Raw genomic sequence first — 72089 nt, 5'->3', positions numbered from 1 at the left:
CCAAGCCAGTTGGAAAAGAGTGTCCTGCCAAAAGAGTGAAATTAACACATGCCCTTTTTAGACCTGAAAGCACATTAGGGGGAAAAAAGTGCATTCATCTTTAAATAACTGGGTAACTCTTCACTTGACACCCAGTGTCATAACTTGGTCATAACCATATGACCATAATATGGTCATACACTGTCATAATACATATATTTACATCTGTTGTGACATATTTTGCGTTATTTTATGGCTGGTTATGACACCTACATAAGAGTGTCTTTTCCCTGCCAAGAAGTTTCCTTTCGATTGAAAGTTTGTTTCTTAAATCCTTTGTTGTTGTTGTAATTAATTATTTACAGTCATGTTTTTTTCATCATATTTTAAATAACTTGTAGAAAATACACTTTATGACATTGTCAGGAAGAATTATGAGCATCATAATCATATAAGACAGATAGGCCTATCATGTACATGCCCTTATATCATTCATCAGTCTAAAAGAGGGTGTCTTGTCCTGCTCCTGAAATCTGCTCCTGCATTCATCCCAGTCATCAACAAAAGAGCATTGGGTAGATGCATGTCTGACATCACTGTGTGCGCAATTACAATGATAATTTAATATGGTTGATAAAAAAATGTTAGATAACAAACATACTGTTGACAGGTAGGCTCTGGTGTAATGGAATGTTTTTCCCTGTGTGGTAGATTTTGTGGGGTTTGACAGTTTTATGTAGGTGTCAAAAAAACTACCATAAAATAACTACCGTTGTAGGTTTTGTCGGTATCATAACCTGCCACAAAAATAACGCAATATATGTCACAACAGATCTAAATAGATGTGTCAGACCAGTGCTATGACCATATTAAAACAGGTTATGACAGTTATGTGAGCTGTTCTTACATATTGTGACATGGTTATGACTGGGTGTCAAGTAAAGTGTTACCAGTAACTGTCCAGTGTTTCCAGATTTCTATTAAATATGACCTGTAATTATTTACAATATGAGTGAAATAGTTTTCCTTCCAAAAAATGGTAATTAAATATGTTAAAAAGTATTTTAAATGGTGTGGGCATACCCCAAAAGAGAGTGGTGTGGGTGTATACTGGTCAAAAAAAAATATTAATGCAAGTAGACCGCTAATTGGCCAGCTCATCCTCCTCAGAAGGATGACATCATCCTATGTGAGGAAATAGCAAGCATTTTGTAAACGGTCTGTTTGAGATACATGTTTGAGGTGGGGGTTTTTTGTGTGCTTTTTCTCCAATTTATGCTTTGGTCACAAATACAAGTATAGGATGAGTTAACAACATTATTTGGGTATGAGTTAACAGAATATGAACTTTTAAAAGATTTCCACTGGACAGTTACTTTAAGGTACTGTAGCTAGGTAAGAAAACCACATATCAGTGAGAGTAAGTACATACATACATTGCAAGATTGATCATTAGCTGACTAGCAAGTTCACCAATTCGGGATTTAAAAACTGTCCAGTTCTTTATGATTTACACATTGCTGAATTCACAATTAATTTATTTCATTGTTGATTGGAAGAAATCGCTAGCTAGCTAGCCAGATCATGTCAATTGTTAGCTAGCTAATCAAATCAAATTTGACTTGTCACATGCGCCAAATACAACTGGTGTAGACTTTACAGCAAAATGCTTGCTTAAAACTTTAACGCAAGAAGAATAAAATTAAATACACAAGGAAATATACAGGGAGTACCAGTAACAGATCAATGTGCAGAGGTACAAGGTATTTGACGTAGATTTGACGTCCACCGTCTACCGAATAGTAGTATAACTTTTCATTACATTTCATTATAGTACAACGGTCTGATTTTCATTTTCATTACAGTACAACGGTTTGATTTGTTTGATCTTAGCTAGCTACATAGCCGTCTTTTATCAAACATAATTGCGTCGTTATTGAGGTTCGCTAGCGAGCTATTTTCGTTCGAAATTAACGCAACGTAGCCAACACTGCTAGCTAGCCAGCTTGCCACCGAAGAGCATTGTAGAAACGATTACAATACAACGGAACGACTTGTTTTGTGTAGTGTTAGCTAGCTACATAGTTTTCTTTGCTAGCTTTGTATCTAAGATGATTGTGTAACTTTGAGTAATTATCGGTTAGCTAGCCAGCTAGTTTCGCCTGCCGCGCTGCCGTCCTCCTACCTAGCCAACACTGCTAGCTAACACTGCTAGCTAGCCAACTTCTACCGAATAGCAGCACTGTAGAAACTTACATTACAACGGAACGACTTGATTAGCGTAGTGTTAGCTAGTTGTCTTTGCTGTCCTTGTATCCATGATAATTGTGTAGTTTAGAGAAACTTAGAGAAACTGTCGAGGTCACCTAGCCAGCTTCACTTTCAACAACGCAGCTACTGCTAGCCAGGCTACTTCACCAGCCAGCAGTACTATATCATTTTAGTCAATAAGATTTTTAATTTTATTGATTTTTTGCTACGTAAGCTTAACTTTCTGAACATTCGAGACGTGTAGCCCACTTGTCATTCTAATCTCCTTTGCTTTAGCGTAGCCTCTTCTGTAGCCTGTCAAATATGTGTCTGTCTATCCCTGTTCTCTCCTCTCTGCACAGACCATACAAACGCCTCACACCGCGTGGCCGCGCCCACCCTAACCTGGTGGTCCCAGCCCGCACGACCCACGTGGAGTTCCAGGTCTCCGGTAGCCTCTGGAACTGCCGATCCGCGGCCAACAAGGCAGAGCTCATCTCAGCCTATGCGTCCCTCCAGTCCCTCGACTTCTTGGCACTGACGGAAACATGGCTCACCACAGATAACACTGCTACTCCTACTGCTCTCTCTTCGTCTGCCCACGTGTTCTCGCACACCCCGAGAGCTTCTGGTCAGCGGGGTGGTGGCACCGGGATCCTCATCTCTCCCAAGTGGTCATTCTCTCTTTCTCCCCTTACCCATCTGTCTATCGCCTCCTTTGAATTCCATGCTGTCACAGTTACCAGCCCTTTCAAGCTTAACATCCTTATCATTTATCGCCCTCCAGGTTCCCTTGGAGAGTTCATCAATGAGCTTGATGCCTTGATAAGCTCCTTTCCTGAGGACGGCTCACCTCTCACAGTTCTGGGTGACTTTAACCTCCCCATGTCTACCTTTGACTCATTCCTCTCCGCCTCCTTCTTTCCACTCCTCTCCTCTTTTGACCTCACCCTCTCACCTTCCCCCCCTACTCACAAGGCAGGCAATACGCTTGACCTCATCTTTACTAGATGCTGTTCTTCCACTAACCTCATTGCAACTCCCCTCCAAGTCTCAGACCACTACCTTGTATCCTTTTCCCTCTCGCTCTCATCCAACACTTCCCACACTGCCCCTACTCGGATGGTATCGCGCCGTCCCAACCTTCGCTCTCTCTCCCCCGCTACTCTCTCCTCTTCCATCCTATCATCTCTTCCCTCTGCCCAAACCTTCTCCAACCTATCTCCTGATTCTGCCTCCTCAACCCTCCTCTCCTCCCTTTCTGCATCCTTTGACTCTCTATGTCCCCTATCCTCCAGGCCGGCTCGGTCCTCCCCTCCCGCTCCGTGGCTCGACGACTCATTGCGAGCTCACAGAACAGGGCTCCGGGCAGCCGAGCGGAAATGGAGGAAAACTCGCCTCCCTGCGGACCTGGCATCCTTTCACTCCCTCCTCTCTACATTTTCCTCTTCTGTCTCTGCTGCTAAAGCCACTTTCTACCACTCTAAATTCCAAGCATCTACCTCTAACCCTAGGAAGCTCTTTGCCACCTTCTCCTCCCTCCTGAATCCTCCTCCCCCTCCCCCCCCCTCCTCCCTCTCTGCAGACGACTTCGTCAACCATTTTGAAAAGAAGGTCGACGACATCCGATCCTCGTTTGCTAAGTCAAACGACACCGCTGGTTCTGCTCACACTGCCCTACCCTGTGCTTTGACCTCTTTCTCTCCTCTCTCTCCAGATGAAATCTCGCGTCTTGTGACGGCCGGCCGCCCAACAACCTGCCCGCTTGACAGTATCCCCTCCTCTCTTCTCCAGACCATTTCCGGAGACCTTCTCCCTTACCTCACCTCGCTCATCAACTCATCCCTGACCGCTGGCTACGTCCCTTCCGTCTTCAAGAGAGCGAGAGTTGCACCCCTTCTGAAAAAACCTACACTCGATCCCTCCGATGTCAACAACTACAGACCAGTATCCCTTCTTTCTTTTCTCTCCAAAACTCTTGAACGTGCCGTCCTTGGCCAGCTCTCCTGCTATCTCTCTCAGAATGACCTTCTTGATCCAAATCAGTCAGGTTTCAAGACTAGTCACTCAACTGAGACTGCTCTTCTCTGTATCACGGAGGCGCTCCGCACTGCTAAAGCTAACTCTCTTTCCTCTGCTCTCATCCTTCTAGACCTATCGGCTGCCTTCGATACTGTGAACCATCAGATCCTCCTCTCCACCCTCTCCGAGTTGGGCATCTCCGGCGCGGCCCACGCTTGGATTGCGTCCTACCTGACAGGTCGCTCCTACCAGGTGGCGTGGCGAGAATCTGTCTCCTCACCACGCGCTCTCACCACTGGTGTCCCCCAGGGCTCTGTTCTAGGCCCTCTCCTATTCTCGCTATACACCAAGTCACTTGGCTCTGTCATAACCTCACATGGTCTCTCCTATCATTGCTATGCAGACGACACACAACTAATCTTCTCCTTTCCCCCTTCTGATGACCAGGTGGCGAATCGCATCTCTGCATGTCTGGCAGACATATCAGTGTGGATGACGGATCACCACCTCAAGCTGAACCTCGGCAAGACGGAGCTGCTCTTCCTCCCGGGGAAGGACTGCCCGTTCCATGATCTCGCCATCACGGTTGACAACTCCATTGTGTCCTCCTCCCAGAGCGCTAAGAACCTTGGCGTGATCCTGGACAACACCCTGTCGTTCTCAACTAACATCAAGGCGGTGGCCCGTTCCTGTAGGTTCATGCTCTACAACATCCGCAGAGTACGACCCTGCCTCACACAGGAAGCGGCGCAGGTCCTAATCCAGGCACTTGTCATCTCCCGTCTGGATTACTGCAACTCGCTGTTGGCTGGGCTCCCTGCCTGTGCCATCAAACCCCTACAACTCATCCAGAACGCCGCAGCCCGTCTGGTGTTCAACCTTCCCAAGTTCTCTCACGTCACCCCGCTCCTCCGCTCTCTCCACTGGCTTCCAGTTGAAGCTCGCATCCGCTACAGGACCATGGTGCTTGCCTACGGAGCTGTGAGGGGAACGGCACCTCAGTACCTTCAGGCTCTGATCAGGCCCTACACCCAAACAAGGGCACTGCGTTCATCCACCTCTGGCCTGCTCGCCTCCCTACCACTGAGGAAGTACAGTTCCCGCTCAGCCCAGTCAAAACTGTTCGCTGCTCTGGCACCCCAATGGTGGAACAAACTCCCTCACGACGCCAGGACAGCGGAGTCAATCACCACCTTCCGGAGACACCTGAAACCCCACCTCTTCAAGGAATACCTAGGATAGGATAAAGCAATCCTTCTGCCCCCCCCCCCCCTTAAAAGATTTAGATGCACTATTGTAAAGTGGCTGTTCCACTGGATGTCATTAGGTTAATGCACCAATTTGTAAGTCGCTCTGGATAAGAGCGTCTGCTAAATGACTTAAATGTAAATGTAAATATGTACAGGTTAAAGTGACTAGGCATCATGATAGATAGTAATAACAGTAAAATAAAGAACAGAGCAGCAGCAAATGATGAGCGTAAAAGTGTGTGAGTGTACATGTATGTGTGTGTGTGTGTGTGTGTGTAATGTGTATGAATGTGTGTTTGGTCGATATGTGTGTATGTGTTATGTGTGTGTGTGCGTATGGAAATCAAATCAAACCAAATGTATTGGTCACATACACGCGTTTAGCAGATGCTGGTGTAGCGAAATGCTTGTGCTTCTAGCTCCGACAGTGCATTAATCTCCAACAAGTAATATCTAACAGTTTCACAACACATACCCAAAATACACGTAAATCTACGTTTTCTTAACATGTATTTTATTTAACCTTTATTTAACCAGGTAGGCTAGTTGAGAACAAGTTCTCATTTGCAACTGCGACCTGGCCAAGATAAAGCAAAGCAATTCGACACATACAACAACACAGAGTTACACATGGAGTAAACAAAACATAGTCAATAATACAGTAGAGGGCCTCCCGGGTGGCGCAGTGGTCTAGGGCACTGCATCGCAGTGCTAACTGCGCCACCAGAGTCTCTGGGTTCACGCCCAGGCTCTGTCGCAGCCGGCCGCGACCGGGAGGTCCGTGGGGCGACGCACAATTGGCATAGCTGTCGTCCGGGGTAGGGAGGGTTTGGCCGGTAGGGATATCCTTGTCTCATCGCGCTCCAGCGACTCCTGTGGCGGGCCGGGCGCAGTGCATGCCAACCAAGGGGGCCAGGTGCACGGTGTTTCCTCCGACACATTGGTGCGGCTGGCTTCCGGGTTGGAGGCGCGCTGTGTTAAGAAGCAGTACGGCTGGTTGGGTTGTGCTTCGGAGGACGCATGGCTTTCGACCTTCGTCTCTCCCGAGCCCGTACGGGAGTTGTAGCGATGAGACAAGGTAGTAATTACTAGCGATTGGATACCACGAAAATTGGGGAGAAAATGGGATAAAAATTATTTTAAAAAAATAATAAAAAAAATAAATAACAATAATACAGTAGAAGAAAAGAAAACAAAAAGTCTATATACAGTGAGTGCAAATGAGGTAAGATAAGGGAGTTAAGGCAATAAATAGGCCATGGTGGCGAAGTAATTACAATATAGCAATTAAACACTGGAATGGTAGATGAAGTAAGGAATGGACTAAGAATATATACATACATGTCAGTGCTGCATTGGACTAAGATACAGTGGCATAATATAGAGTACAGTATATACATATGAGATGTGTGATGCAATATTTACAAACAATTACAGTGACTAAGATACCGTAGAATAGTATAGAGTAGAGTTTACACATATGAGATGAGTAATGCAAGATAAGGAGACATTATTAACGTAACTAGTGTTTAATTTCATTAAAGTGGCCAGTGATTCCTAATCTATGTCTATAGGCAGCAGCCTCTGATGTGCTGGAGATGGCTGTTTAACAGTCAGTGGTGCAGTATAGAATAGAATACAATACAGTAAATACATATGAAATGGGTGATGCAATATGTAAACACGATTTAAAAGTGACTAAGATACCGTAGAATAGTGTGGAGTGCAGTTTATACATATTAGATGAGTAATGCTAGATACGGAAACATTATTAAAGTGGCTAGTGATCCATTTCTAAAGTGTCCAGTGATTCCTAATCCATGTCTATAGGCAGCTGCCTCTGATGTGCTAGTGATGGCTGTTTAACAGTCTGATGGCCTTGAGATAGAAGCTGTGTTTCAGTCTCTCGGGCCCAGCTTTGATGCACCTGTACTGTCCTCGTCTTCTGGATGATAGCGGGGTGAGCAGGCAGTGGTTGATGTCCTTGATGCTTTTGGCCTTCCTGTGGCATCGGGTGCTGTAGGTGTCCAGGAGGGCGAGCTGATAACAGCAAACATAGCGTTGTATGTCCACAATTTGTGAATAAATAAACATAACACTCACATTTCACAAAGTTATTGCTCGTTCTTCTGGAAAATAGTCTCTGAAGCGGACAATTAATTTAACATAAATGTTAAAAATATCTTTGCTAAGTTACAGGATATCCTACACCAGAGATATAAGAGATACAGTATAAGATACATTTATCTTACTTTATCTTAGATATCTTAGATATTAATTAGATATTAATTTATTTTAAAACTTTTCAAATTATGCCTCAAAAGGCAGGGTCCTTGTCGATTGGGACACAGCCAAAGATCCAAACCTGGAACAGGTACAGCGAGGTAACCCTTTGAGCAGCCATCACAGAAACGGACCCAATCCACGGTGATGGCAGTCTCTCTCAAGGACTAGACTGAAATCCTTCCAGCATCCAATCTGATAGCCATCCCATGTTCAGTGTCAAAACTGTCTGAGACCAGTAGGCCCTGTCTCCCACCTTCACAGGGCTCTGTGGAGGGGACCATGCGGCTGAGGCACCACTCACCTCTTCCCTGAAGTGTGAAGTGGATCTATGAGAGCATCACAGGATAATAACACTGGAATCACAGGTCTATGCTGGTGCATGACATAAAATCCAAATCTATGTACTTTGAAGCAGAAACCCAAATGCAACACTCACAGATCTATGTTGTGCATGATAAAGTGTTTTCAATCATCTTGCTAGTATTTTTAAGGTGCAATAAATAGAAATAGATATCAGCTCAATTCTCTTAGGAAATAAGACTTAGATATCAGGGAAATGACATGATTGGTAAAAGCACTTCTGGTGATGTCAGCCTAAATGTGGTTTGCCCCGGCTGTCATTTTCGACATTGCCTTCAGGAGTACAAGAAATGTGATCTTCTGACAAACAGGGTCAAACCGTAAATTCACCACCTCAATAAAGATGGTTGGACGGATTATTGCTTGCCGCTTTACTTTGTACATTTCCAGAGAGGATAAGACTGAAGATGTTCAAATTAATGCTGAGTAATTAGACAGAGCATCTGATTGTAATCCGTGTAATACTGGCTCAGAGGGGAACCACACGCTGATGTGGGAATTATGTGATTAACTTGGTGGAGTTTAGGGTCTGATGATGAGACAGATAGAATGAGGAGTTTCATAAAGGTTTCATATAGTCCATTAGCCGGATTGTTTATGCATGAACAAATTTGGATAACATACATTAGTTGTCATTAGCTCCGATTTCAGTGTGAGAAAAAAGTGGTCTAATGGGACTGACTTTCTGCCTTAGCAGTTTTCAGATCTGATTTGCTGCGCTACTCTCTTTCTTCAAGCTGCTTCAAATATATTTTTTTTAAAGAAAAAAAGAACTAGAAACAATTGCATTGACACTTTAATAAAATCACAGTTTCACCTCCATGAAAAGGAATAGCTCAGAAATGAAATGCCAACACAAACTGTGAGCCATCATATTTATGCATTAAATACCTAACAATGAAATGTGTTTTTTAGTGTAGTAAAGGTGGAATAATTATTGTTGTCCATCAATATTGAGAAACCACCTGGTATTGACAACTTAACCCTTGTGTTGTCTTAACGGTAAAAAATGACCCGCCACTATGTTTAACAGCAGAGAAAACACACTAAATTATATTTTTTTCAACGTGAAATTTGATGACGTTTCCTAGAGAGACCGCAACATTAGAAAAAGTGAAACATCGCCTTTGTTCATATTTCCATGAAAGCTGTACACCACCAGGGTACAAAGATTGCCTTAGGGTCATTTTTGACCCGGCAGATATTAAATAATTTACACACCACAAAAACCAAACACACACACACACACACACACACACACACACACACACACACACACACACACACACACACACACACACACACACACACACACACACACACACACACACACACACACACACACACACACACACACACGCACACACGCACACACACACAATGAGAAATTGAGATTGTGTGCTACTGATTGAACTCAGACAAAACTAAAACGTTCTTGTGCATGTGCAGTATCTCCCCTCCACAGCCCCACACATGACTCAAGTTCACAGACAAAATAAAAGCAACTTCAGACAAAAGAAACAAAATTTCAGACAAAATAAACATTTATTAAAAGCATTGTTTACTAATGGGGAATGCAGTCAGAGGCTGTAAAGGTGCTGCAGATGACAGTCTCCCCAGTTCTCTCTTTGCTGAAGCCATGCGTGCAAGTTTCAGTGCCCAACAGGTCGTAGATCAGATTTTTTCAGACGTCCAGGAGGAACAAGAGAACAATGACTTAGAAGAGGAGGAGGTATCTGAAGAAGAAGATGGGGAAGAATATAACCCAGAGCACGATGCATCATCTTCAGATGAAGAAGAAATCTACCAAGCTGAAAGAGAGACATTATTATCAAAGAACAGCAAAATAACATGGTCCTTGTCACCATATGACAACCAGGGCTGGAAGGCAGCACAACATGTCATAAGGATGACCCCAGGGCCCACAAGACATGCAGTTGTCCAGGACATCATTCTACATGTTCATCAAACCAGCCATCAAAAGAATCATCCTGGAGATGACAAATTTGGAGGGTTTCCGTAATATGGAGACAACTGGAAAAGGATGGAGGAGAATGACCTGCGTGCCCACATAGGGCTGCTAATCTTAGCGGTGTGTATAGGTCCCGAGGCGAGGCTACATGTAGTCTCTGGGATGGAGAGAGTGGAAGGGAGATTTTCCGTGCCACGATGCTACTGAAAGTCTTTCACACTTTTTCAAGAATGCTACCATTTGATAATTGTGAGTCAAGACCTGCCAGACGTGTGAGAGACAAACAATCGGCCATAAGAGAGGTCTGGGAGAAGTGGGTGCCTCAGTCCATCTGATGTGACAGATGGACTGAGGGGACACAATGTCACGTGTGACAATTTCTTCACCTCTTATGAACTCAGCCAGCAGGCTGAAGAGGAAGTTCACCATGGCTGGCACAGTTATAAAGAACGAGCCTGAGCTCCCCCCTGCAAACCTGGCAACAAGGGGGAGAGAGGCCTTCTCATCAAAGTTTGCCTTCACCACCACCACTCTAGTTTCTTACCTCCCAAAGAGGAACAAGAATGTGGTCCTCCTGAGCACACTGCACAAAATGGCTGAGATCAGTGATCGTGAGGACAGGAAGCCAGCCATCATTATGGACTACAACCACAGCAAAGGAGGCGTGGACAACCTGGACAAGGTGATTGGAACTTACAGATGCAGGAGGATGACTGCCTGCTGGCCCCTGGTCATCTTCCATAACATCATTGAGGTGTCCTCATACAATGCCTTTGTGATATGGAACAAGATCAACCCTACCTGGATGTCTGATAAGCGGAACAAGAGGAGGATGTTCCTGGAGAAGCTGGGAAAGGCACTTGAAACACCACACATTCAAAGGGAGCGCCTCCCCCGCACAGCAGCCACTGCAGCGCTTTTGAAAGCTGTTCAGGGGGCTGAATCTTGTCCTGATCCACCTGAGGCTGCAGCTGGGGCAGGCAAGAGGAGGAGTTGCCAATTTTGCCCCACCAAAGAAGGATTGTAAAACAAACACTATGTGCTGCACATGTGAGAAATACATCTGCAATGTCCATGCACACACACTTGCATACTGTCCTACATGTACTAATTAGAGTTGAATGATTTATGTTCTTCACATTTTTGTTTTGTATCTATCTTATTTTTAAAATTATTTATTGTTGTTGTTTATACACCTTGTGGGTGGGGAGAAGACTAGAGAAGACTACAATGGGAGAAGACTAGTATTTTGTAGTTGAATTCTTCATTGTACAGTATATAAGAATATATCACTATGTTTGTAACGCTCGTCCTCCTCCTCATCTGAGGAGGAGCAAGGATTGGACCAAAATGCAGCGTGGTTTGAATACATACTTAAGGTTTATTAAACGAAGATGGAAAAACACTTAAACAAACTACAAAACAATAAACGACGTGAACAGACCTGAACTTGAGAACATATGAAATTGATCGCACGAACAGGAACGAACGAACGAACGAACGAAACGTAACAGTACCGTGTGGCGAACAAACACAGACACAGCAACAATCACCCACAAACAAACAGTGTGAACAGCCTACCTAAATATGGTTCTCAATCAGAGGAAACGTAAAACACCTGACCCTGATTGAGAACCATATCAGGCTAGTTAACAACCCTAAACATAGAAACAAATAACATAGACTGCCCACCCAGCTCACGTCCTGACCAAATAAACAAAGACAAAACAAAGGAAATAAGGTCAGGAACGTGACAATGTTGCCAAAAAAGTTATTATTGCCCTTCAATAAAATGCATTCAAAACTACTTTCTGCACATTTCTGCTACTTTTTTAGGCTATACAAGTGCTATCTCTTGCAACAACAAAAACATTTTTACACCTATGCAGTACCTTTAGCAATAATAATAATAAACCTCAAGGTACTAAATGATATCATAACCACCATCGATAAAAGACAGTACTGTGCAGCTGTCTTCATCGATCTGGCCAAGGCTTTCGACTCTGTCAATCACCGTATTCTTATCGGCAGACTCAATAGCCTTGCTTTTTCTAATGACTGCCTCGCCTGGTTCAGTGTGTCAAATCAGAGGGCATGTTGTCCGGACCTCTGGCAGTCTCTATGGGGGTACCACAGGGTTCAATTCTCGGGCCGACTCTTTTCTCTGTATATATCACTGATGTCGCTCTTGCTGCGGGCGATTCCCTGATCCACCTCTGCGCAGATGACACCATTCTGTATACTTCTGGCCCTTCCTTGGACACTGTGCTAACTAACCTCCAAACGAGCTTCAATGCCATACAACACTCCTTCTGTGGCCTCCAACTGCTCTTAAACGCTAGTAAAACCAAATGCATGCTTTTCAACCGTTCACTGCCCGCACCCGCCCGCTCGACTAGCATCACCACCCTGGACGGTTCCGACCTAGAATATGTGGACAACTATAAATACCTAGGTGTCTGGCTAGACTGTAAACTCTTCTTCCAGGCTCAAATTAAACATCTCCAATCCACTGCTCAAAAAATTAAAAAGGGAACACTAAAATAACACATCCTAGATCTGAATGAATGAAATATTCTTATTAAATACTTTTCTCTTTACATAGTTGATTGTGCTGACAACAAAATCACACAAAAATTATCAATGGAAATCAAATTGATCAACCCATGGAGGTCTGGATTTGGAGTCACACTCAAAATTAAAGTGGAAAACCACACTACAGGCTGATCCAACTTTGATGTAATGTCCTTAAAACAAGTCAAAACGAGGCTCAGTAGTGTGTGTGGCCTCCACGTGCCTGTATGACCTCCCTACAACGCCTGGGCATGCTCCTGATGAGGTGGCGGATGGTCTCCTGAGGGATCTCCTCCCAGACCTGGACTAAAGCATCCGCCAACTCCTGGACAGTCTGTGGTGCAACGTGGCGTTGGTGGATGGAGCGAGACATGATGTCCCAGATGTGCTCAATTGGATTCAGGTCTGGGGAACGGGCGGGCCAGTCCATAGCATCAATGCCTTCCTCTTGCAGGAACTGCTGACACACTCCAGCCACATGAAGTCTAGCATTGTCTTGCATTAGGAGGAACCCAGGGCCAACCACACCAGCATATGGTCTCACAAGGGGTCTGAGGATCTCATCTCGGTACCTAATGGCAGTCAGGCTACCTCTGGCGAGCACATGGAGGGCTGTGCGGCGCCCCAAAGAAATGCCACCCCACACCATGACTGACCCACTGCCAAACCGGTCATGCTGGCGGATGTTGCAGGCAGAAGAACGTTCTCCACGGCGTCTCCAGACTCTGTCACATCTGTCACGTGCTCAGTGTGAACCTGCTTTCATCTGTGAAGAGCACAGGGCGCCAGTGGCGAATTTGCAAATCTTGGTGTTCTCTGGCAAATGCCAAACGTCCTGCACGGTGTTGGGCTGTAAGCACAACCCCCACCTGTGGACGTCGGGCCCTCATACCACCCTCATGGAGTCTGTGTCTGACCGTTTGAGCAGACACATGCACATTTGTGGCCTGCTGGAGGTCATTTTGCAGGGCTCTGGCAGTGCTCCTCCTGCTCCTCCTTGCACAAAGGCGGAGGTAGCGGTCCTGCTGCTGGGTTGTTGCCCTCCTACGGCCTCCTCCACGTCTCCTGATGTACTGGCCTGTCTCCTGGTAGCATCTCCATGCTCTGGACACAACGCTGACAGACACAGCAAACCTTCTTGCCACAGCTCGCATTGATGTGCCATCCTGGATGAGCTGCACTATATGAGCCACTTGTGTGGGTTGTAGACTCCGTCTCATGCTACCACTAGAGTGAAAGCACCGCCAGCATTCAAAAGTGACCAAAACATCAGCCAGGAAGCATAGGAACTGAGAACAGGTCTGTGGTCACCACCTGCAGAACCACTCCTTTATTGGGGGTGTCTTGCTAATTGCCTATAATTTCCACCTGTTGTCTATTCCATTTGCACAACAGCATGTGAAATTTATTGTCAATCAGTGTTGCTTCCTAAGTGGACAGTTTGATTTCACAGAAGTGTGATTGACTTGGAGTTACATTGTGTTGTTTAAGTGTTCCCTTTATTTTTTTGAGCAGTATATTTCGCAACAAAGCCTCCTTCACTCACGCCGCCAAACTTACCCTAGTAAAACTGACTACCCTACCGATCCTCGACTTCGGCCAAGTCATCTACAAAATAGCTTCCGACACTCTACTCAGCAAACTGGATGCAGTCTATCACAGTGCCATCCGTTTTGTTACCAATTCACCTTATACCACCCACCACTGCGACCTGTATGCTCTAGTCGGCTGGCCCTCGCTACATATTCGTCGCAAGACCCACTGGCTCCAGGTCATCTATAAGTCTATGCTAGGTAAAGCTCCGCCTTATCTCAGTTCACTGGTCATGACAACAACACCCACCCGTAGCACACGTTCCAGCAGGTATATCTCACTGATCATCCCCAAAGCCAACACCTCATTTGGCCGCCTTTCCTTCCAGTTCTCTGCTGCCAGTGACTGGAACGAATTGCAAAAATCGCTAAAGTTGGAGACTTTTATTTCCCTCACCAACTTTAAACATCAACTATCTGAGTAGCTAACCGACCGCTGCAGCTGTACATAGTCCATCTGTAAATAGCCCACCCAATCTACCTACCTCATCCCCACACTGTTTTAATTTTATTTACTTTTCTGCTCATTTGCACACCAGTATCTCTACTTGCACATCATCATCTGCTCATTTATCACTCCAGTGTTAATCTGCTAAATTGTAATTATTCGCTCCTATGGCCTATTTATTGCCTACCTCCTCATGCCTTTTGCACACACTGTATATAGACTTTCTTTTTTCTACTGTGTCATTGACTTGTTTATTGTGTTATTGGCTTGTTTATTGTTTACTCCATGTGTAACTCTGTGTTGTTGTCTGTGTCACACTGCTTTGCTTTATCTTGGCCAGGTCGCAGTTGCAAATGATAACTTGTTCTCAACTAGCCTACCTGGTTAAATAAAGGTGAAATATATATATATATATATTTTTTTTTACTCAATGACCAAAAGTTCCCTCTCTGGCCTCATGGGTGGAATGTTATTCATATTTTTCATAGTTTTATAGTCAATAAAGTTTTTATTTTTTTTATCTGGTGCATCTATGTCAAACAGTTTTGTTATATTTCAGTCTTCTGTGATGTATATAAAGTGTAATATTGAGATTGCAAACTCAAAATTGAATAAATTATATCTGAAATGGTACAGGTGTCTTCTTTTTGTTTTGCCCATAAATATGTGTGTGAGGTGTATACTTTTGTTTCAAAGTAGATTTGTTTAGGACTACGGAAAATCACTTAGTGTGATCCTGATTTAGCCCACTGCAGTAAAAGGTTAACAACAGACTTTCAGCATGCTTATAGAGGGCACTCAACATGTACTGCACTGACACAAATGACTGATGATTGGCTGACAGAAATTGATAATAATAAGAATTGTGGGAGCTTTATTGTTAGACTTTAGTGCAGCCTTTGATATTATTGACCATAATCTGTTATTGGAAAAGTGTATGTGTTATGGCTTTACATCCTCTATTATGTCTCTACATTCTCCTCTTCTGTCTCTGCTGCTAAAGCCAATTTCTACCACTCTAAATTCCAAGCATCTACCTCTAACCCTAGGAAGCTCTTTGCCACCTTCTCCTCCCTCCTGAATCCTCCTCCCCCTCCTCCCCCCTCCTCCCTCTCTGCTGATGACTTCGTCAACCATTTTAAAAAGAAGGTCGACGACATCCGATCCTCGTTTGCTAAGTCAAACGACACCGCTGGTTCTGCTCACACTGCCCTACCCTGTGCTTTGACCTCTTTCTCCCCTCTCTCTCCAGATGAAATCTCGCGTCTTGTGACGGCCGGCCGCCCAACAACCTGCCCGCTTGACCCTATCCCCTCCTCTCTTCTCCAGACCATTTCCGGAGACCTTCTCCCTTACCTCACCTCGCTCATCAACTCATCCTTGACCGCTGGCTACGTCCCTTCCGTCTTCAAGAGAGCGAGAGTTGCACCCCTTCTGAAAAAACCTACACTCGATCCCTCCGATGTCAACAACTACAGACCAGTATCCCTTCTTTCTTTTCTCTCCAAAACTCTTGAACGTGCCGTCCTTGGACAGCTCTCCTGCTATCTCTCTCAGAATGACCTTCTTGATCCAAATCAGTCAGGTTTCAAGACTAGTCATTCAACTGAGACTGCTCTTCTCTGTGTCACGGAGGCGCTCCGCACTGCTAAAGCTAACTCTCTCTCCTCCGCTCTCATCCTTCTAGACCTATCGGCTGCCATTGATACTGTGAACCATCAGATCCTCCTCTCCACCCTCTCCGAGCTGGGCATCTCCGGCGCGGCCCACGCTTGGATTGCGTCCTACCTGACAGGTCGCTCCTACCAGGTGGCGTGGCGAGAATCTGTCTCCGCACCACGTGCTCTCACCACTGGTGTCCCCCAGGGCTCTGTTCTAGGCCCTCTCCTCTTCTCGCTATACACCAAGTCACTTGGCTCTGTCATATCCTCACATGGTCTCTCCTATCATTGCTATGCAGACGACACACAATTAATCTTCTCCTTTCCCCCCTCTGATAACCAGGTGGTGAATCGCATCTCTGCATGTCTGGCAGACATATCAGTGTGGATGACGGATCACCACCTCAAGCTGAACCTCGGCAAGACGGAGCTGCTCTTCCTCCCGGGGAAGGACTGCCCGTTCCATGATCTCGCCATCACGGTTGACAACTCCATTGTGTCCTCCTCCCAGAGTGCTAAGAACCTTGGCGTGATCCTGGACAACACCCTGTCGTTCTCAACTAACATCAAGGCGGTGACCCGTTCCTGTAGGTTCATGCTCTACAACATTCGCAGAGTACGACCCTGCCTCACGCAGGAAGCGGCGCAGGTCCTAATCCAGGCACTTGTCATTTCCCGTCTGGATTACTGCAACTCGCTGTTAGCTGGGCTCCCTGCCTGTGCCATTAAACCCCTACAACTCATCCAGAACGCCGCAGCCCGTCTGGTGTTCAACTTTCCCAAGTTCTCTCACGTCACCCCGCTCCTCCGCTCTCTCCACTGGCTTCCAGTTGAAGCTCGCATCCGCTACAAGACCATGGTGCTTGCCTACGGAGCTATGAGGGGAACGGCACCTCCGTACCTTCAGGCTCTGATCAGGCCCTACACCCAAACAAGGGCACTGCGTTCATCCACCTCTGGCCTGCTCGCCTCCCTACCTCTGAGGAAGTACAGTTCCCGCTCAGCCCAGTCAAAACTGTTCGCTGCTCTGGCACCCCAATGGTGGAACAAACTCCCTCACGACGCTAGGTCAGCGGAGTCAATCACCACCTTCCGGAGACACCTGAAACCCCACCTCTTTAAGGAATACCTAGGATAGGATAAAGTAATCCTTCTAACCCTCCCCCCCCCCTTAAAAGAGTTAGATGCACTATTGTAAAGTGGTTGTTCCACTGGATATCATAAGGTGAATGCACCAATTTGTAAGTCGCTCTGGATAAGAGCGTCTGCTAAATGACTTAAATGTAAATGTAATGTCATGGATTGACAGTTATCTATCCAATAGAACACATAGGGTCTTATTTAATGGAAGCTTCTCTAATGTAAAACATGTAAAGTGTGTTATTCCGCAAGGCAGCTCTCTTGGTCCTTTTCTGTTCTCTATTTTTACTAATGATCTACCACTAGCCTTTAACAAAGCCCGTGTGTCTATGTATGCTGAGGATTCAACATTATACAGCAAACACAGCTAGTGAACTCACTGCAACCCCCCCAAAAAAGAGTTGCAGTCAGTTTTGGAATAGGTGGCTACTAATAAACTTGTCCTGAACATACTGTATCTCAAACTAAAAGCTTTGTATTTGGTAAAAATCCGTCCCTAAGTTCTAGACCTCAGCTGAATCTGGTAATGAATGATGTGGCTGTTAAGCAAGTTAGGAAAATTGCACTTCTTGGTGTCACTGTTACAAATGCTCTGCCGGTGACAGTTATCAGCACCTCACAACCCTAAGCTTCACACTCCACACCCCATCCTCCACGACCGGAGCCTAAGAGTCTAAAGGGTACCATAAGCTTGCCTCTCAAACTCTCCCTAACCTGTGTGACCTGTAACCTGATAGGCTGCTAGGGAGGTTGCTAGGGAGCCAGACATCTGTCCATTCTCTTGACTCTGCACAATATTTGCAGTCTCCATCAAGCAGTGACAGAGAGCAACATATCTGTCGCTGCCCATCAACAACTGGACTCACTCATATCTCTGTGCTTGTGGAAAGGTGTGCATGCCCAAAGTGAGTTGTGAGACATTTTTTGTATGTTGCCCCTCTGCAGGGGAAACATACACTGCAGGTGGCATATGCAATCTATACAGTCCTTTGCCATTTATTACTGCTATATTGTGTAAGATTGTGTATCTGTGCATTTGTGCCTTGGTGTATTAATTTGGCATGTGTGTATTTATTGCCTCTGTTTCCGTCCATTACAGAACTGCTACCTTTCTACTACCTTTCCCATTTTTCACCCCTATGTACATCCCATGTTCATCTTCCTCAGTGTATTGAAATAAAGTTCCTGTGTGTTAACTCTTGGGCTGCTTTATTCCCCGGGGGCGGTGTCAGTGAATCACAAACCAGTCAAATACATTACCTAGAGCCGGGTTTCTCTCTTTCAGTCACCTTACACTGTCCATTGTCATGGTCAAGGCATATTAATTCAATTGGTGTAAAGATGGGGAGAGTTCTGTCTGTGATAAAGAGATACTCAGCATTCTAATCACAGTCGACCAAGTCCTGCAGGCTCTAGTTTTATATAATCTTGACTCTTGCCCGGTGATATGGTCAAGTGCTGCAAAGAAGGACCTAGAAAAGCTGCAGCTGGCCCAGAACAGAGCAACACTTCTTGCCCTTCAATGTACACAGCAGGCTAATGTCAACAGAATGCATGTCAGTCTCTCTTGGCTGAAAGTAGAGGAAAGATTGACTGCATTAATTATTTTTGTTGTTGTGAGAAAATGTAATGGATTGAAAATTCAAAATTGTCTGTATAATCAACTTACATATAGCTCTGACAGATATACTTACCCCACCAGACATGCATTCAGGGGTATTATATAGAGCTGTGATTACCTCCCTTCCATCTCACATAGTGCAAATGAACAACACTCCTGGTTTCAAAAACAAATAAAGCAACACCTCACGGTACAACGGCTCTCTCCCATGTGAGCACATGTTTGTTTGTATGTACTGACATGTGTAACTGATAGATGCACACACACACACACACACACATACACACACACACACACACACACACACACACACACACACACACACACACACACACACACACACACACACACACACACAGTAAACACATTATTATTCTTTAGTTGTATTATTTAAATGTATTTAAAATTGTCTTTAGTTGTATTATTATACATTTTTATATGTAAATCTGTAATGTCTATGTTAATGTTTTAAATGTATGTAAATTGTAAAGTATTTTTTGTCTGTAATGTATTTTTGTTATGTGTTGGAACCCAAAAAGACTAACTGTCGGCTAATGGGGATCCTAATAAAAATCATAAAAAATCAAAAATCACTTCACTTGTAGGCCTTTGGGAGGCTCTGGTGACAGAATCCAATGTTATTCAATTGAAGCCACATGATTCATTGCTGTTATTGTGCAGATGGTCTTTGCTATACGTACAGTATCTGAGTGAAGAATTTCATCATAGAACACACTAGTTAGGCTCATCCTGTGAGACACCTATAGTGCTTCCCTGTCTCTGCCATGGGACTGAATCACCACAGTGTTACATAACTTCTTCACCCCCTGAGACAACCTATTAATTAATAAGAACCTGCTAAGAGGCCCCATACTTCTTCCTCTCCCTGGATTCCCATGCAGGAAATCAATATTATGTAATTTTAGCTGACAATATATCTCCCTTTTATTATATCCCAACCCTCAGTGAGTCAGAGGCTTACAGTACACAGTGCTGAGTTAAAACAGCTGAAACTGTCAGAGGATTATGAAACACTTCCTGTCTTTTCACTTCCTGGTTTTGAACATAGATGCCAGCAACATTCTGAGCTGGTTGGGGAGTAGGCCTATGGATTGTATACCTACTCACATTGTCACTTCCCTGTGACAATGTGGCAGGCAGATGATATTTTGCTGCTAGAGAAGTTTGGGATTGAATTCAAATAAAGAGCCTGTCTCAAGAGGGCTTAAGTCCTGGAAGGGAAGTAATTTTTTTGAGCTCAGTACAGCAGCAAGGCAAGCTCCACTTCCTCAGTCCTTTGATTCAAGTTAGCTCTAGATTTGTGATCTGCCTCCAGTGAGATAAAGCTAAGCCCGTCGTTGAGGCTTCAATCATGGAACAGTCACTATGCTGAAATGAGAAGCCTCACCAGAGGTATAAAGTATACTGTACATTTCAGTTTTGCCATGCCTTTTCTTGGAGAACGTTTTGTGTTACTATTCAATGCTCTGTTGGCTCATGTCTGTCTCTAGACTAGACCATGAATGGGTGCAGAGGGCTTGGGTAGGCTACATGACAATATATTGCAGCAGCTGTGATTGATGGCAATGCCTCAAAGGCAATGTCTTATAAACATGGTAAGCCCACTGAGTTGCTAAGCTGGGGTGGTTTGGCAGGTGTTCATGGAAATTCTAAAAGCAACATTATGACTAATTTGATGGCTTTCGAAAAAGTAATCTAACACGGGGGCACACAGACATAAATCTGTTCCCTTGCACTCACAAACTAGAGCACTTCCAGCCATTGTGTTTTTATACCCATATAATGTCATTAAGAAATAAGAGAATAATGGCTTTACTTTTCAACAAGTTTATTGATGTGATATCATTCCGTTCCGGACAATGCTTCCCAAAACTTACTGACACTTCAATACCTGTTCTAATGTTTGCCTAATAATATATTTTGCTTGTGTTTTTCGATTGGCCTAACAGATTTCAAACAGATGAAAAAAGGCTGGAAAATTGCTTCTGTAATTCAAGGTAACCTTTATCATGTCAATCCGGTACTAATCTATTTTTCCCTACAAGGGAAAACAAATAAGCATCTGTTTTATTTAATGGCACAGATTACACTGAGCAGCCTAGTGGTTTTTACCACCGTTCATTTGCCCGAGGTATAATTCATTGTGCCGTAAGACAGAGTTCTTGAGTAGCACTTCGGGAAACACAATAATGCTTGGTCAAACAAAATATATTTTTTACTCATGTTATCTACTCAATGTACATGCACATAACACTTACGTTTTCCATCAAATACAAGCATTCAATCTAATTCAACCTGTTATTGATAGACTTAGGTTCATTATTTTGACCTGATTTTGTTATGTTCTGAAAAAAATCTCATTCCAACATACTTCAATATGATCACTTTGCATAAACATGACTAACTAATCATCAACATCAACATAAATATAACCTAGATATCACAAATCATTGATAGATAAAGTTACACAATTATACAAACATACCATTAGTTGACAACTCAATCTCAAGCCAAACTGAATGTCTATCTGACGTCTTTACCCTGTGGGGAAGGACCACTCTATGTCCTTGTAGCATTAGCTGTGAAGAGTGATTCTTTTCAATCCTCTTCATGCCAGCTGTCCTCTGCTCTATCAGCCTCACCATATAATCAAATAGTATAACACACTCTGCCAACAGAACGTGTTTAGCAATTTTCACAAGGAACCCACACTGTGCTGCTCGAGGTGTTAGTTGGGTTTCATGATAATGGTTGTACCCTCTGGCTGTTGATGCTCCAGCTGCGCTGTCCTCTGGCAGTGTTAGTTTCTCTGGGGGAGCTCAAATGAATAATGATAATGTGGCAAAGGGAAGCTCACTAATTTGACTGCACTGGGTTGTTGCTTTGAGAGACATGGAGAGTCTGGAAATGGTTGTGCTGTTGGCTTTGTAGAGCTAATCAACCAGCACGAAAATGTTTAAGTACACACTAAATTGTGTATAAAAATATGAACTAATTCAAATCAAATCAAATTGTATTAGTCACATGTGCCGAATACAACAGGTGTAGACCTTACAGTGAAATGCTTACGAGCCCCTAACCGACAGTGCAGTTTCAAAAAATACAGAAAAGAATGAGAGATAAGAGTAACAAGTAATTAAAGAGGAGCAGTAAAATAAATAACAATATATACAGGGGGGTACAGAGTCAATGTGCGGGGGCGCCGGTTAGTTGAGGTAGTATGTACGTGTAGGTAGAGTTAATTAAAGTGACTATGCGTAGATGACAACAGAGAGCAGCAGTGGTGTGGAAATGCACAATAAAGTTTAAGCAAAGGAAATGTGAAGTGTATCCGTTCAAATGTATTGTAAAACTATATTTGTCAGTTTAATCAAGTGTCAGGTTGACTTGAGAGATATTTGTAATGGTTTAGAGATTTAACCTAAACTTCATGTCCCTTATCCAGTATTTCTACATGTTACCTGCAGAGGAAAATATTATTCCCACCAAGCCATGGATTTGGAATATCAGCACAACTCCCTGTAATTATCTTCTATAAAGCTGAGCACAAGCCCAGATGGTACACTTTGAATGCTTTACCCCGTATAATGCAGATAAAATGCACACAGATGTCTGCCCGTCATTTGCCCCACGTGGCCTCTCCAGCATTCAGTCCAGAGCGAATAGCCAATTTCATCTCGACCAGAGAACCTCTTAGAAATCGTTCAGGAGACAAGACTTGATGTTCCCTAACACTGTGCATCAGCCAGGCACAGCTCCACAGAGACAACTGCTGTATTAGATCCTGTACAGAGCTATTTGATATGGTTGAAAATCCACTGTTTAGGATCTACATTACCAATGGTGAATATAAAAATCTCATAGAGTCTGGACTTACCAGGACAGTCATTTCACAGGCTAAACCCCTGCCATCATCTCTATGATACTCCTGCTGGAATTGTCTCCCTCCTGACTGTCACAGGCCAGATAGCAATTGAGAGCAGTTGGTGCATCAACATCAACAGAGCTGGAATCTCTGCCAGTTCGATCTAGGAATACTGGCAGGCCCACTGGAAGTCAGTTGAACAGATGAAAAAGAATGAGGAAGGTTAGTGAGCCAGAGATAGACAGCGATTGTCTCCCTGCAGAGCCTAGCTGGGTGTGAGAGACAGGTGACAGTAGGAGCTACAACCAATAGAACCTCAGTCAGCGTGGACATGCCTTAACACGACTGGTCAGTCATCTGATTTAATATAGTGGCAACAGGGTATTATCATTACTAACTTACACACTCTCTCTCACACACAAACACACTCACTATTTACTTGCAATTACAAAATGTGCTACAAACAGACAATCCTAAATATGTGATATTTTGGTCATTAAAAAGTCATTTTTAGCCAACCTACCATTGCTAATCAGTGTCTGGGCCTCTGTAATTCCACATTGATTTTTGCTCTGCAACACTGCACACCATACAAAAGAGACAGTTACTTCTCTCCTGACAAAAAAATCACAGGTTTTGAACCTCCTTTGTGGGTATGACTGCTTTGTGAGACACAAAAGAGGTACAAGAATGGTGCAGAAAATAGATTGAGAGCAGAAAGAACCCTTCACAAAGAATAGTCAAGATTTACTTTGGATGGACACCCAATTCCATTTTGCTTATCTTTGACAAATCAAAAAATGAAAAGATCACAAGTAACATAACAATATATTTACTTAATCATAGGCATGTCAAGCAGCTTGATATTTTCAACCTGACATGCCTGTTGCTGATCTAAGAGAGGTTCTAATCGTCGTTTAGATGAAGAGGCAACTCCAGGTATGAGGAGGCTGTCAAAAGGTATTATAAACGTGCCTTGATTTCTACTTAAAGACCGCCTCCAGCAATTGGTTTTACTTTGACTGTTGGAAAACTATATTCCAAGTAGAAATACAGTAACATACACACACTAAAGGGTAAACAAATATGTTTTGAGCAAATGAGTGTTTTTAGACATAACTGCAAACTAGGGTAGGCCATTCAAGGAGTCGGTCTAAAAAAAGCAATCAAAGAGGCAAACAACAGTACAGGGACAAAGTGGAGAAGCAATTCAATGGCTCAGACACGAGACGTACTGTATGTGGTCGGGATTCCAGTCAATCACGGATTATAAAGGTGAAAGCTAAACACCTGCGTCTGCTTCGAGGAAAACAACATCGAGCCGCCCCCTCCGCACACGAGGACTGTGTGCTCTCGTTCTCCGTGGCTGACGTGAGGAAGTCATTTAAGCGTGTTAACCCTGACAAGGCTGTCGGCCCAGACGGCATCCCAAGCCTCATCCTCAGAGCATGTGCAGACCAGCTGGCTGGAGTGTTTATGGACATATTCATTCGCTCCATATCCCATATGTACAGTATGTTAATTGTAAAGTATTTTATCTGTAATGTTTTTTTCGTTATATGTCGGACCCCAGTAAGACTAGTTGTTGCCATTGATATCGGCTAATGGGGATTATAATAAATCAAATCAATCAAAAACAGTCTGGTGTCCCTATTTGCTTCAAGATGTCCACCATTGTTCCCGTACCCAAGAAAGTGAAGGTAACTGAACTAAATGACTGTCGCCCCGTAGCACTCACTTCTGTCATCATGTTGTGCTTTGACATGCTAGTTAAGGACCATATTACCTCCACCTTACCTGACAACCTAGGCCCACTACAATTTGCATACCGTCCCAACAGATCCAGTGACGACACAATCCCCATCGCACTGCACACTGCCCTATCCCAACTGGACAAGATAAATACTCATGGAAGAATGCTGTTCATTGACTACAGCTCAGCCTTCAACACCATAATGTCCTCCAAGCTCATCACTCAGCTCAGGCCCTGGGTCTGAACCCCTCCCTGTACAACTGGGTTCTGCACTTCCTGACGGGCCGACCACAAGTGGTGAAGGTGGGCAAGAACACCTCAACACGGACACCCCACAGGGCTGTGTGCTCAGGCCCCTCCTGTACTCCCTGTTCACCCATGACTGTGTGGCCACGCACATCTCTAACTGTATTATCAAGTTTGCTAACAACACAACAGTGTTAGGTCTGATTACCAACAATGATGAGACAGCCTACACTGAGGAGCTGAGAGACCTGGAGCACTGGTGCCAGGATAATAACCTCTTCCTCAACGTCAACAAAAAAAAAGAAGGAGCTGATTGTTGACTACAGGAGACAGCAGAGAGAGCACGCCACCATCCACATCAGCGAGGTCACAGTGGAGAGGGTCAAAAGCTTCATGTTCCTCAGTGTGCACATCACTGACAACCTGAAATGGTCCCTTCACTCCAACAGTGTGGTGAATAAGGCGCAACAGTGAATATTCAACCTTCAGGGGCTGAAGAAATTTGACATGGCCCCTAAGACCCTCACAAACTCCTACAGATGTTCCATTGAGTGCATCCTTTCGGGCTGGTACGGCAATTGCACTGTTCTGCAACCGCACTGTTCTGCAACCACAGAACTCTACAGAGATTGGTGCAGCCAGCCCAACGCATCATCGTGGGCACACTGCCTGCTCTAAAGCACCCATTGTCACAGGAAGGCCCAGAAGATGATCAAGGACCTCAGCCACCCGAGCCACGAGCTGTTCACCCTGCCACCATCTACAAGGAGGAGACAGTACATGTGTATACATATACTCTATTCTCGTAGCTTATCCTGTAAGGACCAACACTGGAGATGAGAAGCAGGTACGGTGAGTCAACATTTAATTTGTAAGGGACATAGAACAGGACAGGAACAGCGTTAGCACCGGGTAACATAAGGACATATGACAATTAATGCAGCAGCGGGGAACAGAGCTGGGAAACTGACAAATATAGGGGAGGCAATAAAACAGGTGATTGAGAGGTGAGTCCAATAATTCGCTGATGCGCTTGACGGGGGAAGGTAGTTGTGCGTAATGAGGGTGGCAGGAGTGCGTAATGCTGGGGAGCCTGGCGCCTTCGAGCACCAGGGAAGGGGAGTGGGAGCAGGCATGACACATCCTATATAACTTCTGCTGTACACACCTTTTCTATTCATATACTATCAGCCAGTTAGGGCGTATAAGCCCGATGAACCGGCGTGGGAGGTGTGGGAGCCTGGCGAACAGGCTGAGGCGTGGGAATCTGACGACCCGGTTGAGACGTGACAGCCTGAGGATCCCGCTGAACCAAGGGAGCTTGATGAGCCAGCTGAAGCGTAGACGCCTGGCAAGCTAGCTGGTGTAAAACCCTGGCGATCCAGCTGAGGCCTGACGTGGGATGGGCGCCTGCCGAGCCAACCTGGACAAGAAAACCTCTCGAGCCAGCTAGAGCTTGTGGAAGCCCGACGAGCTGGCTTAGGCACCCCCGGTTCCATCGGCGGCGGCGGCCCCCAGACCCGACCAACCGGAATGCCAGCACTCCTCGATGCTTTGTTTGATGGCTGCTGCATTCTGTAAGGACCGATGGTGGAGATGAGAAGCAGATACAGGGAGTCCACATTTCATTTGGAACAGACATAGAACAGGACAGGAACAGCGTTAGCACCGAGTAACATAAGGACATAAGACAATTAATGCAGCAGCAGGGAACAGAGCTGGGGAACTGACAAATATAGGGGAGGTAATATGAGTGATTGAGTTCAGGTGAGTCCAATAATTCACTGATGTGCGTGGGGAGCCTGGCACCTTCGAGCACCAGGGAGGGGGAGCGGGAGCAGGCATGACACATCCTATATAACTACTGCTGTACACACCTTTTCTATTCATATACTATCCATACTGTCCATGCACCATTATATGTGTACAAAACATTAGGAACACCGGCTCTTTCCATGACATAGACTGACCAGGTAAATCCAGGTGAAAGCTATGATCCCTTTTTGATGTCACCTATTAAATCCACTTCAATCAGTGTAGATGATGTGGAGGAAACAGGTTAAAGAAGGATTTTTAAGCCTTGAGACATTTGAGACATTGTGGATGTGTGCCATTCAGAGGGTGAAGGGGCAGGACAAAATATTTAAGTGATTTAAGAGTATGGTAGTAGGTGCCAGGCACACCGGTTTGAGTGTGTTAAGAGCTGCAATGCTGCTGGGTTTTTCACTCTCAACAATTTCCCGTGTGTATCAAGAATGGTCGACCACCCAAAGGACATCCAGCCAAATTGACACAACTGTGGGAAGCATTGGAGTCAACATGGGCCAACATCCCTGTGGAATGCTTTTGACACCTTGAAGAGTCCATGCGCCGATGAATTGAGGCTGTTCTGAGGACAAAAGGGGGTGCAACTCAATATTAGGAAGGTGTTCCTAGTGTTTTGTACACTCAGTGTACATATTTATATTCTGACTCGGACATTGCTCGTTCTGATATTTCTTAATTTATTTATTTTTACTTTTGGGATTATGGGCATATTGTTTTGTATTGCTAGGTATTATTAATGCACTGATGGAGCTAGAAACACAAGCATTTCACTGCACCTGCAAATCTGTGAACACGACCAATAAACCTTGATTTGATTTGGTTTGATGGGGAATCGTGATGTCATCGGCCTCCCACCTTGCTTAACGAATAGTGGAGGAGCAATAGAGAACAAAAGAGGAAAGGCCCACCCCTCCACTTGTGCCATATCATGAGGATACCTGGAACACCTATTGAGATGTGCCTTTTGTTAAGTAAATCAGGTGATAATGAGCTGAAAAGGAGACTGTAGTAGGACTTTAAGACACAGCAAAAAGCTTATTCCAGAGCAGCCACTTACCTGCAGAAGATAGCGGAGCAATAGGCTGTTACAGTTAATCTCACACAAGATGCCATGTCATCCAAAGCACAGAATGGCATACCAAATAAGACACATCACACGTGTTTTAAAATCCCTTATTATGTTAGACTTATGTTATAAGAAGCTATAGTAAAGTAAAACAAGTAGTTGCCAAATAAAATAGTAATAAATACTTTCTGGTAACCACCAAGCACAACCACATTGACAGCCAGCTAATGATACACAAACAGGGGGCGGACTGGGACCATACATCGTCCTGGGCATTTTTGACACACCAGCTCACCAGGGGCAAATGAGTCGGCCCACTAAACTACTTTGGGCCGGTGTCTGTGAAATGGAACGGCAACCCGTTACCCAAATTATGATCATTCCGCACAAAAAATACAATAATATTTCTTAACAGGACCACAAACCAACATCTCCCATGAGATGGACCGGCCCACTTGGAATTTGCCCAAACGGCCAGACCATTTCTGCAAACAGGTGTCAAAAGAAAGACATACAAACTACTGTCAGATCAATGAACTAACCAACTCCAGTGATTACTTGCTGGAATATTAACTAAGCTTGCAAGACCTTGTTTTAATTTTGGGCACTTTTTCACTTGAATTCTATCCATGCCTCTGCCTCACTACCCACAAAGTCAGCAAGTGTTCTGACACAAAAGACTGTGGTGAGGCTCCTTGTGAAAACTCCGCATCAACTCTCTGAGAGAATTAATTGTTTTCCATGGCTAATTCGAGGGGCATTAGCATAAATTGACAGCTGGGGTGTGCCATATGCATGTAAAGCGGTGAGTTCATTTACAGGTCGTGTGGAGTCCTAGAGATGGAGGTACAGTTAACTCACAGCGGTCAGATGAAGGAAGCGACCCTCGTCTGTATGGATGCCAGCATTGAAGTGCCACCTCAGCATCCTGGTTGACACAGGGCCTTTTCCTGTCTGTTAGCAGAATTACACCACCCCCTGGGACACAACATCAACACAGAGACAAGGTCCCTTCTGAATCTTTAATTAGGCCATGGAGAAAAATAACAGGAGTTAACCACATCTCCACAAAATCAATGACACTCTGATAACTATGGACATCCAGTACATGACAATGATCTCTGGTGATATAGAGTTCTTCGGGTTGCGAGTCACCTCAGGATGCAAAATCCATACCTGTCATACTATGAGACTATCATGACTGATGTGTTATTGTGCCGTTCTGGGACAAAGACATCTGGTACAACTTCTGTGGGTATGAGGATGTGTGCCTGAGTCAGTAAATGAGTCTGTTTGAGTAGAGATAAGGTTGAGCGTTGTTGAATTTGTGCAGTGGTGCAAAAACTACCCAATTGTCATACTTAAGTAAAAGTAAAGATACCTTAATAGAAAATGACTCAAGTAAAAGTGAAAGACACCCAGTAAAATATGACTTTAGTAAAAGTCTAAAAGTATTTGGTTTTAAATATACTTAAGAATCAAAAGTAAATGTAGTTGCAAAAATATACTTAAGCATCAAATGCAAAAGTACAAGTATAAATCATTTCAAATTGCTTATATTAGGCAAACCAGATGGGACGATTATCTTGTTTTTTAAATTCACGGATATTCAGGGGCACACTCCAACACTCAGACATCATGTACAAATGAAGCATTTGTGTTTAGTGAGTCCGCCATAACAGAGGCTAGTAGTAGGGATGACCAGGGATGTTCTCTTGATAAGTACGTGAATTTGACTATTTTCTTGTCCTGCTAAGCATTCAAAATATATGAGTACTTTTGGGTGCCAGGGAAAATGTAAGGAGTAAAAAGTACATTATTTTCTTTAGGAATGTAGTGGAGTAAAAGTTAAAGTTGTCAAAAATATGAATAGTAAAGTAAAGTACAGATACACCCAAAATTGACTTAAGTAGTATTTTAAAGTATTTTTACTTAAGTACTTTACACTACTGAATTTGTGTCTTGTCTGAGGTTTGAAGTTTCATGCAGTCTCTTTTTCCAATGAAACGAGTAGCTTTGCTATAGTGGACTGCACTCTCAAAAGGCTGCAGTATTAACCTTGAAAGAGATAACAAGAATCTAGGCCTACAGAGATAAGAGGACAGCAGATCACTGTTTATCTTCTGTAAAACTGGGGGTAGAGGTTCTCCATCCATAATGTTTTAGTTGTTATATTTACAGAATTTCAAGAACGTCTGAGCTACAGCATGTATCTTCTTGCTTGACAAATCTTATTTGTAATTGAACGAAGTTGGACTTTGTAGCCAGGCTACAAATAAGATGCAACCGTGTATTTTCCAATCAATGAGAATATATGAGCCATGAAGATATATGGATCTTTGTCATGTTAGAGCTGTGTTATTACTCAACAGGAGAGAGGAGTGGAGGTGAGAAATGATTGAAAAAGACTAATTTGTGAGTGTTACAACAATCGCCTTTCAAGGTGATGAAGCTACAGTATATATGGAGAGAGAGTGCAGATGGGGATCCAGGGAATACAGATGAGGGAGGAATAGGTATGTTGGTTGGTGAACACAATCAGCTGCAGAGCAGAAATCACCATTGCCTCAACAGAGACCAGCCTCCATTGTACTGGAAGAGACAAGTCTTAATTGTGCCTTTGAATTACTTGACATCTGCAAGGAGCACATTTTCAAAAATCTGTCTCCCTCCATTTAGTATGGTATGTTACATTTCGTAGGGTATGTATTAATTTGTGGATGGGCATCATCCATTTGGTCTGATATGTTATGAATTACATTTCGTTTGATATGTTAAGAATTGCAATTTGTACAATATGTTATGAATGTACAATACGTATGATATGTTACAAATTTCAATTTGTTGTGGCTAACGTTAGCTTGGTAGCTAACTCTAACGTTAACTAGGTGGCTAATGTTAGCTAGGCTAGGGGTTAGGGTTAAGGTTAAGGTTAAGGTTAGAATTAGGAGTTAGGTTAAATGGTTCATGTTAGGGTTAGGGAAAGGTTTAGCTACACGCTAAGTAGTTGCAAAGTAACTAATTAGCGAAAATGCTAAAGTTGTCTGTGATGAGATTCAAGTAAGCAACCTTTGAGTTGCTAGACATTCGGGTTATTTGCCGGAAGTTACCTTCAGTCTTGTGTAACCATACCAATGTAATAACATGTCATTTTAATTTGAGTGTTTAGTATGTTACGTCTAGTCTATGAGAGCAGGCTGAGCAGACGGAGTTCAACCTTCTTAGGATGGAAGAATACAGTGGGAATTTATTTGAACCAATTTCATTCGTAAAAATAATATAAGAGGGGGGAAAAATCACATCACAGTAAATAGAGGATGTGTGAGCAATCGGCATAGGCTGACAAACAGAAATTCATGTTTGAGTCCAAGTCCTGTGTCTGAATGCTTCTCACTTATCTTGGCTGTCAAGTAAAGGTCAGAATTGGGGAGAAGTGAGAACGTCAGTAAACAGGTCAGCTTTGTCACCATAGAAATTGCCAACGCCAACAATAAAATAACAAGATGACTAAACTCAGATGGGTCATAAAGATTTGGGGAAACTAGAGGTGGTATTGTGTAACAATGGTGGAATGGAAATATGGGTCCTTTGAGATACCAATCAAGCTGTGCTGGTACAGTAGCCTATTCCAATATGAGTGCTGTCAATCCTTATTCTCTATGAGTCAACCACAATGGAAAAACCAATGAGAAAGTTTTAGTGACAAAAATTGATTTGATGAGTCTACATGGGTGGTTATTTCTTAAGGGCACAAGTACTGTACTGTCACTTCCTGTTGGAGTTGGTCCCCATACACCAATTATCCTGGGGTTATATCTGTATCAAATCACATTATGATAACACAATCACACACACCTTGTAGCCTTGGATTTTGAGGAAAACATGGAAACATCAGGATCTTTACCATTTTTATAAAACAGATTCAAGCAATGTGGCCAGAAATCAGTGGTGTTAGGTACTTAAGTAAAAATGCTAGTTAAGTTTCTTGTGGTATTTGTGGTTTACTTTACTAATTATATTTTTGACAACTTTGACTTTTACTCCACTACATTCCTAATCAAATGAATGTACTTTTTACTCCTTACGTTTTCCCTGACACCCAAAAGTAAATCTTGAATGCTCAGCAGGACAGAAAAATTGTCTAATACACGCACTTATCAAGAGAACATCCCCGGTCATCCCTACTGCCACTGATCTGGCAGACTCACTAATCACAAATGCCTCGATGGGAAATGATGTTTTAGTGTTGAAGAGTGTCACTGGCTATCCATAAATTACAAATCAAGAAAACCGTGCCATCTGGTTTGCTTAATATAAGGAATATAACTTTTGATTCTGAAGTATATTTTAGCAATTACATTTACTTTTGATACCTAAGTACATTTATAACCAAATACTTTTAGACTTGTAGTCAGGTAGTATTTTACTGGGTGACTTTCACTTTTACTTGAGTCATTTTCTTTTAAGGTATCTTTACTTTTACTCAGTATGACAATTGGGTAATTTTTCCAACACTGCCAGAAATGTAGGCCTATTACAAAATGTATGATACCTTAGTCTTATCAGTTTTGAACCATCAGAATGAAGCATAGGTACATTACTTGAAGCTGTCATTGAGGTTCTTTTGAAACGTCTCTTGAAGCTGTAAATACAATTTTAACATTGCATGTGCTTCCCTCTGCTGGATACAACCATAACTGCCTAATGAGTATGAATTCTATTTAAAACTAACTATTTTTCCCTTCTCTGATCCCATCTAAAGAACCAACTGTGCCTCTTGACATGATAAATGCTACAAGTTGTGCATTTTTCAGTAAATATCAGGAGTTCAACTGACAACACAGACACACAATCCCTGGCTCATGTGTAAGTTGTACATGACACACATCGATGCTTGTTGTATTTAAAAGTAGGTTTAACTGTATCAAAATGGATTTAAAAGACAGTTAGGCCTACTTCACAAGTGGTAATTCAGAGCCCAGTCAGTAACCAGAATAATTGTTGTTAGGTAATAGTCTAGTCTACAGACACATTTTATCTATGTGTTAGGTCAGATGGATCAACTTGCTGGCGAGGAGGATGCTGCTGGTAAACAGGATAATTATCTCACTCCACGTGTAGCTAATAGGACTTATTTAAAGCTTAAGCCAATCAACAACTTGGCATGATGACTAACTCAATTGCTTCTTGTGGGCACACACACACACACACACACACACACACACACACACACACACACACACACACACACACACACACACACACACACACACACACACACACACACACACACACACACACACACACACACACACACACACACACACACACACACACACACACACACAATGTTCCCATTCTGATTATGACTGACTCCAAGGCTTACACATGGCCATATAGGCCCCATGAGAAAAAAATAAGAAACTAGATTTTTATATACGAACATGAGAAGTATGTGTTGTTTGTTTTATGTTCTCTTGCTTTGTATGAAATATTTATGTATAAAAGGTTTGTTATTCAAGTTAGCGGCCCTGTTTTCCATGGTCCGATTAAGTTGTCTATATATTCAAGATGACAAATAAGAAACAAATTGATATGTCAATTGGTTTTAACAAAAGATACGAAAAATATTTATTTATGTTATTTTGAAACTACAAAATGACTTATGAGTTTCCTTACCCTTTAAAAACTATGGACAAGGTATGAGAGTAATACATGCTTTGGTTTTGTTTATCTGGCCACTGTTTCAAATGCTAACTTTTAGCATTTGTGGCACAAATCCAAAGTCAATGTTACCTACAGTATATCAGCAATTATGCACTTCATGTACTTTAGGATGATTTGGACATGAGGCGCGAAAATGCTATAGCTACAACTGATTTGCATTTGATTTGTGCCACAAATACTACAATGTTAGCATTTGTAATGGTGGCCAGGTAAACAAAACCAAAGCATGGATTGTTGTCACACCTAGACTGCTTACAGACTGCGTACATGGATTTCTGTCCATAGACTACTTAGAGGGTCAAGAAATCAATATGTAATTTTGTAATTTGGGTTAACTATCCCTTTAACTATAGCCAAGAAGCTCAGAAAGCCTAACTAACCCATAGTTAAATTAGTCAAAGGACGCTAAACTGCAGGTCACTTACTTACAGTAGCTACGACATAGTAATATGTTACATTATCAATCACAGTTGGGGTTTAAATTCAAATATACTGAGATATACTTGGTCTTGCACAGTTCATTGATTGCAGTACCCTGATTTTATACAGACATGTCCAGTTTTGTCACAGTGTATACAGCATGTCACATTTCTTTAATAATTTGTAATAATAGCACAGACGTCACTCTTTCAAGTGCACAATGTTTATTATAACACAATCACGAGGAACTGAAATAGTACTTAGGCAGTCAGATAAACAATACATAGATACAGTACAAAGTAGATCACAGTCTAAAAATGATATTTTGCACACGTTAATCTTTATTTATGTACACATACATATGATTGTATTAAAAGTAGAGAGAGAGCAGTTGGGATCCTCAGACCTCACAGACAGCACATTGGTCCTATGTTTGAGAAGGATTGGAGGACTTGTACTCTGGCTGATCTAGGGACAGTTTTAAGAATGTTTTCCGAACTCTCCATCTTCTATTCTAATATCATTGCCCAAGTCAGGGCCTTTGTTGTTGGGAAAAGCTGCCCCAATGTACTGCATAGTTTCCATCAAATTTTCCCTATTATCTTGTGATGTCATTCTGACAACCTGAGATGCACTTACATCCCCACTGAGTGTTTCTGGCTCGGGTTCAGGTGGGACTCAGCTGCACACTCTGTCTCTCACATCTCTACCATCGCTGTCACTTGTTATCTACTGTTGTTCACTTTTCTCTGTTTGCCTTCGAGCTTTTTATTTTGGAATAAACAATGCCTTACCTCTACCGTTGAGTGTGCCACTGCCTTCATTGTGCTTGGTTGTAGCCATGGTTTGTAGGATACAAACTGACAAAGGTTTAGTGTACTATACCGTACTCTGATCCAGATGCTTTTCTAGCCTTTTCTGAGCATCCAAAATGTCTATAAGGTTACTGTGTCTTGTTCTGGGGGGTGGTTTGCCCTTGCCTCTCCTGTGAGGGCTGCTGTCACTGTTAGGCCATCCAACCCCGGCCTGTGCTATACATTCAACATTTGGTTCGTTGGCAGTACTCTTAAGTCCCTGGCAATGTACAAGATTATAAACTTTTAATAGAAGTAACATGTATAAAAAGAGTTCTCTACTAATTCAGTTGTCCGTACTAACTTCCGAGGGGTTCAGCTCCTCTTCTTTCTAGAGATGTAGAAACACAGACACAGGAGAAGAGGAACATTGACATGGGTTTGAGTTATACTTCATCTCCACTAGGTGTCAGTGAGGAAGCATAGCGTAAGCACTGGGTAACGTTCACAAGAGCGAACACACTGAATGTTGCAGACACAACTGTGATGAATCGAGCTGAATTGATTTCTTCCTCTATGTGTCAGAGAGGCATGTCATATTTCATATCTGAACGCAACCCTGTACTCTACTGTACAGCCAGCTGCTGGATTTGGGGGAGGGGAGGCACAGTACGTGAATAGAACACTGCTGTCGGTCTTAGTTCTGTGAATCGATGGACAGGAGAACAGCTGGGCTTGTGAAACAGAATAAGAAAAGACACACGAGGGACAGAAGGGGAGGCTCAAGCATCGTACCCTTTCTCTCCCCCAACAGCTGTTGAAGTCTCTCTGCTTCACTGCGGTTCTAATCGTCTCTGCTTTGCTGGACACTCACTGAGGAATCACGTCCTCATTCATTCATTCATTCATTAATTCATTCTTTCATTCTGACTCACTGGCTCTCTCTCCACTAACTCCCCTGATAAATGGCCCCCATGATAAGAAGTTTTATTGGTCAGAACAAAACTCTTGGCCCTTCTCATAAACCCTAAAATACTTGCTCATCAATCACTGCCAGCCCCAATCCCCAACCCCTGCTCCCCTTCCTAACCTCCATCTGTTGGTGGATCCACTTGAGGGACTGGGTGACGCGGGTGTACACCCCAGGCTTGTTCCTATCAGCACAGCCCTGGCCCCAGCTAGTGGCCCCCACCAGTTTCCACACTGAGTCCTCACATGCCAGAGGTCCCCCGCTGTCTCCCTGGGGGCCACAAACACAACAGTAAAACCCCTTGGCTCACACAGAAAGGCCCTAGACACAGCTAAAATTTTAACAGCAGTGAAAACATATCAGCACATGTATATTTAACCCATGTAGACTTACACAATCACAAAAGGTCTCACTCTATATTAAGGCTCACCACCATCAGCTTACAGTACCTGGCAGGAGTCTGTTCCTCCCTCCAGGTAACCTGCACAGATCATCCCGGGGGAGATGTAGCCCTGGTAGACCCCTGGCGTGCTGCACGCCTTAGAGGAGATGAGTGGGACCCGGGCAGAGAGCAAGGAATCACTAGCGTCACCTGGCAAAGAGCAGAATACACTCAAACAAAGTATACATTTACAAAGAAAAACATTTTAAAACTATATGGCTCCTAGACTGACCACTAGTGGGAATAGAGAAACAGCATGTGAGATGCTTAACACCCTAGACTCACCCCCATCTGAAGTGGCCCCCCAGCCTGAGATCCAACACATGGTCCCATCCTCAAAGTCCTCCCCAAAGTTAGGTAGGCAGATGGGCTCCACTAGACCTGAAGCAGGAAAGGAGGACAGGTCACAGAAACAAACTACACTTCCCAGAAACACCTGGGTTAAAAATAGTGATAAAGTAAGAGTTCACTGAGACAATCTACAATTGACCTGATTCTTATTCCTGGAGCAACTAACAAATGGCGAGAAAACAACGCATTCAGTAATGAAAAGTGAGCTAGAGTAGAGACGCAGGACTGCAGGAAAACAAGAGTAGTAGGGGTGTGGGTGAGCCTTGTGGCCTCAACCACAGACAGACCATACACATCATGACATTTCGCTGTCAGAGCCCGTGAAACCTGAGAGAGAGAGACAGCCAGGTGACCAGAGAGAAGACGTGGTGTATCGGGGTGAAAAGAAAGAGTGGACAGTGTGAGAAAATTAGAAATGGCGGGAGATGATTGAGGTGGATAAAGAATGAGTTATAGAAACAAAGCATAGGATATACTATGAGCCTCGCACCTGCCTCCATCCCTCCCTCCATTCATAAAGACAAATGGAGGGAGATCAGAGATGTACAGTATGTTAAAAGACAGAGGGGTCCCTACCTACCGTTAAAGGTGAGTGGCTCAGCCAGCTTCATCAGAGCGATGTCATAGTCTAGAGCTTTGGGCCGGTAGCGGCCATGGTAAATAATCTTCTGTACTGCCAGAGCCTGAGCCCCATTCACCGGCTGCTCTGTCAACCCTACATGCACTGCCCACAGTGAGGGGAACGCAAACCTGAGAAAGGAGGAACAGTATGAGATGTGTTGGATTGTGTGTGTGTGTGTGTGTGTGTGCGTGTTTGTCATATGATTATGTGTTTGTGTGTGTGGGTATGTGTATGTGTGTGTTGCATATGATTCTGTGTGTGTGTGTGTTTGTTCACTTTCGACTCACCCATACACGCAGTGTGCAGCTGTCAGTATCCAGCTGTCTGCTACGACAGAGCCTCCACACAAGTGTTCACTCTGGAAGTGTAGGCTCACCTGCCAGGGGAACTGGCCCGGTGCTGAGACATTACCCCCAACAATACGACTGCTGAACTGGGGTCTGAAGCCGCACTCTGCAGACACATGCACAATATGCGCTTACAATACTAGTATTACCTTTGTGTATTGTTTCCCACTTCCTTAAATATCCACTCACCCAGGCATTTGATTGTGGTCACCGTCCCTGAGCTGCATTGAGTCTTACTGGAGAAAGAGAGGAAAGGGAGAGCAAGACGAAGAGAGAGCAGAAGACAGAGATGATCAGAATATTGATTGAAAAATAATTCAGCAGCAGTCCCTATCAACTCTCTTGTTCTGGTGTGGTGACAGGGGGCTACCTGAGGCTGGTGGCGTTGTGAATCTTGATGGCCTGTTGGCCCGACTGGCTCAGGTTGATTGACACCAGGTTATGCTGGAAGTCCTGCTCTATAGCAGCGAGGGGGAGGGAGCGGGACTCCACATACCTGAGGGGTGAATAGAATAAGTTATTGCCAATTAATCCGAAACACCCTCCGAAAATGCATCTATTATCACAAGGCAAGCTCTATCCTGGAACACACAAGGGCAATGAAAAAGAGGGCTCAAGAAGGCCAGTAACGCATATCATGTTAAATACCCTAGTCGTACCTGGAGTAGCCCAGCTGCTTGCAGGCAGAAAGGCCCAGAGCAGGGTTCCAGTCTTCAGCGCAGACAGTCCTCCACACACCTCCACTCAGCACCTGGAGCACTGAACTCTTTCCACTCAAACGCACTGTACAAACAGTCAGGTCGAGAAGGAGACAGAAGCAGAGATATAGGTAGAGAGAGTGAGGAATATAGGCTTCTACTGAATGAGTCCCTTGACCGGCTGCGTCTCAATAGTCTAATGTGTGCTTGTCCTTGTATATGTTGAGATAAAACATTAGCTCTGCTCACCACAGCTTAGCTCGTCCTCCCCATTCTCACAGTCCATCACCCCGTCACACTGCGCTGAGCCACTGATGCAGCGAGAGGACGTACCACAGCGGAACTTACCCACACAGCTAAGACCCACTGTGGAGACATGAAACTCCCTTTAACATGCTGTTGGTTGTAAACTGACACCAGACAACAACACTTGTTTCTGTCTTTACTGTGCAACCGGGGTTCCAGGCAATGACTGACTTTAAAGCAGGATGGGACCCAAGTTGTATAACTGGATAGGGTGCATTAATTATTTAAAGAGCTGAGGAAAGTGGCATAATGAATTAATTACAAATGGACTATGTTCGTTAGTGCTCACCTCCCAGCCCAATGCCCAGCGTGAGAATAACCACCATGAGGACCAACGCTCCGATCAGCAGCTCCATCCTGCGAGCCACCAACCGGCCACACCATGTCTTCTCCTCTGAGGGATCATGACAAAGGAATTTAGAATTCAAAGAGCCTTTCAGGGCCAACCACTACACTCTTAGAGAAAAAGGTGTTTAGTATAACCATACAGGGTTCTTCGGTTTGTCCCCATAGAGGAACTATTTTTGGTGCTGGGTAGAACCCTTTGCAGAGGGTTCTGTCTAGAGCCCTCTGCGTAGGGTTCTTCAAAGAACCCCCTGTATATAGTTCTACCTAGATCCCTCTATGTAGGGCTCTGCTTTTAAACCTCTATGAAGGGTTCTACCAATAACCATTTTATCTTTGGAAGGATCTTCCTAGAACCCTCTATAAACAGTTCTACCACCCTTATTAGCCTTTAAAATGTAATTATTTAAGACAATAGATTGCATATATCATAAGGCCTTTTTTTGAGGACCTAGTAACACACATTGGTGTTAGGAATATCCTGGTTTAAGGGCCAAATCAGGCCTGCAAGTCACATTATGCTGGCTTGCAAAGTGATGTGTAATTGGAATCCAGCCAGAATTAGGATATCCAACAAGTGGAATTGTTAGTCACCCGCAACCTGCATTCAGAATGACTGGCAGGGTACGGATGATTGAATACTGAGACCACCTCAATCATCTAAACTGGAACAACCTTCTCAGTAACAGGTGCACTAAATCCAATTACTAACAGATTGGATTAGTTTAGAAAACGGTATATTATTTGTCTTCGTATAGCATAAAATGTATCAACCAATCAATGTACATGCAAAAACACAAATATTACAGTAAAACAAACTATTATGAAAATCTCCCTGCAATTGAGCATAACGGGAAATGTTATATATGGTTCTATGTAGAACCCTTCTTGCTTTTCAAAGGATCCTTCTTGCTTTCCAAAGAATCATCAAATAACCCTTTCTTCCAAAATCATTTCTTATGATGTTAAAGGTTCTAGATAGAACCCTTTGCCTTACAAGAACCCTTGTCTTCCAAAATGGGTTCTCTGATCAAAACGGTTCTTGGTTGAACACCCTCCGCAAATAACCATTTTGGAACACTTTTTTCATGTTCATTCAAATGTCGGCATAGAATCCTATAATCCACAACGGTGAACTCTTACCTATTACACCTCACACTCCTCTCTTTGAGAGACCGTCAGAAAATGTACAGGTAAAGGAGTCCCAGTCTCTTACCATTCATGAAAGGCTGGACCTTAGTGATTGGCATGGCTGGACTTGGTGGGGCAGGGGCCGGGGCTTTGGGCTCAGTGGTGGGTTCAGGTTTGGCAGTGTCGGGTAGAGGGGTGTCATTGGGGCTGTCGAGGGAACTGACATTCAATGTGGTCGGGGTATCGACCGTCGGGAGGTCCTCATCAGTCACAGACACCACCTCTATCCTCCATGTGTCTGTCTGCTCGGCCTCAGGGGCCTATGGGATGATATGGATATTTACCCAACGCTTATACTACTCATCGACCAATAGTATAGAGCCACGTGAATAGCTAACATAGACATGTAACCAAAGCTCTTGACCATATGGCTTGCTAATATAACTTTTACATAATCGGAAGTAATTTCTGCATGCATCAACATGCATACACACTTAGAAAAAAGGGTTCCAAAACGGTTCTTTGGCTGTCCCAATAGGATAATCTTTTTTGGTTCCACCTAGAACCCTCTATGGAAAGGGTTTTACATGGAACTCAAATTGGTTCTACCTGGAACCAAAAAGGGCTCTTCAAAGGGTTCTCCTATGGAGACAGTAGAAGAACCATTTTAGGTTCTAGATATAACCTTTTTTTTGTAAGAGTGTAGGACTAAGCTCATTCACTTATCTGAACTGAACTAGGTAACTATTCACTATACCTATCATGGACACACACAGGTTGGTAAGATTCTTACCGTGACAGTGGCTGTGCTCTCCTCAGCAGAAGGAGCTGCTAGCTCCTCAGTGTTCTCTTGGTCTGCCATGTCTCCGCTCACACCCTGTCATCTATTGTACAGTCCATCTCAGAGCAGTTGACAGAAACACGGCATGGAATGAAAGAGCGGAGGAGAAAGAGGAGAAGAAAGACAGATGAGAGCGCAAAGTACAGGATAGACAAGAGGGAAGACAAAAGAAAAGAGATGAAAGGCGAAGACCCAAATAGATAAGAGAAGGAAGGCTTGAGCAAACCAATCTGTAGATTGCCGCTAAGATGACCAGCTACTTTTCTGACCAACCGAGTGACCATTAGATGCCGGTAGTAATTATCTTGATCCTCTCCACCATCAAGTCTTTTTCTTCCAATCCTGATACCAAATGAAAACACAGTTCTATCCTTTTCTCTCTCCCTTAATGGGAGGTCTTATATCTACTGCCTTGCCTGAACCCGTGCTCACCGCTCAGACACAAAGGGACACCTGAGCAGGCGAGTTCTGATCGAAGAGGCCTGCCACTCAGCGAGGGGATCAAATGATCCCAAGCCTCCCCAATCAGGGGTAGGGTTACACGTGGCACGGGGTGTGTGTCTCTCCCTGGACCGGACCACAGGATACGGACATAGGGGGTGACGTGGTCACCTGTCCTTACAGTCTAGGCCGAACATAATGGCCAGCTGACAGTCTGTTAGTCTATAGAGTTTAGATCACTCAGATGTTCCCAGAAAAGTAATCTCCAACAAAAATATAGTCACTCTTATTAATAATTTATGATTAAGTCATGATCAGTGTATTAATATGGATTTAAATAATAATAAATGTGTCAGATGTAGTGAAAAAACAAAACTGTACAAAATAAAAAGAACGAGAATGAAGAAGGAATAACACAATAACATTAATAAATTAAGGAATATGACCCCAAGTAAATTTGTTATGTTTATTGCGTATTGTGGTGGAATCTTTCTCTCATACTGAAGGTCCAGTGAGAGGTCTGAGGTGACTTGAAATCCTGGGTGGTGAATCTCTCTCCTCACCACGTCTATCTGGCAAGCACATATGTCTTATTCAGTGAGGTGTGCATCAGTCCCTGAGAGAGAGGGGTAGGGGGCGGGGGTCAGAGTGTGTGTAGAATAAGTAGAGGAATAGACCTCATAACCTCATAACCTATGTACATGTACAGTTCCCTATGTACATAAACTTAGGTTGGAGTCATTAAAACTCGTTTTACATACACTTAGGTTGGAGTCATTAAAACTCATTTTTCAAAAACTCCACAAATTTCTTGTTAACAAACTATAGTTTTGGCAAGTCGGTTAGGACATCTACTTTGTGCATGACACAAATCATTTTTCCAACAATTGTTTACAGACAGATTATTTCACTTATAATTGTCACGCCCTGGCCATAGAGAGGTTTTTATTCTCTATTTTGGTTAGGCCAGGGTGTGACTAGGGTGGGCATTCTAGTTTCTTTATTTCTATGTATTCTATTTCTTTGTTTTTGGCCGAGTGTGGTTCACAATCAGAGGCAGCTGTCTATCGTTGTCTCTGATTGGGAATCATACTTAGGCAGTCCTTTCCCCTCTTTAATTTGTGGATAGTTATTTTCTGTTTAGTGTCTGCACCTGACAGAACTGTTCGCTTTTTTCGTTTTGTTACTTTGTTCGAGTGTTTTTGATATTAAATAAAATCATGAACACTTACGACGCTGCGCTTTGGTCCACTCCTTCTGACGACAAGCGTTACAATAATTCACTGTATCACAATTCCAATGGGTCAGAAGTTTACATACATTAAGTTTACTGTGCCTTTAAACAGCTTGGAAAATTCCAGAAAATGATGCCATGTCTTTAGAAGCTTCTGATAGGCTAATTGACATCATTTGAGTAAATTGGAGGTGTACCTATGGATGTATTTCACGTCATACCTTCAAACTCAGTGCCTCTTTGCTTGACATCATGGGAAAATCAAAAGAAATCAGCCAAGACCTCAGATTTAGAAATGTAGAAATGTTCAGAGACATCTTACTGTATCTTCTCGCATAGAATTCAATTACTGCAGTCATCGTTCACCATTCAGTTCCTATTGGGCAAAAACATAACCCAAAACACAACTAAAACCAACTGTAAATGCATCCAACAAGTTTGTAGTCACAAGCTTGATGAAGTCATTGCGTGCTAGGAATATGGGACCAAATACTAAACTTTTGACTACTTTTTAAGTGTGTGTGTGGGGGTGTGACATTTTTTGCAGGAGCATAGAGCCAAACAAATATTTATTTTTGCAACACTGTCCAAATACATACAGAGGGAAGTGATATTCATAGTAGATTGTAATAAATATCAGGGCCGGCTGCAGGCACAAGCAACATAAGTGGTCGCGTAGGGCCCCCGGCTGCTTTTCCCCAAAAAAACTAAATTGGGTTGTACATCAACAGTTTTTCTCTTGTTATGTCAGTCACTGACAGTCACAAAAATGTTTTGATTGGTAAGTTTGTCTAGCCAGCTATCTAACTTAGTAATCATGGACGAATAGTGACCAGGCACGCAGGGAAGGTGTCCAGGGGCCCTGACCTCCAGGGGGCCCACATTGATTTTGTTAGTCACTCTCATTCAGATATTATTAACATGGCATAAGTCATGGAAAAATGGGTAGATATTCAGGAAATGTGCTTTAAAACTGCATTTTTTTCTCTCAAAATGTATAGAATTACATCATTTAAAAAAATAAAATGGCAACCTTTTCTCTCTGCCTCATGGCAAAATGTGTAGAATTGGTGAAAGCGTACTTTAAAACTGTAACATTTTCTCTACTTCTGATGGCAAAATGTGTAGAATTGCAGGAAATAAACTTTTCTTTCAACCATCATTAGGGGGGCCACTAAAATGTTTTGCCCGTGAGGTGGGGGGTCCACCAAACATATCCCGCTTAGGGCCCCCAAAAGGCTAGGGCCAACCCTGATAAATATAATAAATAATGTGAAAAGTTGAAAAAAGGCAAGTGTAATGATCACAACGCAATCCGACTGAAACTGTAGACTTAAAAAACGAATATTTTTGTCCATAAATATCCTCATATTTCAAACAGATGTTCGAAATCCACTCCAGTCCAGTTACATCCAGTTATGCTAACAGAGCATCACAAGAGCCGTGTGTGCATTGACCCTTAGAGTTAGTCTACCATTATATGTCAATTTTCTTTTCTTCAGTTGCTACACTGTTTCCAATGTCATTTCAAGTATATCAGTCACACTGGGTTAAAGGGTGAAATGCCCAACCGTTTGGGTTATTTCAACGTTGTAGGGATTTACAGGATTCTCCTCACAGTTACAGTTGTGACTCCTGGGTTGGGGTCATTGGTTGTAGAAAGGTTGTAAAAGGGTTGCACAGGGGTTACTTATGGAGCTCTGCGAGGGAGGAAGTGTGTGCAGGGCTGGAGTCTCCCAACACTGGTCCCCCTCTTGGCCTCTCCTTTATGGGACAGGGCCAAGTAGATGCCTGGGTGAGACAGGGAGGAAAAGGTGGTGTAGTGGTTCTCCTCCAGGCTCTCCTTGAACAGACAGTCAGATGAGAACTGTACCTGCGGGTGGACAAGATGACATGATCAGAAAAGCAAACGTCTTTATTGCATTACTATACCCCATTTATAACAGTCACGTTAGAGTCATGTTAGATGTACTCAATTGTACTCACTGCTCCGTGTGCGATGCCCTCTTGGCTCATACAGAGATACAAGCCAGTCTTGATGCCTCTGATGCCCACAACACCACGCTTCATGGCAAACACCTTCAGCAAGCCTGCAGGATGCAAGGGATGGTGAGATACAGTCTAACGCAGAGTGACACACACACACGCAACAGGTTAATGATCTTACATCAAGGGCTTCCAGGTCTGTTTCATATCTGTTCTCTGAAATGAACAGTTCCTCTGACACAACTGATATACAGAACAACTGATATACTGTATATTGTTGTCATCAATTAAAGGAAGTTCAGCAGAACTTACTATGTTCAGTTGGTTCGTGCACTCCTCCTACAGTTCCATTGGACAGGACCTGGAGATGGTATCCTATCCCAACACGGCAGTACAGCAGCTGTTGTTTGACCAATCCTCTGATTGGATGAGGAGGTGGCACACCTGCAGAGAGAGAGAGAGAGAGAGAGAGAGAGAGAGAGAGAGAGAGAGAGAGAGAGAGAGAGAGAGAGAGAGAGAGAGAGAGAGAGATAAAGAGATAAAGAGCGTGGGTGTAAGAAATAAAACTGTGAACACGTGCATCTTATCAGTGGAACTAAAGGTCTGCTTTTCTTCTCTTTTGTTTAAGTTTGTTATACAGTAAGAGTATTAGGTAGTGTCCTATCTCTCAAGGTGACATCAAAGGCTGATGTATTCTTCAAGCTGATCAGGGCAGGCTAGCCCAGAAAACAATTACATAAGAGGGAAATATTTATCTCAACAAAGTGAACTCAGTCACAACAGTTTCAAGCGGTCTGGCATAGGAACTTCACAACAGGTGTTTTTTTAACGTTTTAACTTCCTAATGAACAAACATCCAACAAACACCAGCAGCCGGTTGGGAGGCCATTATGTTACAGTAAGTAGGGCCAAGAGTTTATAGGGAAAACTCTGGGCCCTAGTAATATTATATCAGCATGATGCAAGAAGACACACCATTTCATCTCATGTTGTTCTCACCTTTCATTTTCTGCTTTGAGTCTTTCATTGACAACCTCCAGAGGCCTCGCAGTTGATTGCCCTGGTCTTCATTTGCATCTGCACAGTGATAATCCATACACAGAGCCAGTAGCATCATCAGGCACGGGAACAGCAGGTGAGCATCCATAGTGATCAGCATTAGATGCCAGACCTGGGTTCAAATACATGTGTATTTGAGTATCTGTTATGTCGAATACTTCTTTCTGTGTATTTGATTATGTTCAAATACACAGCCCAAAACTATAACTTTTATTTGAGTGAATGGTTATTTGTAAAAACCAAATAGTCTATCAAATTGTATTTGAGATGATTTTCTAATACTAATTTCAAATACTAATTTCAAATACCTGGGTAATATGCATGGGAGTGTAGTTGAGTCAGTGTATTTGACTATTTTCAAATAGTTTCCAAGTGTATTTCCAAATACATTGAAACATTCAACTACTTGTCTATTCAAATAAAATACATCTGAATACTTACTTTGAATGTATGTGAAAGTAATTGCGATATTTGAAATAGTACTTGAACCCAGGTCTGTTAGATACAAATCAATGGGCACCAGTTCCAATCTGCCATGTTGACTGCAAAGGCTAATACAGGGACAGTGAAGTTAAGAACACAGTCCTTCCATTCGACCCACTCTGTCACCAGACCCACCAGTAACGTTGTGGTGTTGCGGCTGTCAAAGTGCACCCGACCCTTGATACTTTTCCTAATCCTCCTCCAACCAATGCTGCTGAACGCGATGTACTCCAGTCAAAATAAACACCCCTGCTCCTCAGGGTCAGTGTGCCTTCTCTCTGCCCTATCCACTTCCTTCCCTCTCACTTTGCTTTGACACTGCACACACACACACACACCACTGTCCGTATGCCATCACATTTATAATATACACTTTGCTCTATGTCTCTTTTGAGAGGTGGCCCTGGTTAGACTTACAGTACATGCCATTCCCATGTCACTAATTGTTCAAATACAGATTAACCTGATGAAGAGTTTGTTTTAAAAGATATACCATTAGAATGCTGTAACACTAACCTGATTTGAGTTGGTATACTATCATTATTTTGAATAAGTTTATCAGGGAAAAGTACAGACACAGATAAACCTAATGACGTTGTTGTTTGGGTATGCGTGTGTGTCTTTGACAGTCTTTGACATACAGTGTTGGAAATTCTAAGACACATAGGCATTTTAATGAACTACAATATTGCTTCTGACAAAACAACATGCATGCTAAATCACAGGGGTACTCAACACTTAACCTACGAGGTCCGGAGCCTGCTGGTTTTTCTCTTCTACCTGATAATTAATTGCACACACCTGGTGTCCCAGGTCTAAATCGGTCCCTGATTAGAAAATGCAGTGGAACTAGCTTCGAGGTCCAGAGTTGAGTTTGAGGGCTTTATCAGATGAAAATAAAATCGAAGAAATACAAAGGTACGTTATATCACTCATCCTCATTCTCTGCCCACCAGACATGCGTATGCCTACTCTACCCTACAGTATCAGTGAGATTGCATGGCAGGCCTAATCACTGGGCTGTGCTGGTCTGCAATCAAAGAAACAGAGAGAGAGTGTGATTAAGTACATTTAGGCTGGTTATTACGTGTTTCTAGCAAGATTCAAAACTGTTGGTGATACAGGACGTTTGTTGCGTAGACCCTCACGTGACCTTTGAGTCTGAAAAAATGTGAGACGGATCATTGAGATAAAGCAAGGAAAACTCCATCTTGTCTTTATCTTTATGAGACTGACGTCTGTCTGTGAGCCAAATCATATCGTTCAGATAAGTGAAAGGTCGATTGATAAAGACAAGTAAACAGGTGGTCCTGTGATCATTCTTTGAATTATTGTCATTTTAAATAGCAGGTGAAATAATTACTGATGATAAACAATGATGTACCATTGTTAAAAATCAATCAAAATGATCAAAACGATGATCCTCATCATCGTCATGAACATATAAACAGAATGTTCCCCTGCTCAGACAGTTCATTGCGCCATCACAGATGCCCCTCTCTCGCATGCCTGCCTCAACTGGGGTAACAATAGAGATTCCTGTTTTTCTACAGTCAAAAACTACAATAGCCACAAGGCTGTTGACAATCAAAGCAGCCTGACTGCAGTTGTTTAACACAGAATTCAGCCTATTTCCTGTAGTCTAAAAATGATTTAACGTTTTGTTTCATGCAATAAACTTTATATTCGATTTCTACTTCAAATGGAGCAGACTTAATAACAGTAATAACATGTATTGAATCATATGAAATAATGTCATTCAAATAAGTTGACTCACCCACATAAGTACACCCACAATTTCCCCACCTTCTGGGAAAACTGCTAACCTACAAAGCATTACATGGACTTGCTCCTACCTATGTTTCCGATTTGGTCCTGCCGTACATACCTACACGTACACTAAGGTCACAAGACGCAGGTCTCCTTACTGTCCCTAGAATTCTCAGCAAACAGCTTGAGGCAGGGCTTTCTCCTATAGAGTTACATTTTTATGGAATGGTCTGTCTATCCATGTGAGAGACGCAGACTTGATCTCGACCTTTAAGTCTTTATTGAAGACTCATCTCTTCAGTAGGTCATATGATTGATTGTAGTCTGGTCCAGGGAAGGTGAAGGTGAACGGAAAGGCACTGGAGCGACGAACCACCCTTGCTGTCTCTGCCTGGCTGGTTCCCCTCTCTCCACTGAGATTCTCTGCCTCTAACCCTATTACGGGGGCTGAGTCATTGGCTTACTGGTGCTCTTCCATGCCGTCTCTAGGAGGGGTGCGTCACTTGAGTGGGTTGAGTCACTGACGTGATCATCTTGTCCGGGTTGGCACCCCGCTCGGGTTAGTATCGTGGGGGAGATCTTCATGGGCTATACTCGGCCTTGTCTCAGGGTAGTAAGTTGGTGGTTGAAGATATCCCTCTAGTGGTGTGGGGGCTGTGCTTTGGCAAAGTGGGTGGAGTTATATCCTGCCTGGTTGGCCTTGTCTGGGGGTATCGTCAGACGGGGCCATAGTTCTGACCATAATTTCATCAATCAAAAATTAAAGCAGGAAGCACCAGTGACTAGATCAATAAAAAAAGTGGTCAGATGAAGCAGATGCTAAGCTACAGGACTGTTTTGCTAGCACAGACTGGAATGTGTTCCGGGATTCCTCCAATGACATTGAGGAGTACATTACATCTGTCACTGGCTTCATCAATAAGCGCATCGATGATGTTGTCCCCACAGTGATCGTACATACATACCCCAACAGAAGCCATGGATTACAGGCAGCATCAGCACTGAGCTAAAGGCTATAACTACCGCTTTCAAGGAGCGGGACTCTAACCTGGAAATCACGTTATGCCCTCCGACGAACCATCAAACAGGTAAAGCGTCAATACAGGATTAAGATTGAGTAGTACTACACCGGCTCTGACGCTCGTCGGATATGGCAGGGCCTGCAAACCATTACAGACTACAAAGGGAAGCACAGCCGAGAGCTGCCCAGTGACACGAGCCTTCAGGACGAGCTAAACTACTTCTATGCTCGCTTCGAGGCAAATAACACTGAAACATGCATGACAGCACCAGCTGTACCGGAAGACTGTGTGATCACACACTCCAGAGCCGATGTGGGTAAGACTTTTAGACAGGTCAACATTCACAAGGCCGCAGGGCCAGACGGATTACCAGGACGTGTACTGCGAGCATGCACTGACCAACATAGTGCCTGAGCCCAAGAACACTAAGGTAACCTGCCTAAAGACTCACGTCTGTAGCCATGAAGTGCTTTGAAAGGCTGGTCATGGCTCACATCAACACCATCATCCGAGAAATCCTAGACCCACTCCAATTTGCATACCGCCCCAACAAATCCGCAGATGATGCAGTCTCTATTGCACTCCACACTGCCCTTTCCCACCTGGACAAAAGGAACACCTATGTGAGAATGCTATTCATTGACAACAGCTCAGCGTTCAACACCACAGTGCCCTCAAAGCTCATCAATAAGCTAAGGACCCTGGGACTAAACACCTCCTTCTGCTACTGGATCCTGGACATCCTGATGGGCCGCCCCCAGGTGGTAAGGGTAGGTAACAACACATCTGCCATGCTGATCCTCAACACAGGGGCCCCACAGGGGTGCATGCTCAGCCCCCTACTGTACTCCCTGTTCACTCATGACTGCACGGCCAGGCACGACTCCAACACCATCATTAAATTTGCCGATGACACAACAGTGGTAGGCCTGATCACCGACAACAACGAGACAGCCTATAGGGTGTAGGTCAGAGACCTGGCCATGTGGTGCCAGGACAACAACCTCTCCCTCAACGTGATCAAGACAAAGGAGATGATTGTGGACTACAGGAAAAACAGGACGGAGCACGCCCCCATTCTCATTGACGGGGCTGCAGTGGAGCAGGTTGAGAGCTTCAAGTTCCTTGGTGTCCACATCACCAACAAACTAACATGGTCCAAGCACACCATGACAGTCGTGAAGCGGGCACGACATACCCTATTTCCCCTCAGGAGACTGAAAAGATTTGGCATGGTTCCTCAGATCCTCAAAAGGTTCTACAGCTGCACAATCGAGAGCATCCTGACTGGTTGCATCCCTGCCTGGTTTGGCAACCGCTCGGCTTCTGACCGCAAGGCACTTAAGAGGGTAGTGTGAAAGGCCCAGTACATTGGGGCCAAGCTTCCTGCCATCGAGGACTTCTATACCTGGCGGTGTCAGAGGAAGGCCCTTAAAATTGTCAAAGACTCCAGCCACCCTAGTCATAGACTGTTCTCTCTGCTACCACACGGCAAGCGGTATCGGAGTGCCAAGTCTAGGTCCAAGAGGCTTCTAAACAGCTTCTACCCACAAGCCATAAGACTCCTGAACATCTAGTCAAATGGCTTCCCAGACTATTTGCATTGCCCCTCCCCCTCCCCTCTCCACACCACTGCCACTCTCTGTTGTCATCTATACATAGTCACTTTAATTAACTCTACTTACATGTACATACTACCTCAACTAACTGGTTCACCCGCACATTGACTCTGTACCGGCACCCCCCTGTATGTATTGTTTTTTTTTTACTGCTGCTCTTTAATTACTTGTTACTTTTATCTCTTATTCTTATCCGCATTTTTTAAAACTGCACTGTCGTTTAGGGGCTCGTAAGTAAGCATTTCACTGTAAGGTCTACTACGCCTGTTGTATTCGGCACATGTGACTAATTTGATTTGATTTGTCTCCCGACCCCTCCTGTCTCAGCCCCCAGTATTTATGCTGCAATTGTTTATGTGTTGGGGGGCCTGTCTTATCCGGTGTCCTGTGTGAATTTAAGTATACTCCCTCTAACTCTCTTTCTCTCTTTCCTCTCTTTTCTCTCTTCTCTATGAGGACCTGAGCCCTAGGACCATGCCTCAGGACTACCTGGCTTGATGACGCCATGCTGTCCCCAGTCCACTTGGTCATGCTGCTGCTCCAGTTTCAACTGTTCTGCCTGCGGCTATGGAACCCTGACCTGTTCACCGGACATGCTACCTTGTCCCGGACCTGCTGTTTTTGACTCTCTCTCTCTACCGCACCTGCTGTCTCTAACTCTGAATGATCGGCTATGAAAAGCCAACTGACATTTACTCCTGAGGTGCTGACCTGTTGCACCCTCCACAACCACTGTGATTACTATTATTTGACCCTGCTGGTCATCTATGAATATTTGAACATCTTGGCCATGTACTGTTATAATCTCCACCCGACACAGCCGTGGACTGGCCAACCCTCAGAGCCTGGTTCCTCTCTAGGTTTCTTCCTAAGTTCCTGCCTTTGTTGGGAGTTTTTCCTAGCCACCGTGCTTCTACATCTGCATTGCTTGCTGTTTGGGGTTTTAGGCTGGGTTTCTGTATAGCACTTTGTGACATTGCCTGATGTAAAAAGGGATTTATAAATACATTTGATTGATTGAGACTGCCAGCAAAAACGTTTTTTTTTACATGTTGCTAGGAGTGCATATCACACTACTATTTGATAATAATTTGATTGTAAGGCTAGTATGAATGTCCTGTTTAATTTAATGGTTGTATCATCGTCGCAAATCAACTGCATTATACACTGCTCAAAAAAATAAAGGGAACACTTAAACAACACAATGTAACTCCAAGTCAATCACACTTTTGTGAAATCAAACTGTCCACTTAGGAAGCAACACTGATTGACAATAAATTGCACATGCTGTTGTGCAAATGGAATAGACAAAAGGTGGAAATTATAGGCAATTAGCAAGACACCCCCAATAAAGGAGTGATTCTGCAGGTGGTGACCACAGACCACTTCTCGGTTCCTATGCTTCCTGGCTGATGTTTTGGTCACTTTTGAATGCTGCCGGTGCTTTCACTCTAGTGGTAGCATGAGACGGAGTCTACAACCCACACAAGTGGCTCAGGTAGTGCAGCTCATCCAGGATGGCACATCAATGCGAGCTGTGGCAAGAAGGTTTGCTGTGTCTGTCAGCGTATTGTCCAGAGCATGGAGGCGCTACCAGGAGACAGGCCAGTACATCAGGAGACGTGGAGGAGGCCGTAGGAGGGCAACAACCCAGCAGCAGGACCGCTACCTCCGCCTTTGTGCAAGGAGTAGCACTGCCAGAGCCCTGCAAAATGACCTCCAGCAGGCCACAAATGTGATCACATAGCACGTGATGATTGTTCTGTAATTCACATCTCCCAGTATACATAGATGGCGATAATTAGCATAACACTCAGTGCTTTCCTACCAAACATTCCTTTGTTCTTTGAGCAGCGTTGCTGCATGAGCCAAGCGTGGGCGAGCAACTACAGCACAGCGCAATTTGCAGCTATTTTGCAGGTGCATGTTGACGCCACTGACGTCAGCGCCTTCATTATTTGGAACAGTTGGGACACTTGTTCCGTCTGTGAACCCAGCATGAACCAGTATGAATTCACAAATTGCTTGTTGCGTCACCTCTCCTGAGCAGGGGAACACGACTTGTATGTTATGCTTACCCTTGCTGAGAGCCAGTAGCTCTAGCACATAAAGATAGATACAGTTGAAGTCGAAAGTTTACATACACCTTAGCCAAATACATTTAAACTCAGTTTTTCACAATTCCTGACATTTAATCCTAGTAAAAATGTCCTGTCTTAGGTCAGTTAGGATCACCACTTTATTTTTAGAATGTGAAATCTCAGAATAATAGCAGAGAGATTTATTTCAGCTTTTATTTCTTTCATCACATACCCAGTGGGTCAGAAGTTTACACACGCTCAATTAGTATTTGGTAGCATTGCCTTTAAATTGTTTAACTTGGATCAAATGTTTCGGGTAGCCTCCCACAAGCTTCCCACAATAGGTTGGGTGAATTTTGGCCCATGCCTCCTGACAGAGCTGGTGTAACTGAGTCAGGTTTGTAGGCCTCCTTGCGCGCACACGCTTTTTCAGTTCTGCCCACAGGTCTCCTTCCTGAGCGGTATGACGGCTGCATGGTCCCATGGTGTTTATACTTGCGTACTATTGTTTGTACAGATGAACGTGGTACCTTCAGGCGTTTAGAAATTGCTCCCAAGGATGAACCAGAAATGTGGAGGTCTACATTTTTTTCCTGAGGTCTTGGCTGATTTATTTTCATTTTCCCATGATGTCAAGCAAAGAGGCACTGAGTTTGAAGGTAGGCCTTGAAATACATACACAGGTACACCTCCAATTGACTCAAATTATGTAAATTAGCCTATCAGAAGCTTCTAAAGCCATGACATCATTTTCTGGAATTTTCCAAGCTGTTTAAAGGCACAGTCAACTTAGTGCATGTAAACTTCTGACCCACTGGAATTGTGATGCAGTGAATTATAAGTGAAATAATCTGTAAACAAAGTCTGTAAACAATTATTTGAAAAATTACTTGTTATGCACAAAGCAATGTCCTAACCGACTTGCCAAAATATAGTTTTTTTACAAGAAATTTGTGGAGTGGTTGAAAAATGAGTTTCAATGACTCCATGTATGTAAACTTCTGACTTCAACTGTAGGTCTCCATAGCCTTGGTCTCTGGACCCGACAGAGTACAGTCATCCCCGGGGCGGTGTGGTGCCTGGGAGAAGGTTGATCGCACAGTCATAGGGTTGGTGCGGAGGAAGTGAAGTGGCCCGGGCTTTACTGAAAACCTACCGGAGGGCCTGGTACACCGCTAGAATGGTGGAGAGGTCCGGGGCAACTTCTGAGCCCAGAGGAAGACGTCCCGGGGCAGGCTGCGCTGACTTCAGACAATGGGCGTGGCAGAACGGGCTCCAGCCCATAATGGCACCAGCAGTCCAGTCTATGATGGGATTGTGTCGCTGTTGCCAAGACAATCCCAATACCACGGGAACCTGAGGAGACTTAATCAGCATAAATTGGATTGCCTCGCTGTGGTTCCCTGACACACGTAGGTTGATGGGAGTGTTATTGTGAGTGACCCGGCCTATAGAGCGCCCATCCAGCGCTCTAACGTCCATGGTAATGGAGAGGGGCTGAATGTGGATGCCCAGCTCGGACACCAGGGTAGCGTCCAAAAAACTCTTATCGGCCCCAGAGTCGATAAGTACCTGTAGAGATTTTGACTGGTTCCCCCACAGCAGGATGGCATGGAAAGAGGTGTGAATAAGGGGAGAGGAAAAGGTATCCGTATGGCCCACCAGAGTACTCGCCCCGTCTTGATAAGCCTGGGTTTTTAATGGTCAGGTAGCTACAAAATGTCCCGTAGCTCAACAACATAGACATCTTTGGGGGTGGAGTCTGCGTATGCGCTCAGCCGGAGTCAATCTAGCCCTGCCCAGGTGCATGGACTCCGAAGGAGGTGAGTCTGCAGCCCTCTGTGATTCCCGAGAATACTCGGATGACGTCGAGTTCATTTGGATATGTAGACTTCGGGGGTCTCCGAGATTCTTCGGAGGCGAGGTTGGAATCGAGGGTGAGCGAGGGCGACAAGGCACAGACTCCCTCTCCCTCCTACGAGCTCCCAGCTGCAAGCTCATCTTTGATCACCTCTGATAATCCATGAAGGAATATGTCGATCAATGCTTCCGGGTTCCAAGCACTCTCAGCCACCAATGTTTGAAAATCCACTGCGTAGTCTGCCACACTACGGGAGTCTTGATGTAGCTGGAGCAGCTTACGAGCAGCCTCTCTCCCAGACAACGGTGAATCAAACACCTTCCGAACTTCCTCCACAAACTCCTCCAGACTTTGGCAGACGGCGGACTGTCGCTCCCACACCACCTTGGCCCAGGCGAGTGCCCTCCCGGACATCAGCGTTATGATGTACGCCATCCTCGAAGTGGTCCGAGGGGAATGAAGAAGGCTGCAGCTCGTAAATGAGGGATCACTGGGAAAGAAAAGCCCAGCAGTTTCCGGAATCTCCAGCGTAGCGCTCCGGAGGAGGTAAGCAGGTTCTCGGGACACTGGGGTAGGCTGGGAGAATACGGGTGTGACCCGCTGCCCAGTGGGGAATCCGTGGAATTGCTCCAGCAATGTATCGAACGCCTGGTTATGGCGTTCTGCCAGGGTTTAGAGTCCCTCCATAAGACATTGCAGTAACTCCTTGTATCTTCCAATGGTGGCTCCTTTCAGGGAGAGCATTGTGGAGCATTGAGTCTGCTGGGTCAGTCATGACCAGTTTGTACTATCAGGACAGAGGATAAGACCCAGATGCAGACAGCTAGAGTCCCAGAAGTTTATTGACCCAAACAGGGGGCAGGCAAAAGACAGGTCAAAGGCAGGCAGAGGTCTGTAATCCAGGGCAGCGTCAATAAGGTACAAAACAGCAGGCAGGCTCGGGGTCAGGACAGGAACAGAATGGCAGGCAGGCTCGGGGTCAGGACAGGCAGAATGGTCAGAAACAGGGAAACAGAACATGAGGAAGCAGGGAGACGGGAAAACATGCTGGTAAGACCTGACAAGACAAACTGACAACAGACAAACAGAGAAAACTGGTATAAATACAGTGTGGATCATGAGGAAGATGAGCGACATTTGGAGGGGGGTGGAGACAAGCACAAAGATAGGTGAAACAGATCAGGGTGAGCCTATGCCCTCCCAGGCCCACCCATGGCTGCAGCCATGCCCAGTCGTGTGAAATCCATAGATTAGTGCCTAATGAATTTATTTCAATTGACAGATTTCCTAATATGAACTGTAACTCAGTAAAATCTTTGAAATTGTTGCATGTTGTGTTTATATTTTTGTTCAGTATAGATCTTGATACAGTCTATTCAGTTGGGAGGGAATGAACGTTAACAACACCGGGATACAGTGTCATTTGCTCCGCTTGTCAGGCACTGTTGTTGCCAGGCACTGTTGTCCGGCAACAGCATGGGAAGTAGCTACCTAGTGTATAAAATTGGGAGATTACCTAGTGTAGCCACTATCAGGGAGACAGTCACAGTAAGCGCAGACATACAATCAACAGTACACCCATCCTCAGTACTTTTAACAAAAAATGTACAATCTTCAGTTCTATTAAATGAAAATGTAAAATTATTTTAAAAATTGAAATACAAATCAGACTCATCCTCTGGCTTCAAAGTCCACACTCTCACCGTAAAGTAGTTGGCAGGAAACTAAAAACAACACCGTTCAATCAAACCGTCTAACTAATAACGGAGTGCTGATGTTACACCTATCGCTATTGATTTCACCCACTTCTTTCGCCACACCCACTTTCAGACCCACTCCGAGTAGAGAGCTTCTAAACCCAGAGGCGCAACATCGCAAGACTTCCGGGAACGCTTGCGAAACACACCAAACAGACCAGGCCGGAGTTTGGGGTTTGAGAAGTCAATGAGAGAAGTGAAAAATTCTTCCTTAGTTTTTATTTTCTTGAAATCTAAAGGCACAACCTAGATTCGAGCCAATGTCTTAAGTAGTTGAACATGTTATTACTCCAACCTTGTGAAAGTGACACGTTGAACATTTTCTCAAAATCAACTTTATATCAAAGGATTGCCTTTGACTTGACGCGCACATGCGCAGTTTGGCACAAGACGACCGTTAGACCCGATAACGTGCATGCGCTTAGCTAGCGTCTCCATGACATCACCTATATTTGAGATCGAGGATTTCTATTGGAGAAGCAGTTTCTGCCTATCATTCTATCTTAGCTCCAAGTATTAATATGTGGATGACCATCATCCATTTCATTTGATATGTTACCAATTACAATTTATATGATATATTTAAAAAAAATGCAATTCGTACAATATGTTACAATTGCAATTTTTAAAATATGTTTAAAAAAATGCAAAACGTATGATATGTTACAAATGTACATTTACTATGTTACGTCTAGTCTATAAAACCAGACTGAGTATGCAGTTACCCACGGGGGAGGCTATAAGAACATTCCTGGTGCCCAAAATGATGAAGTATGTCGTGCAGCTGAGAATCAAGTGGAGATTAATAGATTTGGTTCAGTCAGTCATCCTATTTTATGCTGCTGGCTAGCTGGCAACAACAGCAGCATTGTTGCTAGTTAAACCTTGTAAAATAAAGTGTGTTTATTTCGATGGGCAAGGGAGAAATTATTTTTAGTAAATTATTCGTCACCACTTGGAATCTGGATGTCACCGTGAAAAAAATGCGTTAACGTAATGACAAGGTGGAGTGAATGACCAGTGAAATGGTGTTGTATCGAGGTGTTTCTGACTGTTGCCACTGGGCAGCAGTTGCTTCACGGGCAGCTGTATCACATGTTGCTGGCGGTAGTTAACGTGGCCAATTTCCATCTCACTTGATTATATTTTGAGTAAGCCGGATAGCAGCCTACATGAGAAATAAGGTGTAATATTGGTAGTAACCATCTGGATCTCACCGTGATACAGTCTACTGCTTGAGGGGAGAGTTTTTGCACTGCAAGCCGGCAACACAAGGAGGTGGGAAGAAAAATATTTAAATTTGACCTTTAAAAAATATAGAAATGAGTTGAATAACACATTCATAAATGGAAAAACAGACAGTAAGCAAAAAAATCATAAGGAATAAGGTTTTTAAGTGTTTGTCCTATATTGAGGAGATATAAGAAAGGTCAGGAAATATTTTTGTTTTTTGGACACCTATTTAAACCCTTTTTTTTGTTGGCACAAAACTACCTCCATACTCCCATTTATTTGTTTTACTTGTACCGGTGTAACAGTATAACTTTACGGCGTCCCCTCGCCCCGACACGGGCGCGAACCTGGGACCCTCTGCACACATCAACAACAGTCGCCCACGAAGCACAGTCGTTACCCATCGCTCCACAAAGGCCGCGGCCCTTGCAGAGCAAGGGGCAACACTACTTAAGTCTCAGAGCAAGTGACGTAACTGATTGAAATGCTACTAGCGCGTACCCGCTAACTAGCTAGCCATTTCACATCCGTTACACCGGGTTATCTTCAGAAGAGTCCCGTGACAGTTGTGGGGGATTCATCTGTCCATAGAGTGGTCATGTTAGTTAGTAGGCCCAACCGTTCGTGCGCTACAGATGTTTTGGTGAGAAAGCCGATTTTGAGAATCTGTCCTGGTCTGACAAACAGTGCTGTTGTTCTGCCACTTTCCAAGACAGATGCTGAAGGCTGACATAGGCGGATGTGGTGGATTGAGACGCAGCCCATGCAAAAAAACACACCATTGGCTTAAACGGACTGATTTTGATGGGGATTTTTTATTATGTTAATTAGATTGGCGAACAGGTGCATCAGTAGACTCTTAAGGAGTTTAAACTAGCTAGCTGTGGAGGGCTCATTAGGATGACTGACTGAACCAAATCTGTTACGGCTCATGTACACTAACACGCGGAAAATTTTCCACGTTCCGCTTCGGCCGCCCAGAGTGGCTCGCTTGTGGGCGTGCTGGCAGCATATAGGAAAATCCATGTGCGGGAGAACTTCACCTCCTGCTTCTTGAAGAGGGTGCTGTGCCCTGGCAACACCTTGCGCCATTGACTACACTATGCACACCCACAAGAGCCACCCACATTACAATAAGAGTATTCTTCCATTTACTTAACTATGTCAACTGCAGTTATTCAATTCCCAGTTTCTCTCCATTTAATTTCTACTTCTCAGGTGAGGGCTTGTAAGGGTGATGCCTGCACAAAAACAAAACAGGCTATTTTAAGAGAGTCACCCATATTGAAAGAATGTAGAACAGTTAAGACACCCTACCCAATCTACTGTAGCTCTCCCATTACCTCTACTTGCTGCCCATGCTCTCACATACTCCATAATGGGACATGTTCAATATTGCGTCCTCTAACTATCTCTATGCTCTAGCACAGCTTGCAACCTCAGTGAATTTCACAAAGCAAGTTCAAAGGATCTCACTTCCGTATTACCGCCTTTAAAGTTTAATGTGTCTAAACAAACTGTGTTTGCCTAACTCCGACCCTATGCAACCCATGCATGAATCAATTTGAATGTCAGTGTACATTGGGATAGTCTGATTGATTCATTTATTGTATTATAAACTTGTAAATCATTATCCACTTGAGGCGCCGTTGACTTAGGTGTCCATATAGTTGCCTGAGATATTGCAGCCAATCAGTCTTCTGGAAGTGTGTCAATGTGGTATCGTGTAATTTTTTTTGTAGTGTACACAGCCCAGTGGAATGAATATTGCTGGAGTTTTCTCATTTGCATTGAGTTTCCTCGTGTAGCTAAACGTTCGTGTACAGGATTAAAAAAATAATAATAATAAATTGCTCAAGCGTGGTTAGTTGGCTCGGACACGAAATACATTTTATTCCACAGTCTTCGTATCTTTAAAATTTAATTATTGAAATGGAGTGCCGTGTGTTGTCTGTTCAGAGTCATGTGGTCAGGGGATACGTCGGGAATAAATCGGCAACATTTCCATTGCAGGTAAGAAATTAATATGTTTACGTTGCTTGCAGGGGGTTTGCAATGTGTGCACGTTTGACAGCTCTGCTCGACTAGCCTGGCTACTGAAGATTCTGAGAAAGGGGAGAGAGTACAGGAGAGATTCGCAAAACTGATCAGATTAGCAGAATAACAGTCACATGTGCATACAGTAATGTGTTTTAGTATTCAGTTAGTGTATTCGAATAGAAGAGGTAGGAAAAGCTCAGAATAGTAATGCAGAATAACAGAGGATACAGTGTACGCAACCTGTTCATTCAGACATAATCAATACAATGAATTTTATGATGTTGTACTCAAATGATTGTGTGTGTGTGTGTTCGTTAAGAAAATGGCATAAGACCACAAAAGTGAAGCATTGTTATGAGCTGTTTGTCTCCTCTCAGGTGCTGGGGTTTGAAGTGGACTCCATCAACTCTGTGCAATTCTCCAATCACACAGGTATGTAGGCCTACAGTGCAGTAATTCCATGCTCTAATATACAATTGGGAACCAGAGGCAACAATAGGCTACTTTTATAAAAGCACACCAGAAGAAAATGAAATCAAGAATCAAATCTTATCCTATCCCACCCCACAGACCATAACCCCATAGGATATACCCATGTGGAATGGAAGAATGTCTTTGGATCCTTTTTGTTCCGTATCAGTAGCCAATATCGTCTTGGCCCATCCCCATCTCGGCCCACATTCAAGATTTCAGTGAATGTGTTTAGTAAGCACAGTGTGTAGGCTAGCTATAGTGGTCTGTAACACTAGTCTCATCCTCTACTTTTTGGGGAGTTCTTTTTTTTTTTTTAACCTTTCCCCCCAATTGTAGGGTGAATACCCTTCTGTTGTAAAGCTCAACAGTGTCCCACTTTCACTCAGAGAAGAATAATCAAGCCTTTGTGCTTATCCAAAATTAGTTTTTGGCTCAAACTTGTGCAATTCACAAACCCACTGTGTCTCCCAAAACACATTTTCTAAAGTTAGGTTGTAAAATACTGAACATTTGGAGTAAATGATGATACAATGATCTCATACATTACATGAAATCCAAGTTCTCTGTAAGGTGTTGGAAATCGGCCTACAGGTAACGATTGATAGTCCATCAATTAAATGCAACTGTACGGAAAGAAGGGAGATACTGAACTGTTAAGTAATGGGTTCGTAGAGTGCATACCATTCATTCAGAGATTGAACACTGGGATGGTTGTTTTTTAACTTCTAGTAGGCTGCAGTAGCTATGTTGGCTCATGCTTCACCTTTCAATATGGGGGATGGCAGTGGACAAAGTGGACAAAATGTTCTGCCACGAATATTTGATGGTGGGAAGTTAAGATCAATGTCAAGTTACGCCTACAGATCTCAGACCAATCTGTTTAATTAAACAAGCTATAGGAACGGACTATGGTGCCCAATTAGATATCTTCCTTTACTACAGTGGATCTCTGTTTTTCCTTTACTTTTCCCCATCACCCCCAGAGTCCCCCTTCTCTCTGATCTTGGGTCTGGGCCAATGGGGCCTCCTCTAAACTCAGTGGGAAGCCTGTGTTGCCTGGTTGGAAATGTATTCCCCTCATTCATTCTTGATCCTGCAATGTCTCTTCATGATTTAACATACAGTTAAAGTCGGAAGTTTACATACACCTTAGCCAAATACATTTAAACTCCAGTTTTTCACAATTCCTGACATATAATCCGAGTAAGAATTCCCTGTTTTATGTCAGTTAGGATCACCACTTTATTTTAAGAATGTGAAATGTCAGAATAATAGTCGAGAGAATTATTTATTTCAGCTTTTATTTCTTTCATCACATTCCCAGTGGGTCAGAAGTTTAAATACACAAAATTAGTATTTGGTAGCATTGCCTTTAAATTCTTTAACTTTGGTCAAACGTTTCAGGTAGCCTTCCACAAGCTTCCCACAATAAGTTGGGTGTAGTGAGGTGCGTACTGGCAGCAGAGAAGTCAGGCGCAGGAGAGCGAAAACTGATTTACAATGGTGTCGTTTAATATCCATAAACCATCGTAAACAGAACAATACAATAAATGGGTCAAACAAAACCCGGTACATACCATCATACCGTGCATAAGCACTACAAGAAACAATTACGGACAAGGACATGGGGGGGAACAGAGGGTTAAATACACAACATGTAATTGATGGAATTGGAACCAGGTGTGATGGAAGACAAGACAAAACCAATGGAAAATGAAAAGTGGGTCAGCGATGGCTAGAAGGTCGGTGACTTCGAACGCCGCCCGAACAAGGAGAGGGACCGACTTCGGCGGAAGTCGTGACATTGGGTGAATTTTGGCCCATTCCTCCTGACAGAGCTGGTGTAACGGAGTCAGGTTTGTAGGCCTCCTTGTTGCACACGCTTTTTCAGTTCTGCCCACAAATTTTCTATGGGATTGAGGTCAGGGATTTGTGATTGCCACTCCAACACCTTGACTTTGTTGTCCTTAAGCCATTTTGCCACAACTTTGGAAGTATGCTTGGGGTCATTGTCCATTTGGAAGACCCATTTGCAACCAAGCTTTAACTTCCTGACTGATGTCTTGAGATGTTGCTTCAATACACCCACATAAGTTGCCATCCTCATGATGCTATCTATTTTGTGAAGTGCACCAGTCCCTCCTGCAGCAAAGCACCCCCACAACATGTTGCTACCACCCCCGTGCTTCACGGTTGGGATGGTGTTCTTCTGCTTGCAAGCCTTCCCCTTTTTCCTCCAAACATAAAGATGGTCATTATGGCCAAACAGTTCTATTTTTGTTTCATCAGACCAGAGGACATTTCTCCAAAAAGTAAGACCTTTGTCCCCATGTGCAGTTGCAAACCGTAGTCTGGCATTTTTATGGCGGTTTTGGAGCAGTGGCTTCTTCCTTGCTGAGCGGCCTTTCAGGTTATGTCGATATAGGACTCGTTTTACTGTGGATATAGATACTTTTGTACCGGTTTCCTCCAGCATCTTCACAAGGTCCTTTGCTGTTGTTCTGGGATTGATTTGCACTTTTCGCACCTAAGTACGTTCATCTCTAGGAGACAGAACCCGTCTCCTTTCTGAGTGGTATGATGGCTGCATAGTCCCATGGTGTTTATACTTGCGTACTATTGTTTGTACACATGAATGTGGTACCTTCAGGCATTTGGAAATGGCGCCCAAGGATGCACCAGACTTGTGGAGGTCTACAAATCTTTTTCTGAGGTCTTGGCTGATTTCTTTTGATTTCCCCATGATGTCAAGCAAAGAGGCACTGAGTTTAAAGGTAAGCCTTGAAATACATCCACAGGTACACCTCCAATTGATTCAAATGATGTCAATTAGCTTATCAGAAGCTTCTAAAGCCATGACATAATTTTCTGGAATTTTCCAAGCTGTTTAAAGGCACAGTCAACTTAGTTTATGTAAACTTCTGACCCACTGGAACTGTGATACAGTGAATTATAAGTGAAATAATCTGTCTGTAAACAATTGTTGGAAAATTTACTTGTGTCATCCACAAAGTAGATGTCCTAACCGACTTGCCAAAACTATAGTTTGTTAACAAGAAATTTGTGGAGTGGTTGAAAATTACTCCGACCTAAGTGTATGTAAACTTACGACTTCAACTGTATAAGCTTGTGTTCACCATATTTGTTTTCTGACTTACAGGAAAGTACAGTGCCGTTTAAAAAAAGTTCAGTGAGTTGCTCTCCTGTCTGTTAGTGTTCAGAGTAATCAGGTTATCTCGCTAAAGTGAAACCTGAATGTGTGTCAGTGAGTTCACTACCTACAGGGAAGACTAACAGAGTGCTGGTGGGGAGCACAAGGAATGAGTGACTGTAGATAGGGGAGAGATACTGTGGAGGGGAAAAAGCAGACAGACATTTTGTAGCCCGATAACTTCACTCTGGCCTCAATAAGGTCTATGCCCGTGCATAGAGTTTTTGTGCAAATAAATAATTTGTTGTTGGAAATGAATGATGGGACGCTTCAAGTGCATGTGCAGCGTTACCTTGGAGTTCAGCCCACTGTGTCCACTCCCTATCACATTACTGACCAGCTGTTTATTGAGTACTAGCCCATCCTCATGACCTACTATAGTTTCCCTTGAATGTGTTCAACTCACGTTCAGGGTTAGAAGTGAATAAACACATTCCTTATATGTTTGAGCTCTTAAACCCAAGACTGTACTCTTTCTTCCCCTGCAGGTGGTTTATTGGAATATGTTTAGAGATTATAATCGTTGCTAGGCCTGTTTCTTGCTCGGTTGGGATTTTTTTTAAATTTAAAACAATTTAAATGAGCTGCAATGTCCTCAGCCCAATGTCAGAGAGACAGTTGCTAGAGGAATGATTGATGCAGGTAACTGAATTCTAACAATGGAGATTGTAATCAGTCTTCCTCTGTCAGAATGTTTGGTTGTTTCAGCCTCCATTCGTCTCTCCCAACAATCTCCCAAATCCAAACCCTGATTAACTGCTCGACAACTTCTACTTAACATTTCCTTCTGCTGGTCATAAGAAGAACACAACTAGACTATATAATGAATCAAATGGCTACAGATAGAGTTCTGTACCCCAATTTGCCCAGGTTAGAGTAGAGTAGTAGAGCCCGACCGATATATTGATTCACCGATATTGGCCTTTTTACCACTGTATCGGCCAATAATTCCAACAATAACCGATTTTCAATAAATAGGATGACAAAAGGGACTCTTGTGCTTATCTGACCACTTGAGGCCATTCTCATGATGTCACAATGTATGAAATTAACATTTGAAGCATAGTTATTGGACAGTTGCTCTTTTGGATGGCAATTTATGAGAATTCAATTTGGATAAATTGCACTTTTTTGTTTCCCTGCTGTAAAACAGTATATCGGAAGATTCTAAAAGTATTCGTAAAGTATTCAGACCCCTTGACTTTTTTCACATTTTGTTATGTTACAGTCTTGTTCTAAAATTGATGAGGAAAAAAACTATTTATCCATTTACACACAATGCCCAATAATGATCAAGCAAAAAACTGTTTTTTAGAAATGTTTGCAAATGTATGGAAAATAACAACTGAAATAACACATTTACATAAGTATTCAGACCCTTTACTCAGTACTTTGTTTAAGTACCTTTGGCAGCTATTACATCCTCGAGTCTTCTTGGGTATGATGCTACAAGCTTGTCACACCTGTATTTGGGGAGTTTCTCCTGTTTTTCTTTGCAGAGCCTCTCAAGCTCTGTCAGGTTGGATAGGGAGCGTCGCTGCACAGCTATTTTCAGGTCTCTCCAGAAATGTTAGATTGGGTTCAAGTCCGGGCTCTGGCTGGGCCACTCAAGGACATTCAGAGACTTGTCCCGAAGCCACTCCTGTGTTGTCTTGGCTGTGTGCTTAGGGTTGTTGTCCTTCCACCGGAAGGTGAACCTTGGCCCCAGTCTGAGGTCGTGAGCGCTCTGGAGCAGGTTTTCATCAAGGATCCCTCTGTACTTTCCTCCATTCATCTTTCCCTCAATCCTGACTAGTCTCCCAGTCCCTGACACTGAAAAACATCCCCACAGCATGATGCTGCCACCACCATGCTTCACTGTAGGGATGGTGTCAGGTTTCCTCCAGACGTGACGCTTGGCATTCAGGCAAAAGAGTCCAGTCTTGGTTTCATCAGACTAGGTGCCCTTTGGCAAACTCCAAGCAGGCTTTCATGTGCCTTTTACTGAGGAGTGGCTTCCGTCTGGTCACTCAACCATAAAGGCCTGATTGGTGGAGTGCTGCAGAGATGGTTGTCCTTCTGGAAGGTTCTCCCATCTCCACAGAGGAACTCTGGAGTTCTGTCAGAGTGACGATTTGGTTTTTGGTCACCTCCCTGACCAAGGCCCTTCTCTCCCAATTGCTCAGTTTGGCCGGGCGAACAGCTCTAAGAAGAGTCTTGGTCGTTCCAAACTTCTTCCATTTAAGAATGATGGAGGCCACTGTGTTCTTGGGGACCTTCAATGCTGCAGATATTTTTTGGTACCCTTCCCCAGATCTGTGTCTCGACACAATCCTGTCTCGTAGCTCTACGGACAATTCCTTCAACCACATGGCTTTGTTTTTGCTTTGACATGCACTGTCAACTGTGGGACCTTATATAGACAGGTGTGTGCCTTTCCAAATCATGTCCAATCAATTGAATTTACCACAGGTGGGCTCCAAGTTTTAGAAACATCTCAATTCCCAGTCTCATAGCAAAGGGTTGGAATATTTATGTAAATAAGGTATTTCTGTTTTTAATATTTAATGAATGTGCCCACATTTCTAAAAACGTGTTTTTGCTTTGTCATTATGAGGTATTGTGTGTAGATTGATGAGGAAAACAATTAATGTAATCAATTTTAGAATAAGGCTTAACGTAACAAAATGTGGAAGAAGGGAAGGGGTCTGAATAATTTCCGACTGCACTGTATATTGGTATCGTTAAATTTTGTCCCCACAAAAATTGTAATCGGACCTAAAGAAAACATATCACTCAGGCTCTTAAAAAAATATTGACATTTCTGTGCATGTGCAGGTTTTTTAGATTTGTATTTTTATTACATTACTGAGTGCCCACTTCGCTGCATATGTAGCTGTGGTGCTGAGTGCTCTGTTGCCGCAACCCATTTCTTGATCGCCTATGTCTGGTCAATGGTGTAGCCTACAACTAATGTGTGTGTAAAATAACACATGCGCAGAACATGATCTGGATCCTTAGCTTTAAGAAAGAGGTTCCTGGAGTGGGGTGTGGGTGAAAACTCTGTAGCCATGGAATATAATGATTGATGACTGGCAGATTAGTGTTTCTATAATCACCTTAGCAACCAAGTCTTCCTCCCTGGAATACCTTCAAAGAACCCAGTCTGGCCAATTTACCAGTCCACACTATCCTTCCATAAACAATAGCCTGCTAATACCCTGAACTTTTCATTCCGGGTATTAGCAGCTACTTGCAGACTTGTCAATCTGTTGAGTGAAGTCTTAAGGTGTTCCGTTACCTCTGACCATTGACCTCTTGTTTCCAAGGTTACGCTCATTGGAAAGGGCAAGTGCTGACGGCAGATGAGCTGAACGTTCTCTATGAGGGTATCAAGCTCAATAACGTCAATCATTATGACTACGTCCTGACAGGTGAGAGATTCCAGTTTCCGTATAGGTCAATATGGATTCTGCCAGTTGAGCAGTTTTTTTTTAACAGTTATATAATATTATGTAGGAGTATTATAACTATGTTGACCTTTAACCTATGATCTGTAAAGATTCTAATCAGTTAGTTTTCTTTAATGTTTGCACATGAGGTGTGTGACCTTTGCATAACCCATAGATCTTCTCTTCCCCAAGGGTACACCAGGGACACATCTTTCCTAGAGACAGTGGTGGACATTGTTCAGGAGCTGAAGAGGTTGAACCCAAAATTGGTGTACGGTGAGTAACCATTGCTACACAGATGTGTATCCTATATAGCTACACACAGTAAGGCTCGGGGTGAATGTAGAGCTTGGATGTTGGTGTGTTCTTACATGTTTGCTTTGTGTTATCAGTGTGTGATCCAGTGATGGGAGACCAGGGATCTATGGTAAGTATACCATGCTTATAGTCATTTTATTATAGTATTTCTTATCCTTGCTTATTATAGTCATTTTACTTTTATTATTATATAGTTCTGTTATTCTTCAAACATGTTCACAATATATGTAATATGTGCACTCATGAACCTACTACCCTCTTCTTTTCCAGTATGTCCCTGAGAATATACTGCCTGTTTACAGAGACAAAGTCGTAGCAGTGGCTGACATCCTCACACCCAACCAGTTTGAGGCAGAGTGAGTACATTGGGTTGCATATATTACGTTGCTATGTCAATGTGCTACACAACATGCCATAATGTAGTTCACAGTAACGACAGAATGAATGCCTACTGTAATATTACTACCCAAGAAAGAAATCATGGTAGCTGTTCTTAGCCCTTTGGAAAATAACCCTTATTGGTCAAAAAACCTTTGTTCCCTTATGTTTTATTGGTAAAGCAGCAGACCAAACCTTTCCCCAGCCCTTTAAGTGAACACTGTGCCCTGGTTTATGCATTCGTCATTACGCATGGCTTGACTTGATTTGCCCTGCATACGAGTTCACCCTCTGGACAAATGTAAAATTACATTGGCCAAAAGAAGGGGCCATTTTTACACAGAGCATTTTGATGTGTGTATTTATGCAATTATGTATTGAACCACTGTGCTTGTACTGTGTGTGCATAACCTATGAGAATGTGTCTCTTAGGCTGCTGACGGGGAGGAAGATCAGCACAGAAAAAGACGCTCTTGAGGTGGGTTCCATTGTCCATCACTTAAATCTTGTAGAGCTAATACACCATTAAGATGATGATGGTTGTAATGGTTAGGATGATGATGGTGGTGATGAAGATGGTTTTAATCTTGACTGATGGTGAATATGATGATGTTGATGAAGGGTCCTTGCTCTCTCAGGTGATGGACCTGCTCCACCAGATGGGCCCTGATATGGTAGTCCTCACTAGCACAGACCTGATCTCTCCTCTCGGGGGCCAGTTCCTAGTGGCCCTTGGAAGCCAGAAGATGGGTAAGGCAAGGGTCAGAAGGAAGGGCTCTGACTGGTAAAGAAATGTGTCCCTGTAGGTTTTGGATAGTGTATGTGAATGTTTAACTTGACATGTTAAAAGGTAACAAAGACTCATACTCCCACTGTGTCCTTCAGTGAGACCAGATGGGACTACGTCCACCCAGAAGATTCGGATGGAAATGCCCAAGGTGGATGCAGTGTTTGTGGGAACAGGAGACCTGTTCGCTGCCATGCTGCTGGCCTGGACCCACCACCACCCCAAAGACCTGAAGGTCAGTAATGCAGAGATAGCAACCAAGTTACATAATAATTTACTAATGTAATAAATGTGGTTTGGATGAACTAGTCTCTTTTCTTACCTACTTTGTCATCTCTCTTAGGCTGCCTGTGAGAAGACTGTCTCTGTCCTGCACCATGTTATCAAGAGGACCATTACCTATGCCAACAGTAAGATGATATAGAAGTCTCTGCCTGCCTGTCTGTATGCCTGTCTAATTTATATTCGTCTTTCTAACATCTCTCCTCCTCTCCACCAGAGATGGCCGGCCCTGGTAAGAGACCCAGCCCTGCTCAGTTGGAGCTGAGGATGGTCCAGAGCAAAAAGGACATTGAGTACCCGGCCATCGTAGTGGAGGCCATCGTCTTATAACCCAATGCCTCATAAATAGACATAGGATTTTTATACCATGAAATGTCATTTGACTTTGCCTTATAGGATCTCGTAGAGAGCACTATGTTTTCAGTCTGGGTATTTGCCCTGCGCACCGCACACACTCTTATATTTAATCACTGCCATGTGTCTTTACTATGACCTGAGCATTGTCACCCATTGGAAACATGGTAGATGGTATTAGAGGACCAAAAACAGGGTATGGTTATTACTGTACATCAGAATAAAGAAGTGGAGGTATGGATGCCTGATTGACCCTCAATTTGGCATTGGCATGGCATGGGCCCTGATTTTCCCCTGACAACGTGAGCTGACCAGGGAATTCTCTGAGCCTCAGTTATGGGTTGGGGATAGATCATAGGCTTTTATCAGATACATTGATGCATCAACATGAGTTGTGCTACCATGATCATGTTATGCAATACTAATCTGTGCACATTTGATCGTCGGATTTTCAATTGTCAATGTTTCATTTTATGCAAAAAGTATATAATTTGATAGTTTGACAATTCTAGATGTTTTCATACTTTTTATTTTGTGAATGATTAATAGATGTTCATTTTACTTGTACTACTAATGTGCTTTGTCTGTCCTAATACTTGTTATACAATTCCTAAATGTCTAACACATTTCAAACTGAGGTACCAATATTTGCACAGATAGTCTTGATAAACATGTTAATCATTAATTGTAATCATTGAATGTTTTTCATGGTCTTGATTGTCTCACTATTTTTAAATTCTTACTAGAACACAGGCCTATGTCGGTATGAAAAAAGTACAAATTGGCCTTAGCAGAGTCTGTTAGAGGAAATGTTGTGTGCCTGTGCCTGCTAAGGTAATTAAATAAATCTTTACACAATGTTAGAAAGATAAGTGCCAAACTTGAAGCTGCAGCTCTGAGCTGGAGTGTATATAATAAATTATGAATAATAAAATATTAGTATTTTAATTAATCCATGGGTCTCTGTAGTTTCTTCAAGTGTATCTAGTGAGGGACTTCTGCACCTGTTGCTATGGCTCCCTTGGGTGGGATTACAGTGAGATCAGTAGTTTTTTCTGTTCTACGCTCAGAGTCCTAGGGGCACACTAGCTTTAAGCAAAGTTCTCATTGGAGTATTAATTGATCCCACAGGTATTGGAGCCTGATGCCTGGAAATAAATGATTTCTGCCAGCAGTGAATTTCTATTTTCTTTATTTTTGTGTTAGTGCTTGAAATAATGGATATAATATGCCACAGAAGGTGAATGTTAGAGGTTATATAAATAGATTTGTGGAATATTACAGATAATTAAATTACTGGCTGGCTGGGGGCATATGGGCCTGCTGTATACTGGTGAGATTAAGGTCAGGTTTCACAGCCTCTGATCGCAGCAGTAATCCCAGTATGGATAGTTTTCATAAACCCAAATTAACAGGCAGGCTGAGTAAAGAAGCTCACGCTGTGCCAAGGCAACACCAACCAAGTTGATGAGTCATGCTTTTTGTTTGGGGTGTCTGACCGTAACGGTGCCAGGCCTGTCCGCCCAGCAACAACACCGGAGCTCAACTGGAGGTCTAGGAGGCAGTGGTTAGTTACAGTAACCAGCAGAGGGCGTCAAAGACAGTTATCCCTGACCCATCCCATGTTGTACATGACTGTACAGAGGACCATCAATAACCGTAAGGGGATAGCACGAATCTTATTGATTGTTGGAATGTGTATTTAGAAAAGCACTTTATTTGGCATGTGTGAATATTGGTAGTCATGATGTATAGTGGGTTGACTTGCACTGCAGTGTTTAAAAAAGCCTTATGTGGTTCCCTGCACTGCACTACTTCAATGTATTGTATCTTTCAACTCTGTGTGATGATGAGAATGATGATGATTATGACTGTGACTAACAGTTAAGCAAGACAATGCCACATTCCCAGAGTAAATTTTTTTGGGGAATTTGTCTGTATCTGAGCTACTGTGTCTCAGTCAATGATGTATATAAACCCTGGATTGCTGATGTTATGTATTGACCAATGGGAGGCTTTGAAGCCACCTGTCGACCATATCCTCCACAGGAATTCATGTAATTCTACAGTATTTCAATTAAACATTTCATGGACAAAATTACATGTATTTAGTATTATTTTGTTGTAGTGGGGACAGTAACATTAGAACTTTCAAAAAAAGTATACTTTAAAGAAAATGTTTTTATATAAAAAATTGTTATCTTTTATTTTTATGTTGAGCTCACAGTATAATTTAAAAGTATACATTACGGTGTATGTAATAGAATAAAGGTGACAAAAACAAGTGTAGACATTAATAAATACATTTCTATAGCTTCCAAAATATAAAATATTTTGGTGGGGGAGTGCAATGGTGTATACAATGGTTACATTACAGCCTTATTCTAAAATGGATTTAAAAAAAAATAATCCTCATCAATCTACACACAATACCCCATAATGACAAAGCAAAAACAGGTTTTTAGACACTTGCAAATGTATTAAATATAAAAACAGAAATACCTTATTTACATAAGTATTCAGACCCTGTAACGTAAAAAAATGTGGAAAAGTCAAGGGTTCTGAATACTTTCCGAATGCACTGTACTTACAATCCAACACACACATACACACACTACATACTGTACACTCACAGACACAAAACACACACACATTCATATTGATGCCACATACTGTGCACAAACTTTCACACTCTCCACATATGCTGCTGCTACCCATCTATCCTGATTGACTAGTCAGCTTTTACCCGTACCTAGATATACAGTGCCTTCAGAAAGTATTCACACCCCTTGAATTTTTTCACATTTTGTTACAGCCTGAATTGAAAATGGATTCAATTGAGATTGTGTGTCACTGATGTACACACAATACACCATAATATCACTGTTTTAAGAAATGTTTATAAATTAATTCATAATGAAAAGCGGAAATGTTCTGAGCCAATAACTATTCAACCCTTTTGTTATGGCGAACCCCATCTCTGTACCCCACACATACAATTAATTATCTGTAAGGTCGTTTAGTCGAGCAGTGAATTTCAGGCACACATTCAACCACATTCAACCAGGGACGTTTTCCAATGGTTCGCAAAGAAGGGAACCTATTAGTAGATTGGTAAAAAACAGAAGCAGACATTGAATATCCCTTTGATCATCCCTTTGATCATGCAGTTATTAACTACACTTTGGATGGTGTATCAGTATACCAAGTCACTACAAAGAAACAGGCGCCTTCCTAACTTAGTTGCCGGAGAGGAACAAAACCGCTCAGGGTTTTCACCATGAGGCCAATGGTGACTTTAAAACAGTTACAGAGTTTAATGACTGTGATAGGAGATAACT

The 72089-nt window shown here is 43.3% G+C and overlaps 3 protein-coding genes across 3 annotated transcripts; 1 reads left to right on the top strand and 2 right to left on the bottom strand.

Moving 5' to 3' along the window:
- Window positions 1-34335: 34335 nt before the first annotated feature.
- Window positions 34336-40948, bottom strand: tmprss3a (transmembrane serine protease 3a). The gene is made up of 13 exons (XM_055879170.1): window positions 40880-40948; window positions 40172-40406; window positions 38900-39004; window positions 38554-38670; window positions 38266-38389; window positions 37977-38102; window positions 37796-37842; window positions 37547-37712; window positions 37218-37387; window positions 36572-36667; window positions 36294-36436; window positions 35965-36114; window positions 34336-35265 (listed from the first exon to the last, which is right to left on the bottom strand). The coding sequence occupies exons 1-13, from the start codon at window positions 40946-40948 to the stop codon at window positions 35221-35223; spliced, it is 1593 nt and encodes a 530-aa protein (XP_055735145.1). The 3' UTR covers window positions 34336-35220.
- A 3055-nt stretch (window positions 40949-44003) lies between these two features.
- fgf9 (fibroblast growth factor 9) lies at window positions 44004-45747 on the bottom strand. Its single transcript, XM_055879203.1, has 4 exons — window positions 45588-45747; window positions 44901-45032; window positions 44589-44692; window positions 44004-44475 (listed from the first exon to the last, which is right to left on the bottom strand). The coding sequence occupies exons 1-4, from the start codon at window positions 45745-45747 to the stop codon at window positions 44293-44295; spliced, it is 579 nt and encodes a 192-aa protein (XP_055735178.1). The 3' UTR covers window positions 44004-44292.
- A 13395-nt stretch (window positions 45748-59142) lies between these two features.
- On the top strand, window positions 59143-69700 carry LOC129821212 (pyridoxal kinase-like). Its single transcript, XM_055878593.1, has 11 exons — window positions 59143-59486; window positions 59891-59945; window positions 66507-66611; window positions 66822-66905; window positions 67022-67056; window positions 67218-67303; window positions 67758-67803; window positions 67964-68075; window positions 68211-68347; window positions 68456-68522; window positions 68612-69700. Exons 1-11 carry the CDS (start codon window positions 59406-59408, stop codon window positions 68722-68724), a joined length of 921 nt encoding a protein of 306 aa, XP_055734568.1. The 5' UTR covers window positions 59143-59405; the 3' UTR covers window positions 68725-69700.
- The last annotated feature ends 2389 nt before the right edge of the window (window positions 69701-72089 follow it).

Source organism: Salvelinus fontinalis, chromosome 23, assembly GCF_029448725.1.
Source record: "Salvelinus fontinalis isolate EN_2023a chromosome 23, ASM2944872v1, whole genome shotgun sequence".
NCBI classification, from domain to species: domain Eukaryota; kingdom Metazoa; phylum Chordata; class Actinopteri; order Salmoniformes; family Salmonidae; genus Salvelinus; species Salvelinus fontinalis.
This window is presented reverse-complemented; position numbering and strand designations above follow the sequence as displayed.

Bases quoted from the DNA above. Each gene is read 5' to 3' on its own strand.
- tmprss3a (XM_055879170.1), bottom strand. From the start codon at position 40,948: ATGGCAGACCAAGAGAACACTGAGGAGCTAGCAGCTCCTTCTGCTGAG. The intron at 40,407-40,879 runs GTAAGAATCTTA...ATCATCCCATAG, and splicing joins AGAGCACAGCCACTGTCACG to GCCCCTGAGGCCGAGCAGAC. The intron at 37,713-37,795 runs GTGAGTGGATAT...ATGTGTCTGCAG, and splicing joins GACCACAATCAAATGCCTGG to AGTGCGGCTTCAGACCCCAG.
- LOC129821212 (XM_055878593.1), top strand. From the start codon at position 59,406: ATGGAGTGCCGTGTGTTGTCTGTTCAGAGTCATGTGGTCAGGGGATAC. The intron at 67,057-67,217 runs GTAAGTATACCA...CTTCTTTTCCAG, and splicing joins TGGGAGACCAGGGATCTATG to TATGTCCCTGAGAATATACT. The intron at 68,348-68,455 runs GTCAGTAATGCA...CATCTCTCTTAG, and splicing joins ACCACCCCAAAGACCTGAAG to GCTGCCTGTGAGAAGACTGT.
- fgf9 (XM_055879203.1), bottom strand. From the start codon at position 45,747: ATGCTGATCACTATGGATGCTCACCTGCTGTTCCCGTGCCTGATGATG. The intron at 45,033-45,587 runs GTGAGAACAACA...CTCTCTCTGCAG, and splicing joins CTCAAAGCAGAAAATGAAAG to GTGTGCCACCTCCTCATCCA. The intron at 44,693-44,900 runs GTAAGTTCTGCT...TGCATCCTGCAG, and splicing joins GCACGAACCAACTGAACATA to GCTTGCTGAAGGTGTTTGCC.